We start from the raw sequence: 72,089 nt of genomic DNA, 5'->3' as shown, positions 1-72,089 counted from the left end.
TGAGCCTCGGACTTTTGTTTTGTGGTAACTTATTAAACATGTTCTCGCGCTAGTGTTTTGTTGTTCGTCATTTGATGCTAGAGTATCTGAATATGTACTAAGTCGACATCCATCTCCAATGTTATACTCCTTTGCTAAGATTGTCAATGTATCAATTTTGGATTGAACCCCATCCAGTCCAAAATCAATTTGAATGGATTAGACAGACCAATAAGACATATTAGATTGAATCAATTTGATCCAAAATATTTGTTAGATCAGATCGGACCTGATCCGTTTATAATAAATTTATATTGGATTGAATTTGATTAAGCCAATATTTGAACCATTGATATAAAATAAGAATATAGGTATCAATAGACTGAGTTTGAGTTAAAACCAATCTAAATCAAAACGAATTTGAACAGATTGAACAGTCCAAACATTGAATTAGACCAGTCCAAAATACTCATTGAATTGAATTGGATCTGATCCATTTATAGTGGACTTATTGAATCGGATTAGACCAAATCTAGTCCAATTGACACATCTACTCTTGCAACTCTTAGTTAATTTCTTTTCAAGAGTTAAAACACCTCTAATCTAGAACTAGGAGTACAATTAAGGCTTGTTGGTATGTTAGCTAATTCCCTGCAATCACCGATTTAAGAAAAGAGGGGAGGGGGATTATTAGTGGTGCGTGGCACCAACTACCAAAACAGGAGTGCAATTAGGGCTGAGATGGTCAGAGTGAATCAACCCTAAGTCCCTAACCTAACCTAACCTAACCCAACCCAACCCACTTTACATTTGGGCCTCTTGGGTTGAGTCTTTCATTGTACACCCTATGATCCTACACCTTTTTTTTTTTTTTTGAATAAAATACGTATTACGCACCTTGCCTTTTCAAAAAAAAAGAAAAGAAAATGTATACTAAAACATGTAATTCTTTTATATATCAAAGTTTGATTACCCTTTACATTTTTTCTTGTTGGCATGGGCGGTAATTGGATCTAATTTGGATAAGACTCAATCACATTGAAACTTCAAATCTAAATCCACTTTATTATCATTAAAATTAAAAAAAAAATTATTTGTTTATATAACTTATACATATACAATTAAGAAATTTATATAAACATAAATTATATATTGAATTTATTAACTATAAACAATTTATATGTATACATGTATATATAAAATTTTAAGCAGAATCGGTTTTAATTGAATTGGACATCGGACTTTATTTTGAGTCCATTGACAGCCTTAGGTTGAAGGGTTTTAATCAACAGAATGGGCTGAAGTGGCATTTAATAAAAGAAAAAATGTCAATATATATTCAGTGTTTCATATTTCTATCTAAAGAAAGCAATTATTTTAGATCAAGAACTTGTTAAACAATATAAAAACCATGCCTAATACTTACCAATTTACCGTCCCAAAAAATTGGAACAAATAGAGATTTTGGAAGTCCTTACTCCAAAAAATTGGAACAATTGGTTTCAGCTACCTAGTCCTTGCTCCTTACGAGACTCCCAAAGTTGGTCACGAGAATTGACAAAAGCTAAGCAACGAGAAACTTCACAAGTCAGAGACCCATGAAATAAAAATAGGAAAATGAATTAATGAGAAGATGGATTGGAAACTTGTGGATGGCGTCATGGCGATATTTTTGCTTCATTAAAAGCCCACGTTGTCCTGTCTCCACGTAACACCACAACATCTGTCACTGACTGAATGGAACTGTAGGGATATGTGCACCCAAAAGTGTGCAGCAAGTCCTGACTCCACACTCCTCAAAATGGTGGGACTGAGTCAGATTCAATGGGGTAGCGCGTACTCAGCCTCACGAGTCATGAGCTGACCTTAATGTAAGAATTTTCTATAGGAATTAATACAACTGTCAATACTCATCGATTTTCTTACTTTTTTTTTACTAGTCGGGTTTATTTTGAACCCAAATGACCCGTTACAGATGACGCACTTATCTAAGTACAAATAGCATTTATTTATAATTCTATAATCAATTTATTGTTTTTCATTAACTAGCTATTTATAGACCTGGCAAAAAGTTGATTCGACGACGTGACAAAAAAATGGGTTCGGGTCATTTGTCTGGTGACCCGACCCAATGTCCTAATCTATAGGGATGCAAATATATCAAATCCGATTTGAATTAAATCTGAATATGTTATGAATATTAAATATTTCAATTTGATTTGATTCAATTTAATTTCTAAAAATTTTAATATAAAGAAAAATATATATGATTGGATTAGATAAGGGGGTGATTCCAATTCCATTTGTTTTTTAATAGAATTATATTATCTAATTCGAAAATTGAATGGGAGATATCGAAATCCGACAAAATAGATTTGGATCGGATTTTGCACCCTTACCGATCCAACTTCGAAAAGAATTTGAATTGGGTTGGGTCAAGTTGGATCATGAGTCACCGCCGAGTCACCTCTTTTCACACCAACATTTTCAAACCGGCATTGATTTGGACAATGCAATTAAATCTATATTACGACTGACTTGATCAAAGACCAGCTAGTCCAGGTGGTTGAACCATTTATCAGTCTAACCTATTGGTCAAACCCTAACATGAATATTTAGGTTAGGGTCTAGCCTTTGTTCGACCAACCCGTAGTTGCCTCGACCCGTCGACCATATGATCTATGATCTCCTCTGACCCAAAAAATGAATATGGGAAGAAGAAATCGAAAATAGAAGACAGTTGTGTGCAGACTGCAGATATAGAACCATCACAGTGGGGAAATCCCTAGTCAATTTAACTTGGGTCGGAGCTAATATGACAGAGAAAAGGAGTCTTTGGTCGTATTAATTGCTGTGGAGACAGATTCAAAAGAAGCGGGGGAGGGGGCGGTGGAGACTGGAGACAGATTCAAAAGGAAAAGACCCCAAAACACGTTTCCATAGTCAAAACTTCGGATTCCAGCTGGTTTTGGAGAAGCATTTAACAAGCTAAACGCTGCACAAATCTATATATAATAATTAGTACTGTCTTTCATTCAATTGTTTTATCACACAGAGACTGAGTTCCATTCTGTTACCCAGACAATCCACAAACTATACAACTCAAGACTTCACAACCCGCACCAGATAAGCAGCTCATTTGTTCATAAAACGCAGATGGGTTCTTGTAGAATAACTCTCTTCTTCAGAATTTCTATCGTTCTCGTCATCTTGCTTTCAGTTTTCCGGACGCTTGTGGCGACCAGACTTCTGGACGGAGACATTGTGCTTCAGCTTCAATCTCTCCCGCGAGGCACCGTGGCACCTTCCGGGCGTTCAGGATGTACGTACAGACCCAACAATGGTGGTGGCGTCTGCCCACCAATTAAATCCAAGAAAGTTGCGGGTCACGTCCTTCTTGCACCGCCGGTCTTTCCCGGTGTGATTGTCGACTTCGGCGCCGCTGCTTCGGCCGACAATGAGACTCGCGTCGAACATCGGTTATCTTGATCATCTCCATATATTCGATTGGCTCCGCTCCAAACGTTGAAGATGAAGAGAAGTTCAAAAGATATGATTCAACAGAATTACCAAGACAAGATGATTCTTTTTTCTTTTTTTTTTTTTTTTAATTTGATTCTTTTTTCCTTGGCCCTGTCAAAGAGTTGGGCGTGTTTATTTATGTAATTTCTCTAACTCATTCAATTCTGCTGGTTCAGACTCCAAGAAGTTCTTGACCACCCATAAATTTTGAATTTTGATGTGATGACATATCATTTGTTTCTTTGTATTTGTACTTATTATATAATACAAAGGATATACTGTTACACACTTTGGTAGTGGAAATCAGTGATTCTAAATACTCAGCCCGTTTATTTTTTTGGGATTATAGTTGGTAAGGGCAAATTTCGGATGTTATTATTAATAAAAATAATTTTTTTAATATAATTTTTAGAATAGGAGAATTTTTTTGGATAGGAATACTGTTTATCTCTTCTTCCTTCAAATCATTGAACAAATCTCTCGAACTCCGGTTTTGCTCGCCCAAACCTAATGTGAATGGATACCTCCGCATCTTGGGATCTTGCAAGCAATATCCTTGACTTCTGCCATACCATATTACCAGCCAAAACACCGTTAATAAAATTGAGATTGACGATAGATAGGGTTGTTCATGGGTGGGGATGGGTCAGTTTGAGTCGGGTTGGGTCAGTTTCGGTTGGTTTCGGTTTTAAGTTCCTCCCTATGATAAAATCTTGCTAATTTTAAAAACAGTAATAAATTGAACATCATTTCAGCCATCTCCTATGATAAAATTTAAATGAAAAGTTAATCACAAAAGTTGTTCATTAATCACTATTCACTAACCCAAAGTTTCTTGCAACCATTCAAAAACTAAGTGGTCTAATGTGCTTTGGAACTTCATGTTTGAATTAGAAACTAAGTCGGGTTGGGTTGGTCCGGATTGATCGGTTTGGTCGGGTTGGGCCTTCTTACGAATAGCCCTAACCATAGGTGCAGTTCCACGAGTCTCGGCTACCTTTACGTCATCTTCGCAAGAGAATGGCAATGATCTCGATTTGGTGTGTAGCTAGGGACTCAAGTCGGCGTCTCCACTCACACTGATTCACGTACGCTCTAAGATTGCAGTGCTGGTTTGATTTTTAGAAGAAGAAAGAAGAACAAGAAGGAGGAGGAGGAGGAAAGAGAAAGAGACCAGAGGTGGGGAGATTTGTTTGGTGGTCTAAAGAAGGAAGGAGATGAACAATATTTCTATCCTTTTTTGATATTTTCTAAAAAAGTTACCATATTCTAAAAATTATGTTAAAAAGATTATTTTTATAGATAATAAGACCCAAAAGTTGTCCTTATCAACTATAATTCCTTTATTTTTCTAAATAGTTATTTATTTGCGTAATGCAATTAGCTAGATTATATTAGTGTTTCCATTGAGATATTGATCAATGATCATAAATTTTATTTAAATAAATTGAACAATTTTTTTCATTTATCCATAAATTTCATTGTAATTAGAAGAGTTAACTATGATAGTCTCAGTTTGGAAAGAGTAAAAATACAAATATGCACAGTATCCTAAATGGAGTCATATAATATTTTTACAACTCTCCTTGGTGGGAAATGTTGACCAAGATATGTATGTTTTTTTTTTCCAGATTTATGTGGGGTTCATAAAAAAATTATTTTCTCTGTGTATAACTTACCAAGGTAAGTGATACCATGGTTTCAAAAAATGACCCAGAAATGGAAACGTTTTGGCCACCAATTTTTGGGTTGACGGTTTGACTGTCCGGTTCGAATGGACAACCCGTTCTAACAAAAAAAGAAATTAAAATAAAAACGGCCAAAACCATTAAATGGGTCAACGGTTCGACTGCCTGTGTATGGGTTGTTGACTGATTCAATGGTTTTTGGCCAGGGACCGGGTTTGGGGTAAAATGGAAGCGATTTCTTGGATGGTTCCCGGGCTGAACGGTCCGACCATTCGGGTCAACGATGGTTCGAAAGCCTTAGGTGATACCCATCTCTTAGGTGGGTATGGGTAAGTAACTTTCCCACCTAGGAGAAAGTTGTCAACACTTGATTGGGACAAAATTGCCCCTTTTAATAATAGGCTTTTAAGCTATTACACTCATTATACTATTTACCTGAGAAATAAAAGAACATGGATAAATTCATTTACTCGAGTAACTTCTCAAAAAGTGAATGGAGCCTTAATGATAAAATTGATTTGTTGTGGGATTCACACAACTACCATTTTTTATTTTCAAACTGAATAAATTGATCAACTTTGCTAATAATAATGCTAACATGGCCTCAAAAGACTGAAAGTCCATTTGGTTCACATGAATAAGGGTCTGGAATGAGAATTGGAATGGACTGTTTGTTTGGGTGGAATCGGAATCCCATTCCCATTCTGATAGAATGATATTCCCCTATTTGAGGGAATGGCCATTCCCTCCCCCTCCTTTGAGAATATTTTAATCTCATTCTAACTTATTCCAATAAAGGATTTTGATTCCAATAAATCAAATGTACCTTGGATTTTTCATTTTATTTTAGGTTGATATTGCACCATTAAGGTAGGGATGTAAATGGATTGGGTCGGATTCGAATAAAGGTATACTTGAATCCAATCTGACATTATTCATGTTGGATCCCATCCGATCCAAAGATCCGATCGGATTTAATAGGACTCGATTTGAATTTGAATTCTAACAGTAAGTCGGATCTTTGAATCTGATCCAACCCAACTTGTTTTCTTTAAAAATCAATAATTATTAAACAATAAAATATACTAATTTAAATAAAATAAAAACAAAAATACAAATATTTTTTAATTATTTTCATCATATATACATATTTTTTATAAAATAAATAAATAATATAATAAATTTATATAAATATAATATAAAATATATATTTATAAATAAATAAATAAATAATATATATGTATTTATATATATATATATATATTTATATTTATATTTATAAAATATGGAATATTGATTCAACCAAATAGGATCGAATCTTAAATCGAATCGTATCTTAAATGACAACAGCACTTCAAACGCGCAAGTTTCATGTGCGAGGACGTTTTTGGCAGATTTTTGGGCCACAATATCCCTCTTGACTTGACTTATTGAGGGACTGATGATTTGCATCCCGGTTTTAAATGACTGCTGTCAATTTCTGGGGCCGAGCTAGAGTGGGACCTACTATAAAAGTTGGAACCCGTTATATATAATTTCCACGTGACAATTATTACTTAAAAATCAAGAAGTACGATTATAGGGAAACTGGTCTATACAAAATCTTGTATGGGCTTCTCTACCTTTTCCTTGAAGCCAAGTATAACCTAAGTAAACACGGGTGGGGATCTGCAGTGCTACCAACAAAATCCGGAGATCTGCTCCTCACACATGGTGCTTCACATGCACATTCATCTTGCATTTGGGAATATCTCCTGTGATAACAAGTATGGAAGATATTCTCAATGCATGGTAGGATATGAGTGTGAGATTCCCTATATGAAGAGCAGATTCGGTCTCACAAAATCCTCACATAAGGTCATTTCAACTGTACGTTAGGAACATCTCTCTTATCAGTTATTCATGGAGAAATATTCTCACTGTATGGTCGGATTGGCTAGTTGGGACACTCTTGGAATTGTACTGCAGTAGTGCTCTCTGATCCGTGGCAACTGTCAACTGTATATATCTATGTGTTTGAGATTCAAGTTATTTCTTTTACTTCTTTTTTATTGATATACTTTTACATCTTATTATCAATGTAAATATGCATTGAAAAATGTATTTTTTATCATTTATCAATATATAAATGTAATGCTACCGAATACAAACAAACAGGAACCAGAATACAAATTTACCCTCTATTTGCTTCGTTTCCAAACGCAGCCATACTGGATTTTTAATATGGAGATTATAAACTGTACTTGTAACAACTGCTGTAATTCCATTTTCCACAGCACAAATTAATGTGAAGAAATGGGAGCTGTGGAGGTGTTGCCATGTTGGTGGTGGGGAAGCTACTATGAAACTCATACAGAATTTTAAAATACAAATATCTTAAGATTGTGTCTTACAGTGCAGAAACTGCACCCTATTTTCAAGGGTAGTTGAGTTAGAGGGAAGGCCATTATTATAACTATAGCTTTAACCAAAAATCTCCCTCATCTATGAGAAGTCCGAATTCACTGAGAATTAAAATCTGCATCCAACATATCAGTGTTTTTACTATTTGATATGCTCAATATATAAGTGCAGGATGAAAATTTTCATCCAACTTAATTTCGTCCCATTGCCCATTATCTCTCATTAAATCTTTTAATTTAAGTTGAGATAAAACCAATGGAACTGAGCCCCAAGGTTTATCTTAATCTGTCATTCAATTTAATCCAAGAAAATAACAAAGCAGCCAGCTTCTACATAACCAACAAGAATTAATCAGAATTTCTTGGCCAGAGACAAGATAAGAAAATGGTAATATACATAGAATCACAGTACCATTTATAACCAAATTGGATATGGGCTATTGCCATTCAAATAATCTGGATGGTCAATATAATCTTAATTAGTTGAATGCAGGACATTTTCAATTGATTTATTTTTTTCCATAACATACAACAATAGACCGTCCTGTTCAAATCTGAGCTTGACCCAATTTCAATTGATTTGAAGAACAGTATGTAAGTAGCACAAAAATTAATCTGATATTCAAAGTTGTTTTTCTAAATCTGATCATCAGATTCAAATTGTAATTGAAAAATAATGCAAAGAAAGAAAACAAAAGGCCAGACTGAAGTGTTCAAGAAAAAGTGTAAAATATTGAAAATGGCGCGTGGTCAACCTTGCATGAACTGACCAGAAATATTTGAAAATTTTTCAAAGAAAGAAAACAACATTGTGCTTTTGACAACAGAATTGTGTTTATTTGCTTAATTGTCTGGTCAAGAAACGTGTAGGTTTAAATGGGTAATTGGGTTCAGATGGATCCTCTCTGAAGTCCAACCCATAAATTAAAAGAAACTAATGAGCCGTATTTGATCAATCTGTGAATCCCCAGCAAGGAATCCGACTTGAATTTAAATTGGGTCGTCGTATGGATTGGTGGGTCAAGAATTTCAAATCAGAATTCAAAACTAGGAAATGATCTTATAAGCACCCTAGCTACTACCATCCTGTCCGTTTCGGCAGTCAAAATTTAGACTAGACCCAGTTTTTTTTCCAGCGTTAGTGGGCAAATTTACCCAATAACAAATCTATATATATGTATTCTCTGGTTTTAATTGTTCATCATCATTCAGACATAACATCTATCCCATTCTTTTTCAGTTTTCACGTAAAATACCTGCACCCCAAGCACCATTGAATCCATTCATATATAGGAAGAAAAAACAGCTTACTTGTTCATCAGAAAAATGGGGTCTTTCAGAAGAAATCTGTTGAAAGTTTTGATCACACTGATCATCTTGTTTTCAGTTCTACTCTTGCCTCTTGCAGATGCTCGACCTCTTGATGATGGAAATGAGTGGTTAATTAGAAGTAAGGAAGATATGGTGCTGCAACTTCAATCCCTAAGAGGCACAGTACCACCTTCCGGACCTTCATGTACCACAACCATACCAAACAACACATGTCCATAAACTGAATGAAACCAACTTCAGATCGAAATATTCTTGAATTAATTGTTTTGATATCTGATGGCTCCGGTGCTTCATTGAACAGTACTGAAGATGGTTCGAAGCTCAAAAACATATATACTGCACAAGTACTCAGATGCTTCCTGGTTGTTTTATTAAATTTTATTATATTTAAATTTGATTTATTCTTTTTCTTTGCCTTGGCCCTCCTCAAAAGAGTTGTGCCATGGCTGTAATGTATCCATATTTATGTAATTGTTCTTGCAGCACATTCATTTATTACATTTATTGTGCAAAAAATTCAGAAGCAATATCAATGAATCCCAATTTTCCATGTTCACATTCTATGGGGGCACCTTTTTTTTTTTTTTAACTCAAAGGGAAATTTATGGTTTCCCCACTTCGTAAAGTTTTATTGGTTTCTAGTTTTTTTTCTTTTATCAAAACTTCAATAAAAACTGTACAAACCAATAAAAATAAAAAATTTATAAGATGGGGGAATCAATAAAAACTCCAAAATAATAACATCGGGCTTACTACTTTGTCTAGCTATATGTTTTTGACCTTAAAATCTTAAAAGGTTTTTCTACATTTGCATGCTCTTTTTATAATTAATTCATTGATTATCAACCCCAAATGGGGTTATGCTCTAAAAATTTCTATAGTATGAAAATGGGAAAATAAATTAACTACTTTTGATAAATTGCTTTGCTAGTTAGTAGGAAAGAACAAAACACTGATCTTATTATTAGATATTATTAAAGGGGTAACGTAATTAATGGTTATATTCTTAATGGAAACAAATAACAAGAGGATTTGGCAGGTTCATTCAATTCAATAATCGAAGAATCAGAAGAGGGTCATAGGTTTGTCATTTGTGGAGGAACCTTTCAATTCATCAAGCAATAAGATGCTAACCAAAAGATCTTGTTTACAAAAGAGAGAATGTAAGAAGAGAATAGAGGTTCACATTCAAAAAAAAAATACTAGGAAGAATTTTACTCCTCAAAAACAATCACTTTTAATTCATTCTCCGTCCATGGCTTACAAAACATATTTATTATTAAAATGACAAGGCTCATTACTGTTCAATCAAATTACAAAAATTGCCACTATTAAGCTTCACCAAATAGAAGCAATATAATTCCTATTATACTACTTACCATATAACTATGAAACTTTAAAAACAACGAAAATAAAATAACCATCACATTAAACCCGCTAGAATTATGTATAATTACCAAAATACCCCTAAAACAAATAAATACTCAAAATAACCCTAAAACAGATCCAATATATTTATAATAAGGAATGCCAAATGCAGCCTAAGATATATTATAAGTTTATAACTTAAAATAAGAAGAGAGAGTGATTTTAGGCTCTTCATTAAATGATTGTAGGTTTCCCCTTTACTTTCTCTTTCTATTTTTCTCTCTAATTGTACAATAAGCCCTTAAAGCCATCAAAAGACAAAAAAAAAAAAAAATCATTAAATGAGTTCATTCAACATCCCTGAAAGCTTGAAACTGATCCAGGCACTTTTTCCTTTGGCTTATATAAAAATCCAAAATTTTCTAATTTCAGTCATTTTCATCCTTTTATGTCAAGCAATCTCCATTGCCCTCACATTTGGATGCCCCTGGATCTTTATCCCCTTTCATCCTACCAAATTTCATTGCAACATTCAATCTAAAACCCTAGTTTTTATGTTGGCATCTTCTCTCACAAAGGGAATTTTTTTTTCGTATTTTTCTAAAAGAACTACTCAAAAGGCTTTTCAAATTAAACCCTCTTATAAAATCCATCATTCTAAATATCTATACAAAGTTTTATTGAAAAAAGTCATCCTTATGTGATGCGGGAATGACCCCATTCACAAAAGGAGAATTATCCAAATTTCAATTTGAATTCAAAACTTCTCTGGGAACTGTTAAGTCATAGGATTTTTGTTCAACTTTACAGCCAATTCCGTAGGTGTATCATATTGAAGATGAGCATTTCACATATCCAGACGAAAAGCTCTAGAACTACTTTCTAATGCATCAAACGGAATTGTATTTGGAGTTCTGTAGGCGAAGTTATGGCTAATTCTTCTTGAGGGTGTAGTTTGACTATGGGATTCCGAATAATTCTGAGTCATTTGAGTTTCTCTATGTTTTCTTTAGTTTCTAAGCCTTAGTATTCTAGAGTAATAATTCATGAATCTAGTTAATTGAGATTCATTGTAAGTAATTGCCTTATTAATTACTCTGCTTGGGGGTTGTTTCAAGTATGTCTATATAAGCCTTGTAGTATGCTGGACAGGGGAGTCCAGAATTTTGAGTTGAATATAATTGGACCTCTAGCTTTCCTCAGAGAACTGAGTTCTGCTACTATTTTGCTCTTATCTCTATGTTTTCTTTGTCTCTTCAACCCCATTTTCTGAGATTTTTCCGATATCAAATTGGTATTAGAGCAATGTTCCTTCCTTTCTGAGATTCAAAGCTTCTAGTTTCCCAAATGGTTCATGGGTGTGTCTCTGGTGGATATGGTAATTCTCCTCTACAAGAGCGAGACCTTTGTGATATTGAAATGGACGAGTTGAAGAGGCAAGTACAACAACTCCAACAACGTGTAGAACACATTGAAGCCTTGAGTCATGATGATTCGAAGGATGAACTCTCTCATGAAGATGAAAAAGAGACTAACCCCTTCTATCGTGAAGAAATGTGCAAAGAGGGTTTTCCTTATCGTCATGCTTGAAAGAACAATAGTTTCCAACAAGATTTTAAAATCAAAGTAGCAAACCCAAAGTTTGAAGGTAAAATCAAATCAAAAGAATTTATTGATTATCTTATTATTATTATTGTTGATTATAATTATAATTTTTGTGGCCACACTTCCATTAATTATATCTATGGAGGAAAAATATGTGGATCGGAATAGTCCTCCAATCTTTGATGAAGAAGATGCTGAAGAGGATGCCAAATCCACAATTTAAGCAGGTGTTGAAATAAGAAGAAAAAGTTGTCTATGTTGATCAAAGAGGGTTTCTTGTCATTTGCCAAAACTAAACACAACCCATATGAAGGAAAATGTTGAGGAAGAATGTCTTGCTTTGAAAAGTATTCAAGTCTTCAGTCCATTGCTCAGGACTCCTATCATCTATACTGAATTTCAAAATTATGGAACAACTTTTATCATATTAGAGGTCTTGACCACATTGCGCTCATACAAGTTTATGTGGATCTTATTGGCAAACATTTTCACAAGGCTCACAATGGTCATTAAGGCTATGTTTGGTTTAAAGGAAAATGCAGGGAAAGGAAGGGAAAAGTAGGGAAACCTTTACAAGCATCATATAGGTTTCTCATCATTCCCTTCCTTTCCCTACCTTTTCCTTCAAACCAAACATAGCCTAAAGGAATAATTGACTTATTTTAAGTGTAGAAGATATATTTCAAATTCTAAAAAATGTGGTGAAGGAATTTGCATTCGTATTGAAGGCTTACACCATCAATTACCTAATAAGATGCCATTCTCAAAGCAGCACAACGGAAGCATAATAGTATGTCACTCTTATGAAGCTGCCAAGGATCGAGGATGAATCTTCTTCAAGCAGGGGAGTTTGATATGGGAATGTCTCTATACACAAAAGGGGGCTTATCCAAATTTGAATTTGAACTCAAAACTCATTTGGAATCTATTCAATTATAGGATTATTTTGTTCAATTTTACAATCAATTTTGTAGGTGTATCACATTGAAGATGAGCATTTCACATATCCAATTGAAAAACTCTAGAAATCTACTTTCTAATGCATCAAATGGAGTGGATCCGGAATTCTCTAGGCAAAGCTATAGCTAATTCTTCTCGAGAATGTAGTTTGATTATGGAATTCCAAAAAATGCATAATTTCAAGTCTTTTTGAGTTTTTCTATGCTTTCTCTAGTTTTTAAGTTTGAGTCTTATAGAGCATTTCATGAATCTAGTTAGTTGAGATTCACTGTTAGTAGTTGCCTTATTAGTTACTCAGCTTGGGGGTTGTTCCAAGAAAGTGATGCGGTATGGGATTTGGACCAATTGAGTAAACATTTACAAAGTTGGTTTTCGAAGACTCATCTTAATACATATAAGAGGAAAGTAGTATTTGATGCGGGAGGTTATGTTTGAGTCATTTTAACAAAGGAACACCCATTGGTTGGGCAACAAGGAAAGATGCACCAAGGAAGGTTGGACCATACGAGATAGATGGAGTCATCAATGAAAATTCTTATAGACTAAAGCTACCTAGTCATATACATACCCATGATGTTTTCAATGTAAAACACTTGGTACCATATGTTAGCAATCAATTAAATGATGATTTGATTCCGAGGACGAATTCTTCCCAACCTAGGGAGGATGATGCAGTATAGGAGAAGGCCAATAAGTTCTATGCAAGGTTGGACCATTCCAAGCACATAAGAATCTCAGGTGACGTCACTAATCCAATCGAGTAATCAATTACCAAGTTAGTGCCAATGCAAAACTTCTATTTTGGTTTGAAGTTACCAAGTTAGCGTTAGCACAGAATTTCTATCTTAGTTTGAATTTACTAAGATAGTGCTAGCACGAAAATTCTATCTTAGTTCGAATTTACCAAGCTAGTGTTAGAATAGGACTTCTATTCTAGTTCATAATTACTAAATTAGTATTAGATCATGATTTCTGAAGTTTTGTTCAATTAGGACTTTCTTTTTGAAGAGTTTTAGTAAGACTCTATTGTGGAATATTTTCATAGATTAGGAAGCTTTCTTGTAGGGGCCATAAGGGTGTATGCTTATATAAAGAGTAGTTAGGGGAATGCTAAAATAGTTTTTTGATATTAAATATTCTCTTAATTTTTTAGTAAAGAAATCTTCTTCCTCGTACTTTGACTTCTGCTCTTTTCTTTGAAGCTTTTCTCAATGTGTTTCGTTTCCGTACTATGCCATTTGGTATTAGAGCTCATGTTTGATCCTTATTCAAATTATGGTTCCTATGAAGTTGCTCACATCATGGAGTAGGAACCAACAATAAAACACAAGGAGACATAGCGGAGCTGAGAAGACAAGTCAAGACACTTACTCAGGAGTTGAAATTGTTGCGAGAAGACAACAACTCTGACACAGGTATCTCCACACGTTCCCTTTCATCATCAAGGTAGGCAACTAGATCGGTTGTAGTTGCGGGTGGTGACCAAAGACGGTGGGAAACAAATCTCAATGTTGAGATCCCAGAATTCCAAGGAGGCATGACTCTAGAAGAATTCATGGATTGGCTCTTTGTGGTAGAAGAAATCATTGAATTCAAGGAAGTTCCGAAAAATAAGATCATGTCCTTAATAACCACTTGGCTTAGAGGACGAGCAGCAACAAAGTGGCACCAATTGAAGGTTATGCGATAGAGAAGACGCAAAAAAAAGATTAAGACATAGGAGAAACTAAAGGCAAAGATGAAGTCCAAATTTCTATCCCATAATTATATTCGTCCTCAAAAATATCTCTTTAAGAGAAACTTGTTAGTTGGAACAAACCTCTGATCTATGATGAAGAACCAATTACTGAGGAATATGCCATCATTCATTATGAATTTCAATATGATGGAGATAATACTTATCATCTTGGGGATTATGATCACATTGTCTACATGCATGTCTATGAAGCTTCTCATTGGCAAACACTCTTGCAATGTTCAAAAGAGTCAATAAAAGAATATTTAGGTTCTGTGAAATGCAAGAAATATACTTCAAAATTTAAGATATACAATAAAGAAATCTCAATTCGTATTGGAGGCTTACATCACCAATTGTCTATCAATGAGTTAGAAACAAAGAAGTGCAGTGGAAGTGCAACAACATATGTTGGCAGCCTCTTAAACGGTAACATGAATCCGATGTTGATTTCTCTCCAACTTGGGGAGAATGATGCAATACGGAATTCAGACCAATTGAGTAAACATTTACAAAGTTGGTTTTTGAAGATTCATTTTAATACATATAGGAGGAAAGTAGTATTTGATGCGGAAGGCTATGTTTGGGCCATTTTAACAGAGGAACGCCTACCGGTTGGGCAACGAGGAAAAATGGCACCAAGGAGGTTGGACCATATATAGTTGAAGTCATTAATGAGAATGCTTATAGACTAAAGCTACCCAACCATATATGTACCCATGATGTTTTGAATGTCAAACACTCGGTACTATATATTTACAATCAATCAAATGATGATTTGAATCTGATGACGGATTCTTCCCAACTCGGGAAGGATGTGCAGTACATGAGAAGGCCAATAAGTTCTATGCAAGTTGGGACCACTCCAAGACACATAAGAAGTTTGAATGACATCACTAATCCAACTGAATAATCAATTACTAAGTTAGCGCCAACATGGAATTTCCATCTTAGTTCAAATTTACCAAGATAGTGCCAACACGGAATTTCTTAGTTTGAATTTACCAAGCTAGTGAAATTACCAAATTAGTATTAGATCATGATTTCTGAATTTTCGTTCAATTAAGACTTTCTTTTTGAGGAATTTTAGTAGGATTCTATTATTGAGCATTTTCATAGATTAAAAAGCTTTCTTGTAGGAACCATAAGGGTGTATGCCTATATAAAGAATAGTTAGGGGAATGTTAAGATGGTTTTTTGATATTGAGTTTTCTCTTAATTATTCAGTGAAGAATTCTTTTTCTTGGTACTTCACCCAAGATTTATGGGGCCACCTCTCCAGTTGTTGCACCCTCCACTAATTAATGTGGCTTCTGCCATTGTGGTTGATAGTGATACACCACCACGTAAGGTTCTCCCCCTATAAGATGTGCTTCAGCGTGCTCCCATAGTTGCTCCTTCTACACAACACACAGAGCTCGTCATGCCTTGCCTCGTGCTCTTCTTACTACCAATGCCCCTACTGAACCATCTTCTCATGCCACTGCTAGTAAGATTCCAGAATGGCGTGCTGCCATGCAATCTGAGAATGATGCCTTAATAAAAAATGGTACATGGTTGTTGGTTCCCCCTAAACCTAGTGCTAATATCGTTGGGTGCAAATGGATCTTTAAACTGAAGCGCAACTCTGATGGTTCTCTGGCCCGTTTAGTTGCTCGTGGTTTTACTCAACAATACGGCTTTGACTACACTGACACCTTCAGCCCTGTGATCTAGCCTATGACCATTTGCTCTGTTCTCTCTATTGCGGTTTCCAAAGACTGGTCCATTAAGCAATTGGATGTGCATAACGCTTTCCTACATGGCATCCTTGATGAAGATATCTATATGGCCCAACCCCCTGGGTTTGTGGACCCAGTTCGACCCAATTTTGTGTGTAAATTGCACAAAGCTTTATATGGGCTTAAACAGGCCCCATAGGCCTGTTTTTTTCAGCTATATTCACATCTCTTGAAGTTGGGTTTTCAAGGTTCTACTTGTGACCCCTCTTTGTTTCTCTACTATTCAAGTGACACCACCATTTACGTCCTTGCATACGTAGATGACATTATAATTACGAGGAACAAGCCCTCTGCTATACAATCTCTCATTTCAGACCTCTCAAAGTGTTTTGTATTGAAGGATCTAGGTGATTTGCTTTTTTTTTGGCTGAGTTAGTTGACGCTAAGGCAATGAAGACTCCACTTGGAGTTGGTTGTCATTTATCCAAGAATGATGGAGAACTTCTACCTGATCCTTCTACATACCGCAGTATCGCTGGTTCCCTTCAATACTTAATGGTGACTCGACCTGACATTGCCTTTGCTGTTAACAAGACATGTCAATTTCTCTCTTCTCATACCACAACACATTGGGCAGTTGTAAAAAGGATCTTATGGTATCTAAAAGGGACGATATCTCATGATTTGCGAATTCGTCCCTCTACTTTTTAGCTTCAAGCCTTCTCTGACACTGATTGGGTTGGCTGCCCCGATGACAGGTGCTCCACCAACTCCACCAGCGGCTTCACTCTCTTTCTGGGTCCCAATTTAATCTCCTGGAGTGCCAAGAAACAGCACACAATAGCACGCTCCAGTATAGAAGCCGAGCTTCGCACCATTGCCTTAGCCATTACTGAAGTCATCTGGATTCAGCATTTACACAAGGAGCTGAAGGTCTTCTCTCCCTCAGCCCCCATCATGTGGTGTGACAATGTGGGTACTCTGTAATAGCTGCTAATCCTGTATTCAAAGTAAGAACCAAACATGTGGAAGTAGATTTCCAATTTGTCCGTTGATCTGGTACACTGTCGCTTGTTGATTGTTTGTTACCTCCCCTCTAGTGCACAAATTGCTAATGTTTTAACTAAGAGCCTTCCTATTTCTCAGTTTGCTATGCTTAGAGACAAGGTAAACAGCCTTCCTATTTCTCAGTTTGCTATGCTTAGAGACATGGTAAACAGCCTTCCTATTTCTCAGTTTGTTGCGCTTAGAGACAAGCTGAACGTCCACTCCCCTATTCAGCTTGAGGGAGTGGACGTTAATTATAGTATTTTCTTAAATACAGTATTTATTAACAGTTAACAGTATTTTAATAATTAACAGTTTTTTAATAATTACCTGTATTTTAATAAATACTGTTAACTGTTAATAATTACAGTATTTTAATAATTAACGGTTAAAAACAATGTTAATGATTATACTATTTTTAATTATTTCAGTATTTTAATACTGTTAATTAACCATATTTTCAATAATTATAGTATTTTTATAAATATAGTATTTATTAACAGTTAGCAGTATTTTAATAATTAACAATAATTAATAATACAGTATTTTAATAATTAACGACATGTCCACGGCACCTTCCAACAACCTCTTGTAGACATTTGATTGCTAGAAGGGAGTCACCTTCGATGATAATAGATGAATCTCAAGAAGAGCCTACATTTCAGCTTTTAGCATTTCCCCACTATGATTCTTGATTATATATCCAAAGGCGTGGCCTCTATTTTCTTTGGCTGTTCGCATCAAAATTGATTTTAATAGTACCTGGCTCCGGGGGAAGCCAATGGATCCAATTCAACTGATTTGAGATCATCCTTTTGATCCTTATTAGCTGGTTCATTGACTTCAATGTACTCAAATCACATAGTTCTTGGCTTTATGAACTATTTCATGTGGGGACCAATATTTGCTTTCGACGCCAGAAGAAGGTTGATGCAAATTCAACTCTCCTGTGATATTTTTGGTTCATTTTTTCGTCAATAAACTTCATCCACCAACTCTCTAGATCCCAATTTAGATCAGTCATTTGATGGTGCATTTCTTGGTCCAATAGGCCCCAGAAAGTGCAACTTGGATCTTTACTCATCCCCAATCTGAGTTTTTTTTTTTTTTTTGACAATTATTTTAAGATCATTTGCCAAAGAAAATTTTTTTTCCGGATAGAGGCGGCCCCTAGAGTATTTTATTAACTGTACCATCTACACCAAATTAACTATTCCTAGAGGAACCCCGATCTGAATTTGAAGTCATAAAATTAAGTTTTAAATGCTAATATATTATTGCTTACTAATAGGGTTGTCAATGGGTCGGGTCTAGGGCTGGGACCAGCTAGAACTGAAACCAACCCGACATAAAATATTGAGGATCTGGAATTGAACCAGAACCAATAGAGTCTATAATTTTTAGACCCAGAACCGAACCTATCGATTCTCAAGACAACCGGGTCTGATCTGATGGATTCGTTGAACTATTCCAAGAGTGTGTTGCATCCCCAGACCAAAAATACAAGCTTCTGTTTGTAGCATCTGAAGTTGAATGAACGATAATCTAATAACCGTCCCTAACAAGAATCAGGATGACAAACGCATCGGATTTTTCAATGCCTCGGCATTGTTCTTTTCTTCTCCAAGTAGTGTAAACTCTTTGATGCATGCGTTCTTCAAATCAGACATTTTATGACATATAGAGACGAAGCTCTCGCTCTCTCAGCTATATGCACAACTGCATAAACGGAAAGCCTAATGAGTTAAAAAAAAAAAAAAAAACAAGACGCGCGCAAAAATCTGCACAAAATTTTCCTGTTTAACCCAACAGAAGACCAGGAGATGTAGTGAGAGTTTCAGTAGCCATACTCTCCCGGTTATGAAGCTTGAAATTTTCTTTTTACGGCTAAGGCTGCTGCTCTATACCATGCCGCTGCAGCCATGGCTCCTGGATCTGGAGCAGATGCAAGGATCTCGCCAGAGATATAGGACGAACGACCGGCCTACAAAAGCAACGCTGTCAATAGTTTTCAAATGTATTTTGTTTTGATAAGGAACTAAAAGCAATGTATATGCATTTGAAAAGATTTAGTTGGAGACGTTCAGATGAGTCGTAGGTATATAGGACGAACGACCGGCCTACAAAAGCAACGCTGTCAGTAGTTTTCAAATGTATTTTGTTTTGATAAGGAACTAAAAGCAATGTATATGCATTATAATATAACATAAAATAATACAGTACATATAAAGTACACATTTAAATCATCAGAAAAAGTATATTTGTTTAGTTATATGTGGGCGGGGTGGGCGGGGCCCGGGCTGAGCTGAAATGATCACCGCTACTATATGGGCTAGCACCACCGGAAACAATAGCAATGGTTCACAATAAGGTATCATATATAACGAGTTTACTTTTCTCTTATTTTTTGCTCAAGGGGGCTACACAATGGGGAATAGCCCATCCCCCAAACCCATAACAACCCCCCCCCCCCCCGGAACCCAGTGCAGGTGGGTTTCGATTCTAAGTCCCCGCTCAATCAGCAGGAGACTTTGCCAACCAACCGGTTGGCACCTTGCACAACACCGTTCACTTATTCCTGTGGAAAATTGCTTTCAACAATGCACAAAGATATGAAAAGGGTGGCACTGAAAGCTTACCTGTGCTTGCATGTGTTTGGTAGACTCTGCACCACTCAGTGCTGCTTCAGATGAGAGAACAAAAGCAACGACAGGATCATCTCCTGCATCTAGTCTCTGTTCATGAAATGGATAATCAATATAAACTACTAAACCACAGAAGATAAAAAAAAGCACAGTAACAATTGATCACCTCTCGAAGAACTTCCAATGCTGGAATAAGGGCATCCAACAGTGTACGATAACCAGCTCTTGCCCCTCCATATTTACTGACTGCAGCAATGGATGCTTCAAGTGCATCAACCCCTGGAGCAAGATAACTGTTAACTGAGGTGCTCATGATCAAACTTATCAAAGGAGAAATGTTTCTTACATTGTTTGGCTGTAACCACTGGTGAAGTGCTTTCTTTCAACTTTGCATATGCCGCCTTACAGAATATATCATATCTGCACATGGAGCAAAAGATTAAGAGATGATTACAACCAACCACTAGATGAACCTTAACATCTGGAGATAATTGCAATCATATGGACACTAGGAGGTTTTCAACTTCCAGATATTGACTCCAAACTAAATTTAGGATAAAGGTGAATACATTACATGATCCCACTCGTTCCTCCCATAACCTTTGTCATAGAAGAGCCAATTTCATTTACTGTTTCTGCAGCATCATTCAGAGGATAGCTGTGAAGTAGATAAGCGTGATTAAATCCTCAGCAGAAAACTAAACTCTACAGAGATAATCACATTGAACCAATTTAAACATGGAAAACATACAAGGTCTATAATTATCCTCGGTTTCAAACAATATGGATTCCATTATTTAGTGTTGAATCATATTGTTTTAGCAACCAATATATACACCGAATAAATGATTTAACTGTGCATAACTAAGAAACAAATTGCTTACAGTGCGCAACTCAAACAGCAGAGATAGATTTAAAGCTTCGGAAGAATGACCATATCCAATCCATAAAGTAGCTTGTGAACTACCAAACCAGGCTTAAATGAAATATTGAGTATAACTATTGAAATAATAAAGAAAATAACATAGAATTCAACTTATTGAAGATTTCATGAAAGCCTTGGAAACATTGAAATTACTTAAACTTGACATTTTTTTCCTCACAAGGATGTACCATTTATTTGTGACCGCATTTTTTTTTTTATTTTCATTTGCATAAACAATCTCATTGTTTGTTAATTATTGTTACTCTAGCAACACAACATTATGAAGACCTATTAAATATGAGGTGCTTCTCAATAATTCCTAAGATTTAGCAAGCCAATATTAGTATTTTACATAAAAATAGTAAAAGATATCATAGCGAAATCATGCTTCCGAATTCAAGGTTTACTAAGGTTAGTTTGAAATATTATTGAAAATGATCAAAAGCAAAGACTCTAGCAATATATATATATATATATATATATATATATATATATTCGGAAGCATGAATGAAGTGTCTACGAATATTAGAAAGCAAAGCACAAAAAGAAGGTGCAACCAAAGCACAAGGAGTTCCCAGAGCCTCAAGCACAAAACGTAGGTAAAGCACACACCTAGAATAAGTGACACACCACCTTTTTCTCCTTGAAAAGAAACAATAGTAAAAACTTAGTGTACAAGAATACACAAATCAAAATTCCGAAAGAACTAAAATATTTCAAAGAAACCATTAACTTGATTGGTTGGAGCATGATGCCTCCTTTTGGACTGGTAACAAATTAGTAACCTCTTTAATAATATTACAAAACAAAATTAAATTGCAGAAAAAATCAAGAGATACCCCAATAAGAAAGAAGAGTAAAACTTTAAGAGCTAGCTCCACCCTGCTACTTCTCCCCAGAATAGCAATATACCACTAAAGGATATAGAACATCCCTCAACCAATGCAGTTAGACTACAACTCTTCTGTTTACCACTTCCCTTGTGTTGAAAGCATTTTGCTATAAGAGCAGTTCAATCTTTATGTAATCATGGGTATCATTGTAATATATGTAGATAAGTGTAAATACTAATCAGAGGGCCACACCTAATGCTTTTGACCACTCACTCTCTTCTCTTCTCTTTCTTCTTCTATTCATCACTTAAATCAAGAAACTAGATAAATTGGTATCAGAGCACTGCTCAGATCTTGTAATGATTGCTGCAACACTGATCAGGTGTTTAGGTAATCACTGCCAAGCATTAATATTAGCAGGCTGTACAGTCAGATAGAACCTCGGAGTAAACCCTAGTTTCTAATTAGGCTAAATTTTAGAAGTCTTTTGGCATAAATCTGATTGCTATTTAGAATCTGTTACATCAATTTGTCTAGATTGTTCTTTGTGAAAATTAAAGAAATTGCAGAGTTGACCTTTTTTGTTGGATTCAATCTATGAATTGTCTATATGGGACTGGATTCATCTGCTTCATGACTTTTTAGAAGCCATCAAAAGGTTATTTCCTTCGTTTCGGATTAGTATTGAGTATGTTTAACTAATTTCTCCAGCTTATATTTATAGTCCAGTCTAAGGTTTATATGGCTGAGCAATAGTCTTTGTGTGTGTATGTGTTTTGGATAATTGTAGTCTAGTTCTGTGTTTGGGAAACCTAGAATCTGTTTTTGATTTATCAACTATTTTTGTCTTGGCCAGAAACCTATTTTGGGTGCAAAAAGATTCCAAATCTACTTGTTGATCTCTTGGAGCGTGATCTACCTGTATTTCCTCGATTTGTTTTGTGAAGGCATCTAGTTCAGACCCTAAAAGCATTTCTAAATATCACTTGGGAACTAATGGTAGTCCAAATATCCATACCACTGCAGCTAAACCTGATGAGAATAATTTTCTAGAGTGAGATCATGTTGGAAATGAGGTTTCCATATATTCATTTAAAAGCCAAATTCTTTGTACATTCATGATTACACTAACTGATGAGCTTTTCTTTTATGAGGCACTCATTATACAATTGAGCTTTATATGCATTGGGTAAAGTCGTAGGGACTTTAGGTGATGAGTGGGGCTCATCACAGGAAACTTAAATGCCTTGGTTCCTTATAGACCTGAAACATTCTGACAAAGGGTGAGCTTGGATGACTCATAATTGGCACATTAAGGAGGCCAGAGTCATGATATCTCAATCACTAGCTTTAGCATTTATACATTAATCTCAAAAGAGTAAAATTATAGAAATATCCCTTATGATGAAATAAAATAAATAACCATACATTTTCCCACTACTTTTCTCTAGAACATAAAATCAGCAACAAGTAGAGAGAAACTGAAACCCATGTAAAACTACTATTTGCTAATCTTTCAATGGTTACTCATGTGCTATTTGTCCCTACTTCATGAATGTGGGGCAAGGAGTGTGGGTTTTAGAAATTCTTTTACTGTTGTTGTCCCTTTTAACTAAATAGCAGTACAGAAAGCTACCAAGAATCTCAAACAAAAGATTCCATGGTGTGAATAGCCAATAATGATTAAGAACAAAGACGCAGCATCAAAGAAGAAAATACTAGACAAATAAGAAATTAATTCCAAAATTAAAAAATTTTATTTCTGCACTGCAATGGCAATGAGATTCATAGCTTTTCAAGAAAAAAAAAAAAAAACAGAAAAAAAGTGAGGTTCAGTAATGGGCCAAGTAAATGAAGGAAATAAAGTCAAAAAAAAAAAATCTGACAAAAGAAAACCTACTACTTCTTCATGTCCTCAAGGATGGCTGTTGCACCTCTAAACATCTGCAAAACAAGTGTACTCAGATCCCTCGTGCCACATAAATAAAAAAAAGGAACATGAACTACAACAACATAGATTATGAAGACAACTCACAGTTGACCCACAGTCACCATCACCCACTTTGCTATCCCATCCATTTAAACTATCTCTAAGACTGATAACTTCATTCGCTGCTGCTTCAATGGCAGCTTCAAGAATATAACCTTGCTGGCTGAGCTCTTGAGGTCGACTTAATGCCTATTCATCAGTAGGTTAAGTTATAAAATGTGATAAGGAGTCTGAAAAGTTAAAAAGAAAAGTGACAACAACAAGATAAAATAGTGAAAGCACATATCTTCAATATTAGAAATCAACTAGAGTTGTTTTGAGAAAACAATTAACACAAAGGTGGCCTTTCTATTTCTTGCATGTTTTTACCTATGATCATAATTAAATGCCCAGACAGAATTAAAGCCCTTAGAACTCTTAAATATCCATGCCCAAAGGAGCTCTTTTTGCAGTGCTATTTTCTATCCTTTTCTACCCCCTCTGGACCAGAAAAAAAAAAAAAAAAAAAAAAAAAATCTATCCATGCCCAAAGGTAGAACCATCCCAACCAAGGCTAATCACATTAAATTTTCCATGTTCCTAGATGTGAGCCTAATACAAACAGTCTTAAAACATCCTTAAAATTCATGCCTATTCCAGAAAGGCAATCCAAACCATTTATTCTTCATATTACACAGCACTGAAAAAAGAAACTCTATCCTTGTCAACTCAAGGACTATTGATAATGGAAGCGATTATATACATACTAGTCTCTAATGTGTCAAACTAAAAATATTTCTTTAAATATTTGAACCCATTTACTCATGGATACCAGATTTTCTCTACCACACCTGTCTTGTAAAAACTAAATGTCAGATTAGACCCTAATGAAAATTTTAGTACTAGTAAAAACTAGAAATTTATTGAGAAATTTTGAAATGACATAAGCATGTAGCAAAATCCATGAATACAATATGTATATGCATGGAAAACCAAACTGTACAGGCTACTAGAAAATGATGAATGGCATACCTATTCTATGAATACATATATGTATATGTACATAAAAAATGTAGGACTGTTGGCTATGACACCAATTTGATGCAGGACTAGAATGACACAATGGTGAGTCTAGGAAAGAATTAATTAGGTAGAGTGGAGTTTATGGATGGTAAAATCTTGGGCTGGCAAGTGTGAGAACATGGGTTCAAATCTGAGAGCAGCCACTTTCTGCAAAAGAAATGCCAAGGGTTAGATCCAATCTACCCCTCCCAAGACCCCAGATAACTGGGACCAACATTGGGTAATGGCCTTTCTAGAGTTTAGAGATGATTTTAGGACAAAAGGTAGGGGATTGGTTAAGTCAGGAAGGGTCTTGAGGTTTGACAACAACTATTGTAGATCTGCCCTAAAATTGTGAAAAGTATCAAATTGGGAAAAATAGGTCTAGGATTGGAAATTTTCAATGAAAACCCCTCCCAAGACCCCAGATAAATGGGATCAACATTGGGTAATGGCCTTTTAATAGAGTTTAAGGATGATTTTAGGACAAAAGGTAAGGATTGGTTAGGTCAGGAAGAGTCTTGAAGTTTGACTACAACAATTGTAGATCTGCCCTAAAATTGTGAAAAGTATTAAATTGGGGAAAATAGACCTAGGATGTGAAAGCAAGTTTGGTATAGTTCAGAATATGTCTTTGACTAAAGGCAAAAAATTCTAGGATGTAAAGGAAACTCAGGAACTATGAAATCTAGGGTACTAGTTGGAATTTTGAGAGGGTATTTAGTGAAATGAAAGGTTAAGAAGATCTGTAGGGGCTGTCCAATTATGGGATTGAGTAAACATGGTTTGGCTTAAAAGGACGAAAACTTTTGAAATAGGAAAATTTTGTATCAACATGAACCTGAAAAAAACATACCTAGATCAATTCCAATCTTTAAAAGATTTTGAATAACTTCTTCGTTAAAGAACTTGTGAGCTTTTGATGTACTGAAACACTAATTAAAGATTAAAGAGAAAAGAAAGAGAGAAAGAAGGGAGAAAAAACCTAGAATCGCTCTAGGCTATATGGAAATCACTCTGCTATAAGCATAGTAAGCATAAAAATCACTTCAATATCAATCCAATATCATTTTCCACATTTTTTCTCAAAACACTCACACACTCACACACGCATACACAAACAAAAAATATAGAGTAGAAAATCCTACTAGAACAAAGAAAATAATGGAAAATACAGAATAGACACTACCCAAAAAAAAAAAAAAAAACTCCTAAACAACTTAACCACCAAAACTGAAATTTTAAAGACAAATTAAAAATAGCTAAAAAAACAAATCTACAAGGGCAGAACCACAGGTATGTAAAATAACCAAAATACCCTTGTATAAATTTACAAAAATACATAAAATTTCCATAAAATTCCAATTTTAACCCTGTAGCTCCTACAACAATATCCTTCAATAAACATCAGATGATCATACAGCTTCATATAGACATTAATCACCTTTAATTCATCCAAGTATCCATTGATTTCATATCACCATGACAACTGACATTATTCCATCTTATGACAGGAAAACTAACACTAATTAATAAAATTGGTGCTACTACACACCCATTTTAAGGAGGCTTATATCTAAGGATATCATGGCATGATACTGGGAGAATCATTAATACTTCTATTTTCCAAAGAACATATTCTTTGCCCAGTCTTATTAGAGCAGCCATTCTTCTGGGTAATCAATCCATTCTGATACATTGTGCAATAGAAATCTTTCTTTTTTCTCCATCTAGCATCTACACTAATCATTTTACAAGCACTATATACCTCAAATTGATGTCATGTCATAAGTATCGGCTGATAATGATGTTATATATTTAGGATGAAGTTGCATATGTATTTTAACAGCTTCTTTCAGAACCATCAATCTACTTCCATGGCATGGAAGTTAGAAAATAGGAACATAGGAAAGCCTAACAGTTTTCTATAGCCTAAATTATCATGTAATGGTAAAAGCTACGAATGAAGAGGGGAAAAAACAGGAGAAGCCTAACATCTCTGTATTATTTCAGTTTTATTGGATGTTTCCAAAGAGACAGGAGAAACCCGAAATGTTAGGATATCAAGAAGAGCAGTAGTCTTTAACATAATGAATAAATTCTTCCACAATTACCTCATCACTTCTAGTCAAACGAGATGGTGGAACTGGAACAGGAATCTTAGCAGGTGGATGATCTCCTGCAGATCAAAGAAATTTCTAATAAGCTCAAACAAAAATAATGACAATGGTAATAATAACCAATGCTCATAACTACAGCAATGATAATATACCATCAGTACTCTAAGAGTTTGTTTTGGTTCTTGTTTGGGTGATGAGGATATAACTAAAGCAAGCACATTAGAAGAAATCAAAAGATAACCTCAATAAGTGACAAGATGGAGGGGAAATTGACTAAGACAGTTGGTCTTTTGCATTTGAAGATTCTAGAAGAGAAAAAGGAAGGTTACAGATAATGTTGTTTGAAGTAGCGACAAAAGACCTCTAGGTTTACATTTCACAAAATAAAGACCTTAGATAAAGAGGAATGAAGGATATAGATTAATGCAACCAACCCTAAATCACTTAGAAAGCTTTGTTAAGTTAATATGAATTGGATGTGAAATACTATTACCAAAGGAAAGAAAATTCCTACAACTATCAATTGAGGGAAAGTTATGCAGTTCCAAAGATGTGTTGCTTGTATTCAGGCTATTCCCTTTTCTTTTTTTTTTTTGTTGGTTTTTATTGCATACATAATACAAAACTATGCAGTTATCAAGAAATTAGGCATTAGTAGAAGCCTTTGGAGGGACAGTGCTGTCAAAAAATGAGACAAAGAAAACAAGAAATACACTCTGGTTTTCCTATTCATTATCTCCTACCATCAACACCAACAGGCCAACATGGAGCCTTAGTTGGGGCATCCAAACGCTGCAAAATTGTTTGATCTGCCTTCATAATAGAAATTGAAAATCCTGCCATAGAAAACCACAATTCTGAGCATCTAGCATTTTCAAAACAGAATATTATTTTATTTATTTTTCATGCCATGGTAATGTACCTGCCATATCAAGAGAAGTCATAAATGATCCTGTGTACACTCTGTCAACAGCCAGTCCATGTTCCAGCTGCAACTTAGGAACTGCCTTTCCTGCTGCAATCATCAGTTCCATTACCGGAGTGCCACCTAACCTTCACCCAGAAAAAAAGTGAAGCTGTCAATCATCTCTTCTGAAACCTAGGAAATTCTTAAACTGAGGATATGATATGGAAGGGAAAGTAGAAACCTCAACAATAGGCATAGGAATGAGTTGTTTTTCTTCTACATTATATTTAATGCTTAATGAATCAAATAAGAGAAGAATGAAGGAAGAAGATAAGAGATGGGAAAAGAAAATTTTGTGGAGCAAATAAGTATGAGGCATCAATTTCCATTCCATATATAAGAAAATGACCATAATACCCTTGTTTTACAATACAATACCAGCAGCCATATTAATAAAAAGTAAATGATGAACAGCAGAAAATAAGTAGACATTAAGTGAACTGTCTGAAAAGAATGGGATGGAAATGGTAACTTCATTTCAACTGATAAAAAGAGTTATGAGAACCAGAATGGGATTAAGCAAGAATACAGGATCATCTCAGTTAATTTGCTTATAGACGAGTTGATTCAGGTTAATCAAATGAGATTAAACAATAATTTGAAGTATAGCACAATCTCCCAGGTAAGTCTAATCAATTCTTGCTGGCCAAGTGACTTTGTAAAGTTCAACTCATAATTCTGGTTGGATGTTGAACCACAGAAAAGGGCTCACAACTTTCTATTGGTAACAAACAGGCAAAATTCTCCTCTAGTGGAACTCCCTCTATGATAGGTCCAGAATGAGCTGCAATCATTTCCCCAAACTGGTTTCTATATCCCCCTCCCTCTCTCTAGAAGGTTCCAAGTTGCCTAGAAAACGCCCATAAAAATAAGTTTCGCATGCCCCTGTTTAGGAGGTGTCAACCAATAGAGAAGTGAACAATAAAACAAAAAAGCTAAGGATACGAGAACAAATTTAATGTCGTTTGGTGGGTAACCTACATCCATAGCAGAGAGCATCAAAATTCCACCATCTGAGAAAACAGAAAATGTAATAATTCCAATCCCTCTTTCGCTCTCTACAAAGATCTAAAGGACATAAACATAGAACGATGATAAACCGGAGTAGAAATAACTTAACTGTGCATTCCCACACAAAACGCCACATGATGCCCTAATATAAAAATCCATTGACCCAATGAAATCATATTCTATATGGGACCCAAATACCAGACAACTAAACATCATACCAGATCCATATATCAGACTTAAAGAAAACCCAGGACATCCTATGTTACCCAGATACCAAAAGGGCAAGGCTGGAAAAGGTGTAAGATATGAAATTTATACTAAAAATTGAAGTATCCGACACAATAAGACCCTTATAGATTATAAAGTACCTAGGTATTGTAGGATATGTCAACTCTATCTCAACATACATCTTTTCTTTTTTTTTTTTATCAATAACAATGAATTTTATTAATGATTGAGAAAAACAGAATTACATGGGAAGGAGCTAAAGAAACTTAACTCCCAACTACCCAAAGTACATCCTAACCATGAGACAATTACAAAACAGCCCAAAAGATAGAGTTTCTGTTCACCCCCTTGCCTAACTAGACCATCTGCCTATGCATTTGCTCTTCTCTTTATCCATGTACAATGAATTTCAATGTCCTTGGTGGGCCACTTGAACTTCCTCTTTTCATTGCTGTATTTCCAGAGCATAGAACTGTCCTCTTTTAGCCAATTCACCACAACTTCAAAATCACCTTCTATGATCAACTTTTTAATATTCATTTCCTTGACCCTTTGTATCCCTTCAAGAGCTCCTAGACAAGGTTTAAAATGTCGATGTCGATGGAAATGTCGCTTACCAAAATATAGGACATATGTCGGAAATGTCAAGGGGAAATATTATAAAAATTAGAGACATTGTGGAAATATTATGAAATATGTGGAAATATACAATGATATTTTGTAAAATGATAAAAGAAGCATTAATACATATTTCTAGACTATTATCTTATTCCCAACCATTATATAAAGCTAAGAAACTAAGATCAATAACAAATTAGTAGATGACGATTTACTGATTTATTATGCATTTTCATGTTTTTACAAGGTTATCCGATATTTTCTTTTCTTATTTTTAATTCTGATTTATTATAAATTCTAATATATTTATTTCACACTAGTAAATAGAAATACATTTATTCTGATTTTTAAATATTAAAGCTATAATACATTATGTTTTATTATAAATTTAATAAACTGATTCTCCTTTTTGTAGTATTAAGATTATGATAAATTCTGATTTCTTATAAAACTTAATGAATTTATTATGATTTATTATAAAATTTAATAAACATTTTGTGATTTTAATAAATATTTTAAAAATACTAACTAGTTAATATTTTATTACTTGAAAAATATTTTATGTTTTATATTGTAATTAATTTATTCTTTTGTTTTTATTTTTTGTTAATTCTTTTTTATAAATATTTTATTTGAAATATTAAATAGAAATTATTAATGGAATAATTTATATTAGTATATTGTATTATATTATATATATATATATATCATATTATTAATGTACATTACTCGACATCCTATCAACATAATAGGAAAAACTGTCATTTTTTTGGTTATTTGGACCAGTTTGGTCGACATTTCCGAAATATAGGAAATGTCAACCAAAATAATGTAACTTTTATATTACCATCCATTTTCATGTCGGTGAGCCTCGACATCGACATATGTCGGGCGACTTTAGCAAAATTTCGCGACATTTGAAACCATGCTCCTAGAATCTCAGCCCTCAAGGAATCTCCCACCCCAATCGGACCAGATTACATGGCTAACAAATTCCCTTTTTCATCCCTTATCACTCTCCCTACTTCGGAGGGCCTTGGATTGCCTATGTTGCCACCATCAAAATTCAGTTTGGTAAACCCATGAGGTGGAGGTGTCCAGCAGGAACTTAAGTTATTCTTAATTGAGCCTAAATCTACAATCTCCTTCCAGTTTCTTATCATCTCATCAACTGAAACACTTAAAACAATTCCAATGTTCTCAACCAATGTATCATCCTAATGTGGATAGTCTCCAGGATTACTTCCAAACTTCTCTCCTTATTTGAGAATATCCTTGAGTTTCTCTCCTCCCAAGCAGTCTAACACACCGCAGCCCTACCACATATCCACATGATCTTGGCCCTTTTGGTTGGCCAGTTAGGCATGGAATGGAAGTAAATAAGCTTTGCACATTCAAAGGGGGAGTCCACCTGCACCCAAACAGAGAAGTAAACCATTCCCAAATAACTTTAACAAACTGACAAGAAGTTAGTAAATGGTATCTAGACTCACCAGCAGATTTGCAGAGAACACACCAGTGAGGAGACAAACAACTGTTGGGTCTTTTTATTTGAAGTAGATCCCCTACATTAACTCTTTCAAGAAAGGCTTCCCAAAAGAAACTCCCAACCCTTGGAGGTATAGGTCAACACCACACTTCTTCAACAGGGAAAGACAATCCGATAGAAGGAGGGGGTAAAAGGACTTTAAAGAAAGAGGCACAAGTGTAGGAACCCAAGGGAGTGAGTATCTATATTCTATTATCTGTCTTTGATGGTTCAATGAAGAGCCCTTCAAGAATGGATAATAAGCCTAAAGTACATGCTAACTCGGTGTCCCTGACATCTCTTCTCAAGCTCAAGTTCCATCCAAACCCAAAAGGTGAATTAGAAGGAACAAGAAAAGAGGAAATCGGTTCATTTTTAAGGGTAGAAATAGTAAAAAGGCCTGGAAATTGATCTTTCAAAGAGGAATCCCCAACCCAAACATGTCCCCAAAACTTAATGAGGTTACCTGAGTGCAAGTCGTACCTGATCCATGGAGAGAACAAGGGCAAGATGGCTTGAATAGCTTTCCAAGGAGAAGCTCTTATAGTCCTTGCTAGAATCTTAGAGTCCCATTCATTGTCTACCAGCCCATGGGTACTTCCCAATATCTTAACCCACAATCTTTCTTTCTCCAATGAAATTCTCCACAACCATTTCCTTAGTAATGCTAAGTTCCTAATCCTTATGTTCCCACTTCCCAAACCTCCCTCCTTACCCTTACATAACACCTCCCACCTGACCCTATGATCCTTCTTCTCCTCCCCCGACTCCCAAAGAAAATCTCTCATTAGTTTTTCTAGCCTGCTAGCCACCTTGGCCGGAATCTTAAAGACTAATAAAAAATAGACAGGAAGGTTAGCCAGAGTAGACCTAATTAAGGTGATTCTCCCTCCAAGAGACAAATAATTTTTCTTCCAGTTGGCAAGTCTTGTTTCAAACCTCTTCGCAACAAGGGCCCAAAAATCACCTTTCTTAGGATTATCCCCCAAAGGTAAACCAAGGTAATTTAAGGGCCAATTAGAAACGACACACCCCAAAATGTCTGCATGCTCACCAACCTCACCTTCCCCTTCCCCCATATTGACTCCAACTATACAACCTTTCTCAAAACCCTAAGGTTTGACATTTGCTCAAAAAGTTGTATAGTGAGCTTCAAGTTTCAAATCCTATCGATATCCCCTCCTTCACAAAACAGAATTGTGTCGTCTACAAATTGTAGGTGTGTAAGTGGTATATTTTCTATTCCAACTCTCCAACCTTATTAACTCCCTAGAATCTACTTTGGATATTAGTCTCCCCAACACTTCTACAACCAATGTAAACAAAAAAGGGGATAGGGGGTCTCCTTGTCTAATCCCTCTCAAAGCTGGGAAATAGTCCACCACTGTCCCATTCACCAAAATAGAATAATGACAATCCCTAATGCAATCCATCACCCATTTGCACCAGATGTCTCCAAACCTAAAGTTAATCATCACCTCCAATAGGAATGACCAATCAACCAAGTCATAAGCCTTTTCCATATCTAGTTTACAGACCACACCTCTTCTCCCGGATCTCTCATAGTCCTCTAGACCTCATTTGCTACAAGTATCTGACCTATTATTTGCTCCCCTTCACAAAAGCTCCTTGATTATTTGCTATGATTGTTGGGAGCACCTTCCTAATTCTAAAGGACAGCACCTTAATGATGATCTTATAAAGGCTATTTACTAGACTAATCGGCATGTAATCCTTTGAATAATTTGCATCACTTTTCTTGGGTACCAAAGCAATGGAGTTTAGCCTAGGGTTGATTACTCCTCTGGTATGGAATTCATTGAATACCAACATTATGTCCTCCTTTAGTATGAAAGAAAGGAGGGTCACAAATAGAAGAGGAAAGGGAGAGAGGAAGAGAAGGAGTATGAAAGAAAGGGTTCAGCAGAATATTGTTTCTAGCTGCCCACTAAGATGTATTTATATTGTAATCTATTACAATGACTAATTACCATAATACCCTTGCTTAAAACAAATAAAAGAAAGCCAAACAAGGCCCGACCGGCCCAATTATTCTAAATAAAAAATAAATCAAATAAACAGCAGGTATAAAATGTGGGGTTGGAACCCCACAAACACTAATAACTTATCATACTCAACTTGCGTAAATCTGTCTCCAACCTGAATTTTGTGACTGCTTTAGTCAAGAGATCAGCTGGTTGCATGTCAGAGGTGACATAGGGAAAACACACTTCTTGATATGCAACACGCTCTCGGATAAAATGTCTGTCCACCTCGATATGTTTAGTCCTGTCATGTTGTATTGGGTTACGGGCAATGTTAATTGCTGCTTGATTATCACAATACAACATCAAAGGTTTCTCATAATCAATTCCAAGTTCATCCAGCAAAGATTTCAGCCACAACACTTCTACAACACCATTGGCCATGGACCTGTATTCAGCTTCAGCACTAGAGCGAGCAACAACATTTTGTTTCTTGCTTCTCCAAAAAACAAGGTTCCCCCCTACAAATGCACAATACCTCGAGGTAGATCTTCTATCATCAATAGATCCAACCCAATCAACACCTGTATACACCTCTATCTTCATGTGTCCATTGTTCTTAAAAAGTATGCCTCTCCATGGGCATCTCTTCAAGTAAGCAAGTATCCTTTCCACCGCAAGAAGGTGAGTGGCCCTAGGAGAATGCGTGTATTGGCTGACAACACTGATAGCATATGAAATGTCTGGTCGTGTTAGGTAGAGATAAAGAAGTTTCCCAACCAACCTTTGATACATAGCCCTATCCTCAAGAGGTTCTCCACCTTCTGCACTTATTTTATGGTTCAACTCAATGGGTGTGTCAGCAGGCTTTACTCATAACTTTCTAGTTTCTTCCAATAAATCAAGGACATACTTTCTTTGAGAGATGAAGATGCCATGCTTAGATCGAGCCACCTCAATTCCCAGGAAATAGCGCAGTTCTCCCAAGTCCTTAACTTCAAATTCTTTGTGAAGATTCTGCTTAAGAGCATCTATCTCATTAACATCACTTCCAGTCACCACAATATCATCCACATAGACAGCAAGTAAGGTCAAAGATAAGTTTGCCTTCTTAAAGAAGAGAGTGTGATCTGATTGAGCTTGCATGTAGCCGAACTTTTCTAATACCAATCTAGACCTGTCAAACCAAGCTCTCGGAGACTGTTTCAGCCCATACAAAGCCTTCATTAGTTGACAAACTTTCTTTCCTGCTTCTGTACTGTAAAAACCGGGAGGTAACTCCATGTACACCTCCTCCTGCAAATCTCCGTTTAGAAAAGCATTCTTGACGTCCATCTGAAAAAGTGGCCAAGAAAAGCCCGCGTCCATAAATAGCAGGACTCTAATTGTGTTCATCTTTGCAATTGGTGCAAAGGTCTCCATATAGTCTATGCCATAAGTTTGTGTGAAGCCCTTTGCAACCAATGTGGCCTTGTATCTCTCTACAGAGCCATCAGCATTATATTTCACTGTAAACACCCATCTGCATCCAACAGGTTTCTTCCTCTCAAACTGGTCAACTAGTTCCCAAGTGTTGTTCTTAATAAGTGCATCCATCTCTATTTGCATTGCTTCCTTCCATTCAGGTATCAAAAGAGCCTCTTGCCCTGTTCTGGGTATAGGAATGGTAGCAATAGATGCTAGAAATGATCTGTAGGATTCTAAGAGACGACCATAAGAGAGAAACTGGGAGATACAATGAGTAGTGAATGAAGTACAACAACGCTTCCCTTTACGAATTGCAATTGGGAGATCAAGGTCATCTGAAGGAAAGGACCGAGGCTCAACAGTGTTAGGTAAAGTATCTGCAACAGTGGGCTCAAAAATGGGTGTAATGCCTGGATCTGAAGTTGTAGGAGGTGTTGGGATCGGCCTGGACTGTTGTGAATGAGAATCAACCTGCCTCCACCACTGTCTGTGATACACTCTCAACTCCTTGCACTTTTGACAACCCTCTTCACGGTACTCCCCCTCAACAATTGGGATAGGTAATGGAACTTCTGGGGCTGAAATCCCTTCCTCACGACTCTCCCCCTGAGGAGAGGCCCTACGATAGTAGGGCATATCCTCAAAAAAGGTGACATCCATGGACACAAACGCCTTCCCGAAACAAGATCATAACAGCAATATCCCTTTTGATTTTGTGCATACCCAAGGAAAATACATTTAGCAGCTTTGGGATCAAATTTGGAGTGATGAAGTCCCAAGATTTAAACAAAGTAAGTACACCCAAAGGTTTTAAGGGGAATAGTGAACAAGTCCTTGTTTGGATATAGAAGATTGAATGGTGTTTTCATGTCCAAAACCCGTGAGAGAATTCGAATCATAAGGTAAACAACAGTACGGATTGCATCCCCCTAGAAGCGTATGGGAACATTAGAGTTGAGCATAATGCTTCTGGCTACTTCCAAAATATGTTTGTTTTTTCTCTCAACAACCCCATTTTGCTGAGGTGTACAAGGACAAGTGCTCTGATGAATAACTCCATGGTCTAGAAGATATGATGCCAGGGGTTTTGCAAAATACTCCTTGGCATTATCAGATCTGAGAATTTTGATCTTGATTTCAAATTGGGTCAATACCATCTTATGGAAAGCTTGGGTCAGGGAAGGAACCTCATCTCGAGAGTACATAAGATAAATCCACGAGAAACGGGTATAATCATCAACAAATAACAAGTATTTGTTACTCCCCCCCCCCATGGTAGGAGTATGATATGGCCCCCCAACATCAGTATGCATAATTTCAAAGGGAACATTGCTTCTTTTATTGCTCAAAGAATAAGTTGACCTACAATGTTTTGCAAGTTTGCAGCTTTCACACCTCAAACTAGACACTTAGATTGACTCAAACAAACTTGGAAACAGACTCTTCAAAGACCCAAAAGACAAATGACCTAATCTGTTATGCCAAAGCATAATCTGACCCAAAGACTGAGAAACAAACAACCTTCCAACTTCACTTTCCTTCCCCTGTGGATGCTCAAGCAAGTAGACTCCATTCGTCTCATGGCCACTCCCAATCACCTTCCTCGTTTCCAGATCCTCAAAAACACAACGATCGGGAAAAAAAGTCACTAAACAGTTTTGATTCTTAGTAATACTACTAACTGAAAGCAAATTAGCACTAAGCTTAGGGACATGCAAAACTGAGGACAAGGAGATGGCATCTGACAATCTGATGTCTCCCTTGCTAGAAATAGGAACAAGCGAGCCATCAGCAATAGACACTTTGTCTTTGCCTGAGGATAAACAGTAGGTGGTAAACAAGGTGGATAAACTAGTCATATGGTCAAAAGCACCTGAATCTATTACCCAGAAGGGTCTAGTGTTACCTGGGGCTGAAGTGTGATATGCTATAGCTTTTGTACCTGAGGAAGCAAAAGCTAAAGTAGGAATGGTAGGAGTAACAATTGAAGACTGAGATGATGACCCGGAAATACCAGATTCATTCTCTTATTGTGTCAAGGCAACCCAGACAGTAGCTAAGGCATCTAGAGATGTGGTTCTTATATTGGAAGATGATGCATTGCCAGTGTTGACTGCCATATTAGCACTTCCTTTCTTATTTCTGAATTTAGCTGGAACAAGATGGGGATGCAACTCCCAACAAGTATCCCTAGTATGCTTGGGCTTCTTACTATCATCACAAAACATCTCCCTTTTATCTTCCTTCTTTATTTCCTTTTCCTGATATTTCCCAAATTTCTGTTTTGTTGCTACTGGGGCTGATTCCATGGGTTGAACTTGTAACATCACTTTTCTTCTACTCTCTTCACTGTGCACTAGTGAATAAGCCTGAGACAAGGTCACACTATCCCTGGTAAGAAGTTGTTGTCTTACTATGTCAAATTCTGAATTCAAACCTACAAGGAATTCAAAAGCTCTATTTGTTTCAACCAGCTTGCTATAGGTAGTCACATCTCTTTGACTCTCCCATTCAATGGTTTCCAAATGGTCAATTTCATGCCATAAAGATTTCAAAGTAGCAAAGTAAACAGAGACCGACTTCTCCCCCTGCTTGAGATTTTTCACTTCACACTTCAATTCATAAGCCCTAGCAACATTAAGAGGTTGGGAGTAGGTCTCTTTCATATTATCCCAGATTTCCTTAGCCATTTTGGCCCATAAATAATTTCGGTGTAGGGCTGCATTGAATTATACAGCCATGTCATCACCAAATAGTTCTCTTGAACCCATTTGGCAAGTGATGTGTCTTCGTTTGTTGGTTTCTTTATATTCCCCCGTTACATAGCCTAATTTACCTCTACCCTCAATAGCCATCATGGCTGATTGTGCCCACTCCAAGTAATTTGTTCCATCGAACCTAACAGTTGTAATTTGAAAAGAACTTTCAATCATACTTCCAGCCCCTAAAAAACCTTCCCCTGGAGTCTTGAATTCACTTCCAACTTTCTCCATTTTAAAGAGGATGTTAGCAGTCACTAATTTGACAAAAAAAAAAACTCTATTATAAAAAAGTCTCTGCTGAATCAGAAAGCACAGCTGAGAATCTTCACAGTCAGGAAGAATTACCCAGAAATCAATTTCAGATTATTGGTAACTCCCAAGAAACACTCCTCAATCGACAAGAACACCCAGGAATCAAAAAATCAGATTACTGTAGCTGCTCAAGAACCAGTCACAGTCACAGAAAAAATGGGAGCAATAGTTGACCGTGGGATTTCACAAAAAAACCCAGAGAAAATAGCAGATATATCAGAAAACTGCTGAATTAAGGTCAATCTCCGTCAGAAAACTAACAGCAATAATTGACTTAAATCAGAACTGTCAAAAAACTGTCAAAACTACTCCTTTGAAGGTCGATCTCTGTCAAGAAACCCTAAAGAAATGGCAAAGGAGAGAGAATTCTATTAACCACTGCTTCCAGAAGGTTAACAACTGTTCCCTTTAAGGTTGATCTCAATAAAGATGAGTATTTCTCAGAAAGAATTTGATGGCCACCATTAACCTTCAGATTAAGCCCTAACCTTTGACTTACCTGACTTCTCTGACTCTTCCTGGTCACTGGGCACTCTCCAAAGGTCGTGTAACCCCTTGGGACAATTCGAATCTCCAGTGATCCTCCAATAATCAGGCGAAGATGCAATACTTCAGATTCAATAACTTCTCATGCGGCCGACTGGATTAGGCTCACATGAGAGCCCTAAACTGCTCTAGTTTTTGCTCTGATACCAACTTGAATAAATTAAACCAGCAAATAGTTGTTTTCTGATTTAAAAAGGTAGAAAAGAAAGAGAAAGAAGGGTCACGAATAGAAGAGGAAAGGGAGAGAGGAAGGAGTATGAAAGAAAGGGGTTCGGCAGAATATTGTTTCTAGCCGCCCACTAAGATGTATTTATATTGTAATCTATTACAATGACCAATTACCATAATGCCCTTAAAACAAATAAAAGAAAGACAAACAAGGCCCAGCCAGCCCAATTATTCTAAATAAAAAAAATAAAAGCTTGTATAAAATGTGGGGTTGGAACCCCACAAACACTAACAGCTTATCAACTATCTCTACAATTACTCCTCTGGTATGGAATTCATTGAATACCAATATTATGTCCTCCTTTAGTATCTCCCAACAATCCTAGTAAAAATCCATCGTAAAACCATCTTGGCCCGGTGCCTTTGATCTATCCATTGAGAAAACCGCCTCTTTTATTTCTTCCAACTCAAATTTCTTTTCCAGCCACTCCCTATCTTCTCTGTTTTTTTTCTTTATTTTTTCGCTGTTCTTTTGGACTGTTGTGACCAAAGCTGTTGTTATGTTTTTGCTTTGAGACCTTCTCTTGTATTTCTTATTTTATTATCTCTTTAATGAAAGTTACTGTTGTTAATTATCAATATATATAGATGATTTACCATGCATATTTTATTAGTAACATGTTTGTCATGTTTATATCTGAAAAATCATTGTTTGGTAAAGAATATCATTGGCTTAGGGACAAGTGAAGTAAAGGTAGTTAACAATCTCAGCACTAGTCTTACAAGGATACATACACGTGGGGATAAACAGAAAGCCTTTTTGGTTTATTGGTACATCCCTAAAATATATCAACTATGATTATTAGAAACCATGTTCTACATAGACGATCAGTAGTCTTACTCATTAAATTTGAATGGTGGTTTTTTATGGTAAAAGTGTTATTGGTTATGAATGAGCCATCATCATCATCATCTAAGCTTTATTCCAACTATATTGTTGGCTACATGAATCCCATTTCACCATTTTGTTCTGTTTAGTGCCATATCCATATTTACCCACCTTCATCCAAAAGTATATGGGAATGACTGTCCATTTTCCACCACAACCGGGCCCAGCTTTGATGCCATCACATTACTATTATATTTCTCACAGTTTGGAAAATTTCATAGTTTTTCTAATATTTTCATTAAAAAAGACTTTGGGCAAGAAAAAGGTCATTATGAAATTTAAGACCAAAGTTTCCTACAAGATCAAATTGCTTTCTTAACCTTGTGAAGGACAAAGTTCTTTCGTACATAAAGCAATATAATGTCAATTAAAAAGTCTGCACGATACTTGTTTACTCGCATCTAATCAGCATTCCTTTGCAGTATTAAAATTGAAAATGTCCTTCAAAGGAGGGAAAATATTCAACACTCTTCAGGCTCAGACTTCTTTTCTACACTTTTTTTCTAAAATGAAGAAAGAAGAAAATTAATAATATCAGTATTTAAATCCATCAAAAAATACTACCAGCATTAATATTGAAAATTTCCTTAAAAAGGGGGAAATATTGTTCTGCCTCACACTTTCTTATTTTCTGTAGTCTCTACATTGTTTAAAAAAATAAGAAAGAAAATTAATACAATGTTTCAGTTCTTCTCTTTCTCTGTTATATGCTAAGAAAACTTAATCCACTGAACATGATCTAGATCACAGAATAGAAACATGGGGCTCACCCATTAACCATAAGAACAACTCTACTCCCTCGTGTGATTGGAACATAATGAGTTTCCTGCAATGAGTAGAGGATGGATAAACTTTGATAACAGTGTAAAAGTCAAAACATAAAAAGGAACAAAATTAACAAATAACATGATTTTATGGACCTTAAAATTTTGTCATATATGCACAAATCGAAATGTTAAAAAAAAAAAAAAAACATTTTTGGTCCATAATATACTCTGCAGGTCTAACATCAATTTGTACCCCTGACCCTGTTCCAAGTCATGATTCAGAAGATATGAAAATTCAAAATGAAGTAAATTAAACAATGCAACTGTAAGGAAGTTGACATGCTGAGATTTTGAAGAAATGACAGTTAATGAGATTGTATCATCTTAATATGGAGGCCAAGAAAGGCTCTGTAAGTGACAAGCTTCAATTGACATTCTTCCATTGCAAGAAGTAGCATAATTATCAATTTTCCACTGAGACATACCGTAGACAAAATTTGCTTCAAAACATGAGAAACCACCACATCAACAGGTTGAAGGTCTGCCACTTCCGCTCCAGGCTCTCCATGCTGAAACAGAAACAGATTTGGCCATGTAGAAAAACTAGAAATAAAAATTAAAAACGTGTGGTAAGTGATATGAATGCTTGATCCCTAACCAGTGTTGCATGGACTCTCCTAAATGGCTGAAGTGTGTGTCAGAAATGTGTAGTTTCTGACACTCCATAGATTCTTGAGGGACACCTCTACATAACATTTTTCCTCTTTATCCCCGTTGATTTCACACAAGTAAACAGATAATATGCACGGCGAATGCCATTTTCCTATAAAGGTGAGTTTAAGTAGCCAAAATAAACTCCTAGACTTCTTTTATACATGTATAACATGTTAGAAGCCAAAATAATATGGGACTATTTTAACGGTATTTACTTTCTGTAGACATGTTCTTTAGTCTAGACTTTTGCCTTGCTGACAGATCCCCATGTCTCTGTGTATGCAAAACAAGATTTAGCCCATTTGCAGAAATGGAGTGACCAGCTAGTACCAGAAAGACAACATAAATAATATCACCTTATCGCACAAAGTGAGCACTACTTTGGACCTTCATTTAGATTAATTAACCAAGAAAGTACAGAGTAAAGTACCTTCTTAACATAGGAAAGTAAATATAAGGGAGTTTATTGAGAAACTTACTATACCAAGACCAAGCTCCATTTTTCCTGGGCCAAAACGATCTGATGTGACCTGACCTGGCAGCGTGCAGACAGACAATGCAACACCCATGGTTCCAACCATTTCAGATGCATGCTTTGCTTCTGCTGCAACATCAGAAAGAGAAAACCCAGCAGCAGCAGCAGCCCCAGCAACCTGTTATTTGAAATTAAGAAAAAAAATTACCGAGAAATTTGAGGCAGAAGCATAAGAAGATTACTAATAGGAGAACTATTCTAGTATTTGTACATTTGCTGCTACATAAAGCAGATACAATGCTTCTATATACTTTAAGAAATGGAAGAACATAGAGGTCATTTTTTAGCAATAACTGAGAAAATACATTAATATAGAAATAAAGAAAACAATTAAATTGGGAGCTGTAAAATCACTTCAAATTTTTACTTTTACAGTATCATATTTGTTTCCAGATGTAAAAAATGTTAAGCAGTAGCAATAAACAGAGAAGAAACAAGTAGAAGTTCCCCAGGAAAACTGCAACAGGCAGCACATAAATATAATTCAGCTAGAGGCTGTACAGGACAGAGGATTTGGGAAGCTTGAAGAAGCACTGGCACAAAAAAGTAAAAAACCATAATCAATGAATTTTCTTGTTAAAAAATTTATCTATTCTTTTCTCAACTAATGATTTTGAGGTCTGCGGCTTTTTCTTCTAGTATTCAATATGCAGATACTAGGACAGGTAACTCCGGAAATTAAAATCAACAAAATATGGGAATATTTAGAAAAAAAAAGAATCTAGGATAAAGGCATTTCAATTATTACTATAAATCCTTTCCTTGCAACAATAAATAAATTAATTAAATAAAAAAGATCCATCCTTTTCTAACCCTTCATGGATGTCTTTGTGGATCAATGAGGGAGAGAGAGGACCTTGTGGACAAGAATAGTCCCAGCCAAACCTCTTCGCCCAGCTATGCCTTGAGATGGTGGAAGAGCACAGTCATCTCCAACAATAACCATCTGCAAGGTGCAAAGATCATCCTTTCTTTTAGTATCTTGAAAACAATGTAAAATAAATTATCTCAATAATATTCTATAACAATGCATACCTCTATTTTGTAACCTTCAGACTTTGCTTGTTCAGCAGCCAAACCAAAATTTAACCGATCACCTGTATAGTTCTGCCATGCCCAAATTAAAAAATCATATATCAAGCATGATCAACTGTAAAGCTTAATGTAATAAATTCATAAGAATTCGAATTTACTGTATCCTTTTAAAATGAAAATCACTAATGTTATTTTTTCCATATGCAGTCACAGAAATGGAAAGAATAAGTGCTGTTAGAATGCATTATGTAATATATTCTTATTCAACTGAAAAGTAAGTACTACACTTTATCAACTTAAAAGGCAAAATACCTTGATAATCAGAAGACATCCCATAGGACCTGTCACAGCTCTGATACCCTGAAATAACAATATGGGTTTATAGGTTTCTAAATGAAGATTAACTTAAACAAATAATGATGTATTGTGTTTGCCTCACTCATTAATAATTAAAATAGCAAGATACTGTACAGATAGGATGGAATCAACAGGAGGAGAGGCAAAAACATCTCCACAGATAGCTGCTGTCAGCATCCCTTCCCCCACAAATCCAGCATGAGCAGGTTCATGCCCACTTCCACCCCCTGTGTCAAGAAAGCATATTAATTTATGTACTCAATGCCTGAGAGCTACACAATAAAAAACCTAAACAAACCAGTTCAAATCCATATGGACTTTTAGATGATATGAAAAGCATGCAGACCACCTTCAAACACAGGATTAGCTAAAAACAACTAGTAAAAGTTAATGAATGACAAAGCACCTGAAAGGAAGCAGCTAAATAAAAACAAAATGATTAGAAAAAACTAATGAACAACCTAAACTAAAGTTTGATTAGAAAAAAAATTGTACTACTACAGTTCCTATAAAGAATAAGATAAAACGCATAAATTTGTATAACCATTAAAGAGGAGAGCATGTTAAAAACATAAAACTTGAATGTTCAGTCTGGATTTCCCTTAATCAGTTATTATGGTTTTGTTATGAGCTGAGCATTTCAAATCATAAGTTAAAGTGATGCTTTAGATCTATGAGAAACGCAAACTATTAAAACACAAGGTCAAACTTAGATATTTCAATCTGGTTGCTTCCGCAAATTTCTGAGAAACTGGAGCCTGGACATTACAGTAGAAGCTCTTTTCTTTGACAGTGAACAACTCATTTATGTTGTATACAGCAAAAATAAATTAGGTGTTCACTGTCAAAGGTCAGGATCCTGGCTTCTTCAATGTGGCACTGCATTGACCAGGGCCAAAAAAGGCCATTACCCAATGTTGGTACCAGCTATCTGGGGTAAGGGGTAGACTAGATGCAGGCCTAACTTTTGGCATTTTTTTTGCACAAAGTGGCTACTTTCAGACTCGAACCCGTGTGTCACGCTTGCCAGCCCAAGATAGGGGATGATTAAGGATAAATCTTGTGTTTTTTTTTTTTTTTGTGTGACTATAGGGACAAATCAATTCCTCACTTATTTATTAGTTGTCCTTCAATAAGATCTGTTTTGTTTATGTGACCTTTGAGTATTAGAGTTGATGGAATCCAAGAAAATAGTTGTATAGTAGATATTTTGTGGAATATTTTAAACTTGGTTGATAATAAATTGGATAAAAAGTTAATTTTATCTTGGATTGACATAATGTGTTATTATGTCTGGTTATCTAGAAATAAAACAATTTCCAATGGAAAAATTGTACTGTTAATGGACTACTTTTTCAAGATATTTTGTGGAAAAATTGTACTAAAAAAGAGTGTGATGTGATCTCCTCCTCTGACGGTTTTGTTAAACTAAACTGTGATTGTGGTGTCAAAAATGATAGATCAGATACCATTGGCTGTAATGAAGGTTTCTTTTTTGGTGCTGAAGGTGAAACAGTTGATTGCTATTCTAGACTTCTAGTGTGCTGCAATTGGAACCTCTGGCAATTCTTTTTTGCGGTTAAGTTAGCCAAAAGCAATGGATGGAACAAGATAATAGTAGAATTCAACTCTCTTTTAGCTATTAGAGCCTTGAATATAATATTTAAACTGTTTCTTGAGACTGATTATATTTTGGACAATATGCTGAACTTAGGTAGTTATTTTGAAACAGTGAATGTTAAGCATATAAGTAGGAATTCAAACAGAGCAGCTCATCTAGTAACCCAGTATATGAAAGGAAAGAATGGGAGGTTATTTGGTGGGAACCTCGCCTGTGGTTATCTGATGTTCTTGTTGTGGACTCTTCTGTTTAATGAAAGTTAGTTTACTTAGCAATAAAAAAAGAAATTGATAACAGTGACAAGGATCACAGCAAGTGAAGTATAAGTTCAGAGGCATTGAGGATTCAATCACAATTTGTTCTTGATCTGTTCATACTGCTTATGCAAGCCTGACTGGGTATAATTCCTGGTCAGCCATCAGGCAGGATGAAACATGCCCTGGGTTGCCTGCTTATGCAATTTGTTCACTACAGTAGTTAGCATGCATGTTTCATTTGTGCTCCAGAAGTAGTGGGCAACAGCCATCATGCAGCATCTATCTTTCATAACCAAAAGAGAAGTTTTCTGCAAAATGGCAAACCAGATTCTCCTACTCAGCAAGAAAGTCCTTGCCAAGTCAAAAAATAAAAAAAAAAAATTATTTGTTTTCCTTATTTTCTAGATCCAGGATGAAACATGCCATGTTCTGCCAATTCAAAATATTTTTCTCCCTACTTCCTTGTATCTAGGGTGCTTATAGTATCACCACAAAGCAAGCTACCAGTAGCTGGGCATGTTGACCACACTTCGGAAAGATTTAAAGCCTTCAACTTCTTCATGAGAATTTGCTTCTTGTCTTATTGTTACTACATGACTCTCAGTGTCTCAAACCTCTATCTAGTAATGAAGCCTCACTACCACAACTTCACTGTGAGGTAGTAGTCTAAAAGAATTAATGCAACTAACAGAGCATTCATCCAATCATTAATGCGACTAACATTCTTTTATCACGTCATACAAAATAAGTAATACCTTATCATTCATCCAATTATGTCTTGCTTTTCACTTTACATAGCACAGTTCTGCCCTGCTACTTTTTCTGTATATTTTACTTAGAATTGGAGCAGGATGGGCAAAATGGAGACTGCATCCAGAGTTTTAAAGTGATAGATGAATACCACTTAGATAAAAAGGCAAATTCTATCAAAAAATTGTAAGGCCAGCTATGTATGGAGAAGAATGTCATGCAGTCAAAAACATGTCCAAAAAATGAGTGTGCCAGAAATATGTTTGTTGAGATGGATGAGTGCAAAAACTAGAATGGATAAGATTGGAAATGAAGTCAATCGTAGGAACCTAGCAGTAGCTCCAAGAGGTGATAAAATGAGAGAAAGTAGACTAAGATAATCTGGTCATGTGCATGGAAGACCATCAACAGAACCCAGAAGAAGTGATTTGTTGCAAGATGAAGGGGGCTAGAAGGGCTAGGAGTAGACCAAAACAGAACATGGGTAGAAGCAGTAAGAAATGATTTAAGCACCAATAATTTAATAATGGATATGGCATTAAATAGAACAGAATGCAAAATAGGATTCACGAAGCCAGCCCCATATGGTTGGGATAAGGCTTGGATGATGATTACTTAGAATTTGGAGGCTATGATGCCCAATCAACTTATGTTACTTGGTATCACAAGGACATTGCTGGACAAGGTGTCACATACTTAGTATACACTAAAAGTTGAAGTATCTGATAAGATACAGCACCATTGTACTGGTATCCAGGTATCACAGCTATCAACTATCTCCTAGATTTTTTGCTAAGTGAGGACATATGTTGAAGAATACATGATAGGTACCTTAACAGGTTATCAAGCATCAAATCAGGAATCATTTTTTTAATTGTATCTCAGAGTTAGTGTGCCATACATCTGATGAAAAATGTATGCTTAATATGGTATCTGTTTTTTTTTTTTTTTTGATGAATGCTTAATATGGTATCTGTTCCACATGATCAAATCTTGAAATCAATAGTTTATGGCATTACGAATGTGTGTTTCATCAGATACCTAGTGAAAAGAAAATTATCAATGAAATGCTCAAGCTTCAGCAAGAAAAGTATAGCATTTAGGATTTTTTTTTTGATAAATGGAATAGCATTTAGTATTCAGGATTAATTGCTTATTCTTTTGTGAAATCTCCTTGGCCAAAAATCAACCTGACCCTGATTGAAGGACTTAAACCATCCAACATGTTCAAGTTTATGAATCTCTTTTATTTGTGCTGGAAATCAAAAATCAGTATGCAAATGCAACATTCTACTTTATTGTTGCTTTTGTCTCTAGCATTTGCATGGCATACCTATACTATTAGGTTAATTTTAAACAATACTAATGCAAATTTAGTCCTCTCTGATTACCACAATCTTCTATATGCTTTCCTTTCATCCTAACAACCTGCTTGCCCAACGGTTGCCACGGGTACATACATGCATAAAACAAAAGGCACAAATATGTTTCTGTAGGTATCTTTGGGATTAAAATTTAAAGACTTTACAGATAATATATTTCACATTGTTTCAGACCTGAAATAACTGCAACTTTGTCATATTTAGAACCTGAAACATCAGCACGCAACACAACCTTAACCTGTAGTGTCACAACCAGGAAAGGAGAAACACATAGTCAGAATAATCATACATAAAGAGATCGGGTATCTGATCATTACAGTCAAAGTACAAGAATGAGTAAACGAAAATTGTGAACATTGCATCACCTGCGGGAAACCATCCAAGTACTGCAAACCGGGATAAGTTTCCACTAGGCCTTCAATGAACTCAGTGACCACATCTGCGAATTGCAGAGTAAGAAAGAAAAAAATAAAAAATAAAAGAAGGATCCATCAATGACAGAACATCATAAATTCTTCGACAAACAACATAGATTAACAATTAAGTTATGAGACACAGCATACATAAGTAGTGAAATCGGGTCAAGAATGCATTCAGCTCAAAGAAAATTTCCAATACATAATTGGAAAGTAAGAAGCAAGAAAATCAGAGAACCAGATAATTTGAAAATTCAGTAAACGTAATCAAAGTATCAAACGATTAAAGAACAAATGCAGACCATTTGGATCATTAATCAGTTTCTTCCCCTGAAAGGCCATGTCACGTAAATTCCCTTCAAACAGACCTGTTTGTTGATTCAAAGAAGCTCGTACAGCATTACTAAACGAACTTCTTCTGTGACCGGACGAGGATTTCCACAGCGACGAGAAACCCTAGCTAGCTCTGCAGGAAAAACCAGGAGGAGAGAGAAGACTTTCAGGGTGCTTTGGAGTCCGGATCTCCTGCCCACAAAAACTCTGCCCACATTTATCGCAGCCACACATCGAGAACATCTTATCCTCTACCTTGTATTATGCACGGGGAAGATGTTCTCAATTAACGGAATAATGTATTGTGGGTAGGCGTGGGCAAAGTTCTAGTGGGTAGAAAATCCATTGGATGTGCTACATTACCACCATCTTTGCTTGTCCAAGCAAAATGATCCAAATGACCACGGAAACAGCACGTGACATCCATTAAAAATAGGGATATTATAAAAAATTTACCATGATTTTTTTACATTGATTTCATTTGGAAAGAGTACAAATACAAATATGTAAAACCTGGTATTTTATATTATTTTGTATCTATTTTTAATGTATATATTTGTATTTATACTCTTTTCAGACTCAACCTAAAATTAATCATGATTTTTCAAAATATCAACAGACCCTAGTCATTTAGTTTTAGTGTCTAAAATTCATCTTCTTAGGTTTCCTTTAAATGAGCATTAGTGATCATTAATAAAAGTTGTCTATATAAGAAATTAAGTAATTTACTTTACTAAACTACCCTTAAAATGGTTAATCAACCTTATTAAAAATTTTTATGATAAAATTACCCTTAAAATGGCCAGTTAACTTTATTAAATATGTTAAGCCTAGGTTGGGGCTTAAAGTATTAGGCCCAAGCTCGACTCTAAAATTTGCAAGCCTTGTGTGGGCTTGAGCCTAAGTCTAGGTAATTTTTAACATAAAAATATTTAATAAGCTTGATTGACCATTTAGAAGGTAGTTTGGTCATGTAAAATACTTAAGTGCTTACATGGACAATTCTTATTGATGGTCAGTAATAGTCATCTAAACAAAAATCATAAGGAAGGTGAAGTTAGATAATAAAGCTCAATGACTGGGGGCTCTATAGATGTTTTGAAAAGTCATGGTGAGTTTAAGAGAAATGTAAAAAAGTGATGGTGAGTTTTAAATTGCCCATTCATTCATTGTAAAGAAATAATGAAAAACTCATACTAAGGTTGTATTTGTTTTCTATGTAAACTCCATCCATGGAGTTCAACACCAATGGCCAATGGGTTAAAATTTTATTGAACCATTGGAACTTTTTATTTTATGATAATCGATGTAAAAGTACATCGACAAAATTGATGTATTATTTTCATTGACAAGTCAACCAATGAGAAGGTTTACAATGAAAACAAACACGTGAAAATATAGACCATGTGTGGAGTTTTACACCGGTCTGTATTTACACTGAAAAACAAATGTGAGTAAATGTGAACTCAATGGATTTTTGCATCGATTCACATTTACACCAAAAACAAACGCAGGCTAAGGAAAAAGGTGAGAGAATTTGAAGGGGAAGAGACAAATAGAAAAAGAGATGCAAAATAAGATAGGTAGAAGAGAAAATTATTAAAACTGGACTTTATTAAAAAAGTTAGAGAAAGAAAAGTAATAAAGGGGAGAAAAACCATATAACCAATAAGGGAGATAAAAAAAAAAAAGTGTAGACAATAGAGAAACAAGATCAAGGAAAGGGGGAGCAAGAGAAGCAAACATTAAACTTCTTTGAAAAAATGTCAATGAGAGAATAAATATAAAAAAATTAGATATCCAAAATGAGAGAAAATCTAAGAGAGAGAGAGAAAAACTCATTGGTTATGTCGCCTCTCTCTCTCTCTCTCTCTCGTTAATACTCATTTTCTCTTTAACTTTTTATATGAAGCCTAATTTTGATAGTTTTCACTCTTTTCTCTTGTCTTATTTCTTTCTTTTTGGTCATGTGGGTTTTATTCTTATATTATATTCCTTCAACCTTTGACTTTTTCATTGAGAAGTCTAATTTTCATATTTCTTTCTCTCTTTTAACTTCTCTTTCCTTTTGGTTATATGGTTTCTCTCTCTTTTATTCCTTTCTCTATTTAGTTTTTCTGAATAAAGTTCAACTTTATGTTTCTCCTCTCTCTACTCTCTATCCTTTAGATTCTTTCTTTGCCTTTTTTTTGGCTATGTAAATTCCTGCCATACTGGGTTATGCGGCTTCTCTCTTTTATGTACTTTTTATCTCTACTTTTTTTTAATAAAATTCTAACTCTTATATTTCTCTCTCACATTTTTTTATCTTTCTTCTCCGTTCTCTCTCTACTTTGTCTTTTAGATTCTTTCTTCTAACTTATTTGCTTCTTTCTCTTTTAAATCCCTTCTCTCTAACCATTTTTAGTGAAGTCTAATTTTATATTTCTTTCTCCTCTATTCAGTATCTCTTTTAAATTCTCTCTCACCTTGGTTATGTGGCTTCTTTTTATCATTTTTCTCTCTCTAAGTATTTTCTTATTATGAAGTCCATTTTTTGTATTTCTATTTCCTCTCTCTACTCTTTCTCACTTAGGTTCTTTTTTCTCTTGGTTACTGTGATTTTTCTATCTTTTATTCTTTCTATCTCTAACTTTTTCCTAATTAAACCCGATCTTCATGTTTTTGTCCTCTCCCCTTTACATTTTCTCTCCTATTGGTTATGTGGTTTGTCCTTTTTTTATTTATGTGCTCTCTTTCTAACTTTTTTTTTTCTTAATGAAGTCCAGTTTTCATGTTTCTCTTCCTGTCTATTCTCTCCTCTTGGTTATGTTGTTCCTTCTCCTTTATCACCTTTCTCTAACTTTTTTTAATAAAGTCTATTTTTTATGTTTTTCTTTCCTTTCTTCACTCTCTATCTCTTGGTTATATGGTTTCTCTATCTTTTAAGTATTTTCTCTCTAACTTTTTTCCTAATGAAGTCTAATTTTTATGATTCTCTTTCCTTTCTCTAGTCTCTACTCTCTCTTATAAATTCTCTTGCCGTGGATTCTTTCGCTTTCATGTCCGTTCTCTCTCTAACTTGATGTCCAATTTGTATGTTTTCTTTCCTCTCCATTACCTTGTCTCCCTCCCTCCCCCCTCTCTCTTCCCTTGGTTATGTGGTTTCTCTCTTCTTAATCTCTTTTATCTAAAATGATGTCTAATTTTTATATTTGAGTTGAATCAATTAAATGATGAGATGTAACAACATAAGAGAATTCCGAAGTTTTTTCCTTTTTCAATAAAAATTGGTTTACATAATTTAATATTCAAGTGGGTCAACATGACTAGCTAGGGTTGCTGCCCATTAGCATGCAATTAGTATAGGTAGCAAATGGGTGTGGGTCATTAATGGGTGGGTTGGTATTGAACCCACACCCAACCTACTCATTTGTTACTCCTTCAATTATGTACTTGTTTTGGATGACTCGTGTGAAGTACATGTTCGCAATAATAATAATAATAATAATAATAATTTTAGATATTGTTAGTTAAAATTACTATTCAAATATAATAAAAATCTTAATAATATGATAAAATAAGAAAAAAACTATTATTTAATCTTTTTATTATTTGTTTAATTATTTCATAAATTTTTTATTTATATAAAATTTAATGTTTTAATTATTTTATATTATTACTTAATTATTTTCTTGACTTTAATAATTTAAATTATACTAATTTTAATATATAAAAGTCATTTTATAATTAAAGTAATTACTTTATAATAACTAAATGATCATTTTAATCATTAATTATTACTCAATTAATTTAAGTAATTGTTAAATATTAAAATAGTTTAAAATTTCATTACAAAAAATAATTATTATATAATTAATAACTATTAATTATTCTTGTAAGGCAATGGTGTTAGTTGAGATGGTCTATAACTCTAAAAGTTGGGAGAAAGGCTAATAGGGGTTGGAAATCCTCTTTGCTCTTCAGGTTTAGAGGTTAGTGAGGGATTAGATGATGGGAAATGTTGAATGCATGTGAGGGAGAAAATTAAAGCTCCCTTAGTAGTAGTGGTCTAGTGGAGAATCTTCTGAAAAATGAATATGATGAAGAGTATCCTCAGTTAGGGTTTGGAGGTTGATATTTGCCCTTTCTTGGTGTTTGGATCTAGAAATTGGTGATTTTATGAGTGATAGACTTGTTTTGGGGATGTGAGTGGGTATTTATAGTTGCTTTTGGAAGTTTCTGGACTTGTCTTTTTGAGATCAATGTTTTTAACTTGATTGTGTTTTCCTAGGAATCATGACAAAGGTATTTGCTATTAGGGGTGCAACTTGGTTAGCCCCAACTTGAGCCCAAACCAACCCAATCCACAATTTTATATAGCTTGGGCTTGGACTTTTGGTCCTTTGGTTGGGCCTAAACCCAAATTTTTTGAATTTCTTTTTTAATTTTTGGGTTGGGCCCAAGCTTAACCCCTAGGTAGCTTGAGCCGAGCCTGACTATATGCATACATGCATGCATATATAAATACATACACACATACAGGTTGGGCTTGAGTTGGATAGATGAGCTTGACCCCTAGCTCAAACCTTAGGCCCAATCCCAGCCCAATCCACCCCACTTGCACCCATTTTTTATGAAAATATCTCTTTAACATGATTTGTTAGTTATGCCACATGCTTTATTACAAAGAGTGTCACATGAGGTTAGGGCTACAAACATATTGGATCAGATTTGGTAAACGATATATCCGATCCAAACTAATAAGAAATCCGCCTGATTTAAATCCAATAAGAATTTGTTGGATTTTTAAGAGTATGACTCGAATTCGAAAAACTTAAGGAATATCCTATTCAAATCCAATTCAATTAAAATTGTAATGAAAAATTATGATATAATATAAATAATATTATATATAATGTTATAAATAATGTATTATATAATTACATAAATAATATATAGAATATACATATCTAATATATAAAATATAATATTTCATAACTAACATATCAAATCAAGTTATGGCAGGTTGGATCGAGGTATATCCGAATTCGATTTGTTAACTAAATGTATCAACTTTTTCATTTCGATTTGGATTGTTAGGATCAAGGAAGATATTTGAATTTAGCTCTTATTAGATCAGGTTTAGACTCAAATCAGATATGATCCGATTTATTTGCAGCCCTACATGAGGTTGGTACACAGTTGTGTACCTTGCCTAGCCTTATGTGCATGTCCCAAACATATTTACTACCCACTGTTATCATTGCCTTACTTTGATAGGGTTGGAGTATGAAATGCCATTTTTTCATCAATAACTATATTCTTATAGCATTTGGTTGGTGTGTAGATATGGGGTGAGACTAACATTTGGCATGTTGTTGGTTTGATGCACCTATTCATTATTTGGGATGTGTTTTCTTTCTTTTCCTTTTTAACTTCTATTTTTCCCTCTCTTGCCTTTCTTTTTTTTTTTTTTTTTGAAAAGAGAAGAAGTGACTATGCACAACAGTACATCCCCAAAAATCTACAAAACAATTAAGAAGGGAAGGGGGAATGAAGTTGATACAAAAACCTTAACCGCTATCACCTGACCAAGATGGTCACGAACAATACTAGCCATAGAACATTTTCCATTACTGTTACAAAAGGCATCAAAATTTATTTTAGAAGTGCCAAATTTTGGAAAACTCCAAATAATTGGTTTCCACACTTTGTTCATTCGGGCAATGTCTTTATCTTTGCTCCCATCAAGAAACTCCAAAAACATATCAAGAGCCTGTTCCAAAATAATTGGAATGGGAGTTGAAACATTATTGAAAGTTTTCGAGTTCCTATTTTTCCAGACAGCCAAAAGAACAAAAGCTAGTTTTTCCTTTGCTAAAAGAATCTTGTTTTCCTTTTAATTGCCGACCCTTGTCCACCAATCACTTAAATTTTCATTCTCATTTGGTCCCTCTAGGGGAGTGTTTAAGGTAAGCCACATTTGATTTGTGTGGGCACAATTTTTAAAAACATGATCAGTATCTTCCTCATTCCCACAAAAACTACAAGGCCCCGTTTGCTTTTCGGTAAGTTACTTACCTAGGTAAATGCAGCTACCTGGGTAAATGCATTTACCCATGTTCTTTTATTTCTTATGTAAATAGGGTAATGACCATTTTAGCCATAAAAATCTATTATTAAAAGGGACATTTTTGTTCCATTCAAGTGTTGGCAACTTTCCCCTAGGTGGGAAAGTTATTTACGCACCTAGGAGATGGGGGTAAGTGATACCCAGGAAAATAAACTTTCCCTAGTCCCCACATAAATCTAAAAAAGAACATGGGATTCTTGGTCAATGGGAACCAAAATCCCATTGACCAACTTCCCCCCTCTCAAAATCTGAAAAAAGAACAAGAGCCATCGATGTTATATCCTCTTTTTCCTTAGATGGATTTTAGTAGGAAGCCTATTGTTGAGAAGGAAAAAGAGAAAAATCTTTATCTTTTGGGGGCATTTGATGTTCTAAATAACAGCCAGCCAATTAAAGGTACTGTTTGGGTTAAGAATGGAAGAGCACTTCAACAAATAAGTTGTTTTTAGACAGAAATCCCCTTAAGGTTGCACCTCCAAATAATTTTGCCCTCCATAGAGTTAGGATCAATAAAAATTGTCTTAATATCTTGCCAAATTTGGTCAGATACCCTGCCTTTATTTTGTCTTCATTCTAGCATCTCTTGCCTTTCTTCCTTTTAAATCTCCCTCAAGCCATTATTATTTATGATCATACCACAGTATAAGACAAAATTATTGATGGCATTTGACGTCTTTTTTCATCCTATTAAATTTCTCTCTCTCTCTCTCTCTCAATTCATTTTCTCATATCCCTCTCTTGATTCTCACAATTCTCATCACGTCAAATCTCTCTCCCCTATCTCTACTCTCTTTATCACATTAATCTCCCTCCCTCCCTCCTCTTTCACCCCATCAAATCCCACCACAATCTCTCTCCCAATAATATCGACTTGGAGCCCGAATCGTTTTGGCCACTGATTTTTAGGTCAACAATTTGATCATCTAGTCCAAATAAATCAGCTCATGATATTTCAAAAAAATAAAAATAAAAATAATTAGAACAAAAAATTGACTAAAAATTATTGTTTAGGTTGAACGAGTCAATAGTTCAATCACTCAGATCAATGGGATGATGACCAATTCAACGGTTTTTGGGAAATCATCATTGTATGAGTCAAGCGGGTCACCACTTGGGTCAACAAGTCATTGACCAATTCAACAGTTTTTGCGAAAATAACAATTCAGGGGTGAAATTGGAACTGGTACCTTGACAAGTTTTTGAGCCAAACGATATTATCGTCTAGTTCAACGATGGTTTGAAAACCCTTGAATTGATCTCTCTCTAGGTTAAGCTAAATTCTTATGACAGTTTGAAAACCTTGAATTTCTCTTTCTCTCTCTCTCTCTCAGTTAAGTAAAATTCTTCTATGAAATGGAACCGCTTTGGCCATTGGTTTTCATGCTAATAATTCAATCATCTAGTCCAAACAAATCAACCCATGATATTTAAAAAATATAAATAAAAATAATTACACTAAAAAATGGCTTAAAATTTGTTGTTTGGGTTGAACGGGTTAAAAATTCAATCACCCAAGTTAGAGGGTTGATGACCAACCTAATGTTTTTTGGGAAACCATCATTGTATGAATCAAGGTAATCAGATTTGGATTTTGCGATATGCATCTAATTAATAATAAAAAACAACAAAATATAAAAATAAAAAATACTTAAAGTTTATAGAAAATTTTGGATGCATTATTAGTATCATTATAATTAGCTAGAATTTCCTCATACAAACATACTTGAATACAAAAATAGACCTGGCAAAAAGTTGACCCAACCTGCAAACCCGACCCAACCCAACCCGAAAAAACAGGGTTAGGGTCTCATATATAGCTACCCGAATGTGAAAATATTGGGTCATGGGTCAACCCGCTGACCCAATTATCAAGTCTAATTGGGATTATTTATGCATTGTTAGAAGTTTCCACTCTTACATTTTTTCTATTTAGTCTTTACTTTTTATTGTTTACTCTTTAAATTGTTAAGTGTTCAAGTTTTTTATTTTATATTTGGAATTTTAAGGTTAATTATTTTAATTTTGACATTTTTCATGTAATTTTTCTTTATTTTTTAATTATTTTTTGGGATGACCCGAATTGACCCATGGGTCAACCCTAACCCGAACATTTAGGGTTAGGGTCTAGCATTTGACAACCCAACCCGAAATTCAACCCGAAGTACCTTGACCCAACCCGAACCCGAACACGAACCCGACACACCCAACCCAATTGCCATGTCTATACAAAAGCATATACATTTTTGTTAGTGTAAGTTGATTGGCCAACCTATATGCATCAAATTTTAGTACAGGCTAGGCTTGACTTGGACAGATGGGGACCTTAAGCCCAATTTCTATGGTTGGACCTAGGTTGAGCTTAATCCCAGCCCAACCCACCCAACTTGCACCCATTTGTGATAAAAATATCTTTTTGACATGATTTGTTAGTTATTCCACATGCTTTATTGCGAACAATGTCACATGAGGTGAAGGCTACAAATAGATTGGACAAAACTTGGTAAAGGGTATTTTCGATTTGATTTGATAGAAATCCGATTGATTTGAATCTAATAAGAATTTGTTGGATTTTTAAGAGTATGATTCGAATTCGAATATCTTATCAGATATCCGATTTGAATCCGATTCACATAGAATTGTAATAAAAATTATGATATAATATAAATAATATATTTATATTATTTATATAATATGTAATGCATTATATAATTATATAAATAATATATAATATTCCATAACTAATAAATCAGATTGGGTTGTGGCAGATTGGATCGAGGAATATCCAAATTCGATCCATTAACTAAACCGATCAGCTTTTTTTTTATTCGATCCGATTTGTTAGGATCAAGGGAGATATCTTAATCCAGCTCTTATTGGATCCGGTTCAGATTAGTATCAAATCTGATATGTTTTATTTGTAGCCTTACATGAGATTGATACATATTTACTCAGCCTTATGTGTATATCCCAAACATTGCCTTACTTTCATGGGGTTATAGTATGAAATGCTTTACATCTATAACTATATACTTATAGCATTTGGTTAGTGTGTAGACGTGCGGTGAGATCAACATGTGGCACACTATTGGTTTCATGCACTTATTCTTTATTTGGGATGCATTTCCTTTCTTTTCCTTTTAACTTCTTTTTTCCCTCTCTTTCCTTTTAACTCTTTCTCCCTCATGCCATTGTTATTTATGATTATACCACAATATAAGACAATTATTGATGGCATTTCACATATTTTTCATCCTATCAAATCTCTCTCTCTCTCTCTCAATTCATTCTCTCCTCCCCCTTTCTCAATTCTCATAATTCTCATAATGTCAAATCTCTCTCCCGTATTTCTACTCTCTTTCTTTCATTAATCTCCCTCCCTCCCTCCTTTCTCTCATCTAGGGGTGTTCATGGTCTGGTTCGGTGTAGTTTGGAGAAGATCTCAGACCAAACCGGTAAATTATGGTTTGAAAATTTTCTAAATTGAACCAAACTGTTTTGGTATGGAAATCGAACCAAACCAAATTGTTTTATTACGGTTTGGTGCGGTTATTATAATTTTATGGAAATCAAATCAAACCAAACCAAATTCTTTTGGGCTTAACCCAATTAGAAAGCCCAAATAGCTCCCCTAAAAAAGAGTTCATTATATATTTATAATTTTATGCAATCCATTTAGATATATTATATATAATATTTATATATCATATATTCATATTATATATAATTTTAGTATACGATTTACGATTTGGTTTGGTTTATAAAATTCAATATACCAAACCAAAACTGTAAACTGCAATTTAGAAAATTTTCAAACCGAACCAAACCACAAATTCGGTTTGGTTTGGCTCAGTTTGTAGTTTGAACCATATAATGAACCCCCCTACTCTCATCCCATCAAATGCCTCCATAGTCTCTCTCCTAATAATATCAACCTAGAACCATAATTGCTTTGGCCATTGATTTTTGGGTCAACAGTTTAATCATCAAGTCCAAATAAATTAACTCATGATATTTCAAAAAAAAATTAAAAATAGTAAAAATAATTACAATAAAAAATTGTTGTTTAGGTTGAACGGGTCAGCAGTTTGATCACTCAAATCAACGGGTTGATGACCAATTCAATGGTTGTTGGGAAACCACCATTGTATGAGTCAAGCAGGTCACCACTTGGGTTAAGAGGTCATTGACCAATCCAGCAATTTTTTTTCAGAAAATAACAATTTAGGGGTGAAATGGAACTAGTACCCTGACTAGTTTCTAGGCCAAACAATCTGATCATCTAGGTTAAATGACGGTTTGAAAACCCTTGAATCTATGTTTTTCTAAGTTAAGTTAAATTCTTAGGATGGTTTGAAAACCTTGAATCTCTCTCTCTTTCTCTAAGTAAAATTCTTCTTTGAAATGGAACCGCTTTGGCCACTAGTTTTTCGTGTCAACAATTCAATCATCTGGTCCAAACAAATCAATCCATGACATTTAAAAAATAAAAAAATAAATAAAAATAATTACAATAAAAAAATGGCTTGAAATTTGTTCTTTGGGTTGAACAGGTTAACAATTTGATCACCTAAATTAGTGGGTTGGTGACTAATTCGATGGTTTTTGGGAAACCATCAATGTATGAGTCAAGCAAGTTAATAGTTTGATTGCTAGGGTTCGTAGGTCATTGACCAACTCAATAGATTTTAGGTAAATAGCAATTTAGGGGTGAAATGGAACCAGTTTCTAAGTCGAACAGTCTGGCTATCCAAGGTCAACAATGGATGAAAACCTTAAATCTCTCTCTCTCTCTCTCTCTCTCTCTCTCTCTCTCTAAGTTAGGTTAAGCTTTTCTTTGAGACAACCTGTCCAAAATTTTGGGTTGAGTGGTTCAACCATCTAATACGAACAAATCAACCCATGATATTTAAAAAAAAATTAAAAATAAAAATAACTACATCGTAAACTTGGCTTGAAAGTTGTTGTCTAGGTTGAACGAGTCAATATTTTGATCATCTAGATGAGTAGGTAGATGACCAATTGAACGGTTTTTTTGGGAAACCAACATTGTATGAGTCAAACGGGTCAATAGTTCAGCCGCTTGGGTCAACAAGTTATTGACCAAATCAACAGTTTTTGGGAAAATAACACTTCAAGGGTGAAATCAAACTGATACCCTAAGCAATTTCTAAACTGAATGGTTTGACTATCCAGGTTAACGACGATTTGAAAACCTCAAATCTCTCTCTCTAAGTTAAATAGTTCTCTGAAAAGAAATTGCTTTGGCCACTGGTTTTCATGTTAATAGTTCAATCATTTGGTTTAAACAAATAAATCCATGATATTTAAAAATTAAAAAAAAAATAATTACAAAAAATTTGGCTCGAAAGTTGTTTGGGTTGAATGGGTCAACAGTTTGATTACCTAGGTCAATAGGTTGTTGACCAATTTAATGGTTTTGGGAAACCATTGTTGTATGAGTCAAGCGAGTTAATAGTTTGACTACTAGGGTTAGCAGGTCATTGACCAATTCAATAGTTTAGGGATGAAATGAAATTGGTACCCTGACCGGTTTTCGGGCTGAATGATTCAACTGTCTAGGTCATTGACACTTGAAAACCTTAAATCTCTCTCTCTCTCTCTCTCTCTCTCTCTCTCTCTCTCTTTCTCTCTCTCTCTCTATCTATCTATCTATCTCTCTCTCTCTCTCTCTCTCTCTCTCTCTCTCTCTATATATATATATATATAAGTTAAGTTGAATTCTTCTTTGGATACAATCCGTCCAAAAGTTGGGTGGTTCGACCTTCCAAACTAAACAAATCAACCCACGATATTTAAAAAAATAAAATAATATAATAATTATAATAAAAATTTGGATTGAAATATATTGTCAAGGTTAAATGAGTCAATAGTTTGACTATATTGTACATGTCATCCACCAATTCAACATTTTTTTGGGAAAATAACAATTGGGGTGAAATGGAATGATCAGTTTTTGCAAGACAAATGGTATGGCTGTCCAAGTCAACGATAATTTGAAAACCTCTCTCTCTAAGTTAAATTCTTTTCTGAATATGATCCATTTGATATTTTGGGTTGGGTTTGGATTCAATTGCATCCAACTCTAATTCTAGATGAATATTTCATATTGGATTCTTCAAATATGATCATAGTTAAATATTTCTGGAAGTCTGATGTTTCAGTTTTGGTTTCGAATTCAATTGTATTCGACTTCGATCCAAAATCAATCATTCAGATTTCTAGCTAGATTGGACTCAAATTTAAATCGACTTTGTTTTGTGGTCATTAAAATAAATAAAAAAATGTTTTTAAATTTATACATGAAAATGTATATAAATACAAAATATTATAATAATGCATGTATAATTAACTTAAATTTGTTGTTTTTATCTTATTCTCTTGCTCATCTTTGCCCTGTGCTTAGCACAAGCATTTCTGCTAGTTATCAATCATTTTATAATATTAAATAATTATTTTAATTATTCATCCTTAAATAATTAATGTAACTAATTATTAATTATAATTAATTAATTGCATTAGTTATACTACTAATTATTTTATTATTTAATTATTGTATTATTTTTATTATATATTAAAATTTTATTCTTTTTAGTTATTTATAAATTTTAATCACTTTACCAACTTATCAATCTTTTTATAATTATTTAATTAAATTTCAATTAGGTTATTAAATAATTAAACAAACATCCTCCTCCCTAGGGTTAAAATGGTCAACTGTTATTTTTTAAAACTCAACAATCAAGCCTGCTTTTAAATAGCTTACTAATACTGCACTTGACATTCCTTATTTTAAGGACTTATCTCCTTTTTACTGTTAAAATGCCCTATAAAATATAAATACTGATTTTCTAATTGCAAAAGGGAGATAAATCCTTAAAATAAGGAATGCCAAATGCAGCCTAAAAAAGTTCACCAACTTTAAGACTTTAGTACACCTCTTAAAGTAATTATTATATTCCAAATATTAGACTTTAGTACAAATAAATAGGCCCCAGGTCATACCAATATTATTATATGACTCAGTCTTATTTTTGTAAATGAAGTGCAATTTCAAGCACTGAGTTCGGTCAAATTTGTTTTTGAAGGCAATGACATACAAAGGCAGAGTTTGGAAGTTTTTATTTGAAAAATAAGTGTTCATGAACGTTTGGTGAAAATACACTTATTTCAAATAGGGGTACTTGGGTATTTTTAAAATGATCTGGCGGGCCAAGACTGGCTAGAAATTAAGGAAACAAACACTTAAAAATAGGCCCAAAATTTGGGTCTCCTGAATAAGTGCTTATTCTGCTTCTTTTATTAGTGTTTATTCTTAGGAATAAAGACTTATTGGGGAGTGCTTGTTCCTCAAATGCAAATAAGTTCTTATTTCTGTCGTCCTGGCCCAAAATAAATAATTGCTTATTTTTTACTCACTCCCAAACATAACCTACGATCTTAAGCACACATCATCAGCTTTTGTTTTCATAAATTGGGCTCCGTAATAGGTACACATTGTTCTTATTTTTAGTCCTTTTTATTACAGATTAGACATTACAAGGGGATTATAGGGTCGGGACGGAACAGAGTACATGTAAAATCCAATGAGCTCTACCCATGGAGCTTGAAGTATATGAACAACCCAAATACTTAGCATTCCTTACTGTAAACATATTCTTTGTATATCACATAGGAATATTAAACTTTGCCCATTTTGGTAGTTAAAGGCTAATACTGTTATTATGTCAAACAGGCCTTATTATATGATTTAATTCTTCGTCTTTGGTTTAGCTGCTTAAGAAACCAGGCAGAGCCCCTCTCTCTGTAGGAGTAGCAGTCATATACCCTGGATTGACAACTTGAGATGATGGCTTTGTTGGGTTTAGTAGGGCATCCTAGTGTACGAGGTTTCTGCCGATGAGGGACAGATGCAACTATAAACCTAGCCATGGTTTTGAAAATCAGATCGATTGATCTGGGAATCAGTCAGGCAACCAGTACCATTTTACCCTAAAGCCATTCTTGAACAAAAAACCATTGATTTGGTCAATAAACTGCTGATCCGGATGATTGAACCATCGACCTGTCAACTTGGACAATAGTATTCAGCTTACCCAATTAAAGGGAAAATAATAGATAGAAGGATCATCATAACAAAGGCTCTTGGAGACGTAAACTCAGAACTAATCGGCTGGTTTTTTGCCAAAAAGAAAAAGAAATTGAAGTTTTAATAAACATCCAAGAAAAATGCCAAAAGTAATGAAGACTCATTTTTTTTTTTTTTATTTCCCCCCTCAACGAGGCAGACATTATCCAAGAATAGATCTTGTTAAATGTTCCCGTGCAGTAGCTAGTGCTTGACTTAAAGTCTGCAAGAAAAAAAAAACAGAATGTTGGGCTTCTGTTAGAATCACAAAGAGTGGGAGAACTTTCCATCTATCTTCTACTCTATTCTGGTTATTCACTTATTTATTTATTGGGTTAGAAAAGAGAGTTACCTGTTCGGAGAATGTTGTTGCAGATTCCAGACCATTGGATGAAACTTTGCTTGCAATGATACTTCCTTCAGTTTCAAGAATGATACTGCAAAAACGCAATCATCACTTCAAAGAAATTACATGAAAGATTCAGAATCCCAAAATCATGGACTCCTGACCATTAATAAGCAAGTTCTGGTTGCAGTTGTAGAACATATTTACCAGATCAATAATGTTCTAAAACACAGAGGCATGATGAGACATGGGTTCTTCTAATGCCTGTAAGGCATAAACATCAATGGGTGAGGCTTAAACCTCATACATGAGTCATGAGTACTCAGTGTTAATATGAACAAAATAAGTGCTAAGTGGTGGAACTATTTATATATATAAGAAGATTGTTCATCATATAAACAAGGACTAGCAAAGCTCACCAAAAGCCTCATATAGGTATTGAAAACCCTACATACTTATATAAATTAAAGGTATATACCCGAAATCTTAGGATTAGTCCTTGATTTGTTCTTGTGATGAGAATTTATTTCACTTCAATTAGTGCATGAGACATGAATTTGACATAAAGCACCTCAAACACGTGCATTATTCTTTCAGGCATGAGCCTAAGTTTGAACTTAGAGTGTTTTTCCTTGAGCCTTGCTAGAGTAAGGGTTGGCATTCTTGGTTTTTGTAATGAACATTGAAAATGATGAAATTCTGGTTAGTGGCTTTCCTGTTAGAATTTTCATGTGTCAACTTGGTGTTTATAAAAATTAACTCTAATCATTGCCATTGAGGAGCTCAATAGACCAATTTGACATTGCCTTTATATCCCTATATAGAGTTCAATTACAACTCAAGTTTTCCTCTGCTATATACAGTTTCTTTATGTGGAAACTACAATATGCGGGTGATCATTCTTAGCCCAGCCCAAAAACCCAGTCTGCATCAGGCCCAAAAAGTATAGGGGGCCAAGCCTGGGCCCAATACTTCATGACCAACCCAATTAGTATAATATAATATAATAGGGTAAATTCCTTAAACCTCCCCTGTTATTTTTTGAAAAGTTCTTAAAGTTCCTCAACTTTGACCTGCCCTTAAAACTCCCGACCTTTGGGGATAAACCACTTATGCACTCCTGTTACTTTATCCTTGGAAATCTAATAGCATCTGCTGATGTCACGGATTTAAATATATTATAAAGCAATCTTGCACATACATAAAATCAACATATGCAAATTCCCTTAAATCTTTAACCAAAAAAAAAAAAAAAACCTCAAAGCTCTCTTTAATAAAAAATGAGGTAGTTTATGGCATCAAAAAATGAAATACTAAAACATATTTACTCATATTAATAGTTTAATGATAAAGTTGGAATAGAAAAAATCTACAAACTTGATAGGAGGAATTGGGCTGCATTTGGCATTAAGGACTTGCCTCCCTTTTGCTGTTAAAATGCCCTTATGAACACTGAGTTTTTAATTGCAAAAATGAGATAAATCCTTAAAATAAGGAATGCCAAATGCAGCCTTAGTATGGACATAATAGACATTTAATGTCTTTGTCCACTTAAAAGTAATGGAAAGGGTTTGTAAGTCCCTTTATCCCCAAGAGTTAGGTGAGGTTTAAGGGATTTACCTAATAATAATAATAATAATAATAATAATAATAATAATAATAATAATAATAATAATAATAATAATAATATGCTTATGATATATATATATATAGATAGATAGATAGATAGATAGATAGATAGATAGGGTTGTCTATCCTTATCTATACTATATAAAGTTGATACTTGCCTTATGTTGCATGCAAGTTATAAAAATTCAATCAAAATACCGTATAATATTTACTTGCACATGCGCATAGCATATTCTGTTACACTAATATAGATGAAGGCAAGGCCTTCATTTTAGTAATTAGGCAATGATAGATAACCATGTGTTGAATTGGGGTTGTCAATGGGATGGGATAGGGTGATCCTAGTCTAGAATTGATTATTAATTGGGACATAATGATGGACCCAAAACCACCTAGGTTAATAATTTGGATAATCAGGTTTGACCCAATATACTCGATTATACTGACAACTATATTTATTTATTTAATAATAACTTAAAATTTAAAATTTGATAATATACAATTAATAAAAATGATAATGAAATACTATATTATTTATATATTAATAAATTGAGCATTTTTAACTAATGTTATCTTAAATAATATATTATTTATCAATTTTATCATTTCAAACATAAAATATAATAAAATTTATATTAAAACTTGGAAACCCTTATTTTTTTAATGCCATAATTGGCTCAGGTAATCAGACATAACCAAAATTGACCTAATTGTTAATTGAAACAAGATCCAAGAACCAAAATTGACATAATTGGCTCAGGTAATCGGATACAACCGACCCATTGATATCCCTATATATGTTGAAGCCCATATTTTTTAATGCCATCGGCCCAAGGCCAAGCCAAACCTGGCCTAGCCCAAGTCCACATAACATTTTCTATACCAACAAATGTGTACATGCTATACACATTGCAGTTTTAGATGGTGATGATAGTAACATTATTTTTTAATTTTTTACATTTTTTATATTTCTATATATAAAAACAATTTTTATTTATCACACTTATTTTGGTTTAATATGATGAATATATGATATTAGATATGCGTCTAAGTGTTTTCTATAAAATTTGTATACTTTTCATAATTTTTTATGTTTTTATATATTTTTAATGTTTTTTATTTAATTATGACATCAAGGATCGACATATTTGACAGAAAATGTTGAACTATTGTCTGCCATAAAAAAGAAAAACAATTTATTTTTTTGGATCAGTTTTAAATTTTATAATTTATTTTCATCATCAATAAAAGCAGTAAAAGCAATTATTCATCATCAATAGGGCCTTAGTGCATTATTTACTGTGAGAGAAAACATGTATCACTTTTATCCAATAAATAAGAAAAAGAACAAGAAAATAACTAAACACTAATTACATGATAATCGCATAATCCATACCCTCCATCAACCATCTCATCAAGACAACAGAAGATGAGATCCAAGTTTTCAAGTGTAGTCCTCTTACTGACATTTTCCCTGTTGGATTATGAAGATACACATTAAGAAACCAAATTAGTAAACATACTAAAAGACTGTATATAGTAAAAGTAAAAATCCATGTGCAAAGAAAATGAGGCAGAAGGGCACAACTATGACAACTAGGACCTGAGGAGAAGTGTAACTGCTTCAATAAATCCTTCAAGAACTGTTGCTAGGATGATCTCGCTCTCATCGTCACCTCCAGTAACAAAAAAGTATAGGTCTTGAATTGACTTGTAGATAAGAATGTAGCTATCAATCATCGCAATTTCCGCTGTATTGGTGAAATAGAAGCATATGTAATAAGTAGTCAGAAATAAGAAATTTGAACTATGAATAGAATATATTTTGTTCCCCACAAGCCAACTGAAACTATTCTATTTCTACACCTAGGGAACATTTTCACCGATGAAAATGTGGTCAACAGTTCCATGCTTGAAAGTTAGTATGAAAATATATTTTATCAACAAAATATATGAAAACATGAGACTTTTCCATCCTGGGGTGGGATGAATAATTTGTTATAGACCATCTTCAACCTAGCTAATTAATAGAAGAAAAGTCAATGTAAACCATAGAAAAGGTCATTTTTGAAAATCAATTTCAGCATAGACAAATTATTTTTGTACATGTTCATGTGTTCATAACTATGAGAACAGAAGCAAGGAGCATGTGTTTTTCCCATAGCCTTTTGAAATTTCTTAGTATCCCTTTTCCCATTATACAAAATGGAAAAAGAAATAACTTGTCTTAGTTTGTTGATATAATTGCTGCTGAAGAAATCAGATATATTAGAAATGTCAATGGCTCATTTAACTTATGAATGGCAACAATAAAATGATAAAGGAGAGGCAACATAAGTTCCTCCAAGAAGGTTAAACAGTACAGTATATGGAGAAGATATATAAGTGAGAGGAAATTTTGCATTTGTCACCTTCTGTTCGGGCATTTGTCTTTTGAATTTTAGTAAAGGCAGATTTCTCAAAAGCCAACTTTGCACTATTTGTTAACCAGTCATTTGAGTAGTATTTGACAGCTACACGCTTCCCTTCGGAATCCAGAAGTAGTATGTTCTTTACTTGAGGGCAAGTCTCCTGTATAAAAGAATGTGGAAAATAAATGCTGATTAAAAGCAATGAAAGCTACCATTTTGACCAAAAGGAATGTGGTAATTTTTTAGAAAAGAGAATCTCAAAAGTGATTAATTCCACTTTCAAATAGAATAATTACCTTAGAAGAGGTTTATTCAAACACATTAAATCCACTTTGAAGTGATACAAATGTGGTTATTTATAAAAAAACTCAAAATAAATTTATCAAATAAATAGTAAATACCAATTTATAAATAAGACCTCATTTAATCTCTCTTAAATCACATTAAAAACAACATAAATTAGTATTGATTTTCAAACAAAATAAGTCATAATACATTTTGAATTACAAAGATGTAAGACCCATATTAATTTTTCTATTTTTCTTTTATAGTTAAATAGTAAATTTCAAACTAAATGATGTTGTAGTTTCTCCATACTTAGTACAGGGTCATTTTTTAGTTATTAAAGAAGAGGCTATTACCATATTATCTAAACATATACGGAATTATTTAAGGTTTAGCTATTAATTCCACTATTTCTAGAATAATTATAATTTTTTTTTGTTTTCTAACAAAGGGCACAAGTAAATTTCAAATTTTAAAAAATAAATCTTGAGTTCCGTCATATTCATACTTGTGAGCCAACAAATCTAAATAATTTAGTTGTGCATAAAATTAAAAGCAAGTGCTTTTTAATTTATCTAAAGAAATGTATGAGGGATTTTTAACAAGTGGTAACATGAAAATAGTCTTTATTTTTTATAGTAAACTTGAAAATACTCCTTTACAACACAAATCTTCCTATAATCTTGCCTTTAGATTATAGTACTCCCTTAAGATTTCATATTATTACTTTGATGTATCTAATGGTTCTCTGCACATCTTGCAATGGTTCCTCCAACAAGCTCAAAAAAACTAGAAGAATTGGTGCTCTATCAGTTTTCTAGTTTCATGATGGTAATATATGGGTTCAAGTTAATTTGAGTCATAGAAGAAGCATTTCTTCATTTTCCTTAAATTTGAACCAAGAGATACATGACTAAAAATATAAAATTAAGAGAGTTTATATTTTCCTGCAAATTAAACATGGGCTTGCCACTCCTTGAATTTTGAATAGGCTTTGGCCCAAGGCCTAGCCCGTTGCAATTGAGTAATGACATTTTTCCCATCAAAGATGGTCATAGGATGAGTGAAACAAATAAGAAACTACATGATATGAGTCCTCCTAAAGTTCTAATTAGCATCAATAGTTTAAGTAATTGACATGGTATTCCAGATACCAAGAAAAGGGTTGAAATAAAACAAGAATACCAAACATGATTCCTACATTTCATTTATAGGGCCTTTTTCCCTATAAAATTAACCAACTTGTACCCCCACTTAGACAAAAACATAAAAAATGATTCCTAAATATTGGGATAACCTCTAGGTTTGTAGACTCAAAAGCTAAGAAAACTACCAAGAGCCACCCTTCCCTTTCTCATCTATTTTATCACAATCCAGGAATCACCATCTACAACAATGTTCTCAAAACCCAATTTACAAAGAGACTTACTTTATTGTGAACATTTTGTGAAAGCTTGTGTTTGCTAGTTCTATTATTAATGGCTTAACTCTGAACTGGGCTTCCATAATAAAATGTGTTAAATGATCTTTGTTTCCAGACTAATTGTTCATTTTATGAGTTCTTCTTCAGTTCTTTGGCTCTTAGAATATCATTGTTTTTATTCTTTGTTTATATATCTTCTCTTTCTTATTTCTAATTTAAAAAGTATATAGAAAATGAACATTTCCAATAAAATTCTGAACAAACTTCACCTCTAATTAGTTATATCGCATAAGATGAAATATTTACCAAAACATTGTCTACTGAACCTAGAAAACCTCAGATCCTCTTTCAAAAATTGAAGCATCCATGTTTCTGGCTGATATGGTGTCCACCTCTAGTTCTTAAAGCACTTGTGCTAAAATCTTGAATTTCATCTAAAATGGATACATGGAAATCTGGAAGAAACATGATCAATGTATATAGATAGACCTCCTAGTGACATTGGATTTGGTAGGAGACAGATTTTGCCAGTATGTTAGGGAGGTTGTTTTGCCAAGGTGCAGCTAGTAGTGGGAACTAAGAGGGTCAATATTAAATTAGGTTTGTCCCAATGGATCAATTGATCATCTATGTTTGCATCACATCAAATTAATTATCTACCAAAATGGAAAAGGTTAAGTTAGTATTTACAAGAGGTACGCTATTAGGGCATTATTTGGACGCATGTGAACAGGATGAGCAATAAGCATATATAGACTACTTCGGCAAGTTTTTTCTTGTCTAACAGAAGGACCTGTGAGAAATACATACTTAATAGATTTTTATGAAGGTCTAATGGATTCAAAACTGAATAGTCTACAAGTAAAGGGAGAGGTGTAGGCATGCATATAGATCTTTTTCGGATATGTGTCTACCAACTTCAACTAAAGACCTTCTCTATCAAACAAGTGGCATCATTTTTTCGAGAACAAACACCCACTTCTCTAAACAGTGAGAGTAGTTATCAAAAAACCACTTCGAGGTGGTTTATTCAAATAAAAATTCAACCCACATGTTAGTTCTGTTACATGGGCAGGTCCACTTGCTAGAAAAAAGGATGTTAAAAGTCATAGATGGCCACGTTAGTTCGTGTTATATGGGCAGTTCCACCTTAGTTCGAGAGTGGTTCTATGCATTTAACCAATGCAAATTAAATTTCCACAAAAAACAAACTGATCCGTAATGCTTAGACTTTGTAACAATCAAAAGATTAAAGTATCATTATCATATCGGATAACTTGGATATAGATACCAATAGGAATGTCTTTGGAAACATATGGATACGGACGAAAAATATGAAAAATGCATGGAGACGCTAAGAAAATACATATAAATTCCATAAACACATTAATAACATTAAATTTAATATTAAAATAATCACAAATAGTTTATAAGTACATAGGAAATGTATATTTTAATTGTATGTATGAAAAAATATATTATAATTAATATACCGGGATGCATAGATATCATATAATTTTATTTATAATGTATCAATCAAGAATCCAAGACACTAAACATATACACCTAATATATTTATATTTTAAATATTATATCAATTATTTTTATTTTACTATTTAAATTTTTTAACATTAACAAAAATCAACTAATTATTAAATTCTTAAATGCAAATTAAAATATTAATTAATAATTTATGAAAATATAATCTTAACTTGAAGTATATAAAATTTGTTAAAATTTATAATATACATATCATATACAAGTTCATAAATTTAAATTATTAAATTCATTGCTCTGTTATTAATATTTTTATTTATATAAATGTTCTGAATTAAAAAAAATAATTTTTTTGAAATAAATCTAAATTAATGGATTTGATATATTCAGTTTAATGTTATATTCTTGAATATTTTGTAAATAATATTTTTATTTTTTGTAAATAATAAATATGTTGTTATTACTTTTTAATGTAAATTAAAATACTAATTAATAATTTTCAAAAATATTTAAAAATTTTAAGATGCATATCATGTGCAAATTTATAAAATTTAAGTATTTAAATAATTATTGTATTATATATATATTTCTTGATATTAAAAGTCATCCTTTTATATAAACATGGGCTTGATAGATTATTTATTCTAATAGTATTTTAATTAGAGTTGTTGAATATAAACATGCATTTTTTTGTTTAAATTGCATGTGGAGACAAAGTTAATAAAATATATTTTGTTTCATTTATTATGATAAGAATAAATGTGGCTTAGTGGTTTAGAATCACATTTAAGGCTTAGGAGATTGGCTTAGTGATTTAAATATCGCTCCTATAGCGTACAATTCATGGGATACACTTCTATTCGTAGCGTATCCCGTACTACCATAGGCCAATACCAATATGATACACCTTATCAAATGTATCTAACAATATTTAAATCGTGAATAACAATACAATCCAGGAAAATTTCAAAATTTATTGGTGAAGGGGAAGGGAGAGAAAAAAGGGAAAATTTGGATGTATAAAAAAGAAGACAGATAAATGGTACTTGTGCACTTATTTGAGCAAGTGTTTCCTGAGAAATAATTATCTAGATAAGAGCACTTACCAGTATTCATTTATTTAAGTAAAAGATGTATAATGATCCATTTATTCAAAAAAAGTGACGTTATTGAAGGGACAATATTGTTCTATCATGTATTAGGATTTTTGACTGCTTGGGTAAGTAATTTACTGAAATTTGAATAAAGTATTACTTCCCTACTCTTGGCTAGATAAATAAGCCACTTGAGAAATGGTTCTTTTTTTTATAACCCACTAATTCTAACGGACATGAATTTAATTAGGGTAAAATAGTTTTAACTAAATATACCCTTGCTACTTGAAAATTGTCTAAGGCTACTCCTATTTCTGAAAATTATCATTGTCCTTAAAAACATTGACGGAAGGGATTAAATCAAATTGGGAACTCCTACCGTTTGGCAATGGTGTTCAGACCCCTACAGCTTAGAAAATACAGATCTCAAAGATGAACCCTACAACAAGACCATTGCAACACGACCGTCTTTGGTATGGTTTTTGCGGGCGATTCCAAAACTCTGTAGATCTAGCGACGATAGGAGGAGTCTTCAGTTCGGGTTTCGCAGGCGATTCCGAAACCTTTATATTGACCAACGTGTTCACGACACATTTTCCTTCTTCAGGAGCAGGTCCAATCGAGCACCACCGTCTGCGTGATAATACGAATATAGAGCACCACCCCACCGTAATCTTCTGTCTCTCTCTCTCGATCAAAATGTTGAAGTTCATCGCTTTTCTTTTCTCACTTTAAGTTAATGCTCTTGTCCCCAACAACGTGGCTGCAAACTACAATGTTGACCTCTTGACGATTTTGGGGCCAAAGGTGATAGCAAAACTGACTCCACCCATGCCTTCTTGGAAGCATGGACAGGAGCTTGTGGCTCATCTTCTCTGGCAACAGTATATGTGCCACTGAGAAGTTACTTAACTCAATCGTGTTGTGTTCACGTTCTTGGTAGTTTTGACTCCTGGCTTTCCTTTGAAGGCGTTAATGGAGTTTCGATCAAAGGAGGTACACTTGATGGCCAGGTTATAGTGGCAAACCGAAAGAGAGAGAGAGAGATCTAGAGACTTGTAGCGGCGGGGACAGGATATGAGAGAGAGAGAGAGACTTGCAGCGGCAGTGGCTATGATGTAAAAGGTGCAAAGGACGGGATATGTGTGTGTGAGAGAGAGAGAGAGGTAAGAGAGAAGAGGGGCACAGAGGCGAATCCTTTTTTCCCTGCGTATTTTGGCCGCACTTGGATCTGATTTGTTTTCTGCGTGCTTTGGCCGGGTCAAGAGTCTCAGAGCAGCGGCAAATCGCTCACTGGAAAGAGAGAGAGAGAGAGAGGGAGGGAGAGGAGTTGCAGTGGTGGGATGGTCATTGCAAGGCGAAGAGCTTCAACAATGTTGCAGTGGTCATCGGCGTTCGGAACTTCGGATAGCTTCAGCAAGACAGAGCACGGTGAAACCCCTCCTCCTTTAATTTCAGCATGAGCTGATTCTCATGTCCTGTTGCTCTGTGCCTGAACCCAACAAGAAAAAAAAAAGGGAGA

At 34.5% G+C, this 72,089-nt stretch overlaps 2 protein-coding genes across 5 annotated transcripts; both read right to left on the bottom strand.

Annotated features, from left to right (window-relative positions):
- Positions 1–18,611: 18,611 nt before the first annotated feature.
- Positions 18,612–48,015, bottom strand: LOC148864906 (putative 3,4-dihydroxy-2-butanone kinase). Of its 4 annotated transcripts, none has more exons than XR_016109443.1 (21): positions 47,591–48,015; positions 47,238–47,311; positions 47,047–47,110; positions 42,977–43,089; positions 42,818–42,865; positions 42,506–42,577; positions 42,327–42,416; positions 41,415–41,588; positions 40,707–40,790; positions 40,225–40,280; positions 27,836–27,966; positions 27,657–27,749; positions 26,908–26,972; positions 23,798–23,941; positions 23,663–23,706; positions 20,579–20,662; positions 20,351–20,424; positions 20,171–20,283; positions 19,999–20,094; positions 19,210–19,479; positions 18,612–19,078 (listed from the first exon to the last, which is right to left on the bottom strand). XR_016109443.1 is itself a non-coding variant. In XM_088975862.1 (21 exons), exons 1-20 carry the CDS (start codon positions 47,628–47,630, stop codon positions 19,218–19,220), a joined length of 1,785 nt encoding a protein of 594 aa, XP_088831988.1. In that variant the 5' UTR covers positions 47,631–48,015; the 3' UTR covers positions 18,612–19,078; positions 19,210–19,217. The 4 variants fall into 4 exon arrangements, 3 of the variants coding, with proteins under 3 accessions (XP_088831988.1, XP_088831989.1, XP_088831990.1); XM_088975862.1 differs by having other exon boundaries at positions 19,210–19,343; XM_088975863.1 differs by having other exon boundaries at positions 19,210–19,343; positions 47,657–47,856.
- A 13,825-nt stretch (positions 48,016–61,840) lies between these two features.
- Positions 61,841–66,436, bottom strand: LOC148864905 (coatomer subunit zeta-1-like). The gene is made up of 5 exons (XM_088980154.1): positions 66,269–66,436; positions 65,461–65,608; positions 65,254–65,331; positions 62,235–62,319; positions 61,841–62,105 (listed from the first exon to the last, which is right to left on the bottom strand). Exons 2-5 carry the CDS (start codon positions 65,595–65,597, stop codon positions 62,046–62,048), a joined length of 360 nt encoding a protein of 119 aa, XP_088836280.1. The 5' UTR covers positions 65,598–65,608; positions 66,269–66,436; the 3' UTR covers positions 61,841–62,045.
- Positions 66,437–72,089: the final 5,653 nt, after the last annotated feature.

The sequence above is a fragment of the Nelumbo lutea genome, chromosome 3 (genome assembly GCF_056320005.1).
Source record: "Nelumbo lutea isolate HS-2025 chromosome 3, American lotus-T2T, whole genome shotgun sequence".
Lineage (NCBI taxonomy): Eukaryota > Viridiplantae > Streptophyta > Magnoliopsida > Proteales > Nelumbonaceae > Nelumbo > Nelumbo lutea.
Note: the sequence above shows the minus strand (reverse complement) of the source record. Positions and strands in the feature narration are given on the sequence as shown.

Bases quoted from the DNA above. Each gene is read 5' to 3' on its own strand.
- LOC148864906 (XM_088975862.1), bottom strand. From the start codon at position 47,630: ATGGCCTTTCAGGGGAAGAAACTGATTAATGATCCAAATG. The intron at 27,967-40,224 runs GTGAGCCCCATG...TTCTGGGTGAAG, and splicing joins GTTGTTCTTATGGTTAATGG to GTTAGGTGGCACTCCGGTAA. The intron at 20,425-20,578 runs GTAATGTATTCA...CTCCATGTGCAG, and splicing joins GGAGGAACGAGTGGGATCAT to ATATGATATATTCTGTAAGG.
- LOC148864905 (XM_088980154.1), bottom strand. From the start codon at position 65,597: ATGATTGATAGCTACATTCTTATCTACAAGTCAATTCAAGACCTATAC. The intron at 65,332-65,460 runs GTCCTAGTTGTC...ATAATCCAACAG, and splicing joins GCAGTTACACTTCTCCTCAG to GGAAAATGTCAGTAAGAGGA. The intron at 62,106-62,234 runs GTAACTCTCTTT...TTTTTCTTGCAG, and splicing joins CAACAACATTCTCCGAACAG to ACTTTAAGTCAAGCACTAGC.